The sequence below is a fragment of the Lissotriton helveticus genome, chromosome 5_1 (assembly GCF_964261635.1).
Source record: "Lissotriton helveticus chromosome 5_1, aLisHel1.1, whole genome shotgun sequence".
Classification (NCBI taxonomy): domain Eukaryota; kingdom Metazoa; phylum Chordata; class Amphibia; order Caudata; family Salamandridae; genus Lissotriton; species Lissotriton helveticus.
In genome coordinates this window covers 1,259,854,990-1,259,927,078 of record NC_136065.1, presented here as the reverse complement: position 1 = coordinate 1,259,927,078, position 72,089 = coordinate 1,259,854,990, and positions in this window count along the sequence as shown.

The window sequence follows — 72,089 nt, the reverse complement described above, 5'->3', positions numbered from 1 at the left end:
GAGTTCCCCTGGGTGTCTAGTTTTCAAAAATGTATAGGTTTGCTAGGTTTCCCTAGGTGCCGGCACAGCTAGGGTTCAATAACGAAAGGTAGGCTCTTTGCCAAAAAAGGGCACATTTTCACTGCGAAGTTGCGGTGCGACCATGTTGCGTTTTGCGCTGTTTCCTGTCGCAGGCACTAGGCAGACCCAGGCAAGTGAGGTACCATTTTTTGGGGGAGAACCAGGGGAACGCTGGGTGGGTAGAAATTTGTTGATCTACGCAGATTCCAGAACTTTCCACCACGAAATGTGAGGAAAATGCATTTTTTTGTCAATTTCTTAGCTTTGCAAGGGATTCTGGGTAACAGAACCTGGTGGTAGGCAGTCGAGTCACCCCATCCTGAATTCCCCTGGGTGTCTAGTTTTCAAAAATATATAGGTTTGCTAGGTTTCCCTAGGTGCCGGCAGAGCTAGGGTTCAAAAACAAAAGGTAGGCTCTTTGACAAAAAAAGGGCACGATTTCACTGCGAAATTGAGGTGCAAACATGTTATGTTTTGTGCAGTTTCCTGTCGCAGGCACTAGGCAGACCCAGGCAAGTGAGGTACCATTTTTTTCTGTAGACCTGGGGGAACGCTGGGTGGGTGGAAATTTGTTGATCCACGCAGATTCCAGAACTTTCCACCACAGAAATGTCAGGAAAATGCGTTTTTTTTGTCAATTTCTTAGCTTTGCAAAGGATTCTGGGTAACAGAACCTTGTGGTAGGTAGTCGAGTCACCCCATCCTGAATTCCCCTGGGTGTCTACTTTTTAAAAATGTATAGGTTTGCTAGGTTTCCCTAGGTGCCGGCAGAGTTAGGGTTCAAAAACCAAAGGTTGGCTCTTTGCCAAAAAAGGGCACATTTTCACTGCGAAATTGCGGTCGACCATGTTGCGTTTTGCGCTGTTTCATGTCGCAGGCACTAGGCAGACCCAGGCAAGTGAGGTACCATTTTTTTGGGGAAACCAAGGGGAACGCTGGGTGGGTGGAAATTTGTTGATCCACGCAGATTCCAGAACTTTCCACCACAGAAATGTGAGGAAAAGTCATTTTTTTGTCAATTTCTTAGCTTTGCAAGGGATTCTGGGTAACAGAACCTGGTGGTAGGCAGTCGAGTCACCCCATCCTGAATTCCCCAGGGTGTCTACTTTTCAAAAATGTATAGTTTTGCTAGGTTTCCCTAGGTGCCGGCAGAGCTAGAGATCAAAAACAAAAGGTAGGCTCTTTGACAAAAAAGGGCACAATTTCACTGCGAAATTGAGGTGCAAACATGTTACAGTTTGCACTGTTTCCTGTCGCAGGCACTAGGCAGACCCAGGCAAGTGAGGTACCATTTTTTTCGAGAGACCCAGGGGAACGCTGGGTGGGTGGAAATTTGTTGATCCGCGCAGATTCCAGAACTTTCTACCACAGAAATGTCAGGAAAATGCATTTTTTTTTCAATTTCTTAGCTTTGCAAGGGATTCTGGGTAACAGAACCTGGTGGTAGGCAGTTGAGTCACCCCATCCTGAATTTCCCTGGGTGTCTAGTTTTCACAAATGTATAGGTTTGCTAGGTTTCCCTAGGTGCCGGCAGACCTAGGGCTCAAAAACAAAAGGTAGGCTCTTTGCCAAAAAAAGGGCACGATTTCACTGCGAAATTGAGGTGCAAACATGATACGTTTTGCGCTGTTTCCTGTCGCAGGCACTAGGCAGACCCAGGCAAGTGAGGTACCATTTCTTTCTGGAGACCTGGGGGAACGCTGGGTGGGTGGAAATTTGTTGATCCAAGCAGATTCCAGAACTTTCCACCACAGAAATGTGAGGAAAGTGCGTTTTTTTGTCAAATTCTTAGCTTTGCAAGGGATTCTGGGTAACAGAACCTGGTGTTAGGCAGTTGAGTCACCCCATCCTGAATTTCCCTGGGTGTCTACTTTTCAATAATGTATAGTTTTGTTAGGTTTCCCTAGGTGCCGGCAGAGCTAGGGTTCAAAAACAAAAGGCAGGCTCTTTGCCAAAAAAAGGGCACGATTTCACTGCGAAATTGAGGTGCAAACATGATACATTTTGCGCTGTTTCCTGTCACAGGCACTAGGCAGACCCAGGCAAGTGAGGTACCATTTCTTTCTGGAGACCTGGGGGAACGCTGGGTGGTTGGAAATTTGTTGAACCACGCAGATTCCAGAACTTTGCACCACAGAAATGTGAGGAAAATGCGTTTTTTTGCCAATTTTTTAACTTTGCAAGGAATTCTGGGTAACAGAACCTGGTGGGAGGCAGTCGATTCACCCCATCCTGAATTCCCCTGGGTGTCTAGTTTTCCAAAATGTATAGGTTTGCTAGGTTTCCCTAGGTGCCGGCAGAGCTAGGGTTCAAAAATAAAAGGTAGGCTCCTTGCCAAAAAAGGGCACGATTTCACTGCGAAATTGAGGTGCGACCACGTTGCGTTTTGTGCTGTTTCCTGTCGCAGCCACTAGGCAGACCCAGGTAAGTGAGGTACCATTTTTTTTGGGAGACCCGGGGGAACGCTGGGTGGGTAGAAATTTGTTGATCCACGCAGATTCTAGAACTTTCCACCACAGAAATGTGAGGGAAATGTGTTTTTTTTGTCAATTTCCTAGGTTTGCAAGGGATTCTGGGTAACAGAAGCTGGTGGTAGGCAGTCGAGTCACCCCATCCTGAATTCCCCTGGGTGTCTAGTTTGTAAAAATGTATAGGTTTGCTAGGTGTCCCTAGGTGCCGGCAGAGCTAGGGTTCAAAAACAAAAGGGAGGCTCTTTGCCAAAAAAGGGCATGATTTCACTGCGAAATTGAGGTCGACCACGTTGCGTTTCGCGCTGTTTCCTGTCGCAGCCACTAGGAAGACCCAGGCAAGTGAGGTACCATTTTTTTTGGGAGACCCGGGGAAACGCTGGGTGGGTGGAAATTTGTTGATCCACGCAGATTCCAGAACTTTCCACCACAGAAATGTCAGGAAAATGCAGTTTTTTGTCAATTTCTTAGCTTTGCAAGGGATTCTGGGTAACAGAACCTGGTGGTAGGCAGTCAAGTCACCCCGTCCTGAGTTCCCCTGGGTGTCTAGTTTTCAAAAATGTATAGGTTTGCTAGGTTTCCCTAGGTGCCGGCACAGCTAGGGTTCAATAACGAAAGGTAGGCTCTTTGCCAAAAAAGGGCACATTTTCACTGCGAAGTTGCGGTGCGACCATGTTGCGTTTTGCGCTGTTTCCTGTCGCAGGCACTAGGCAGACCCAGGCAAGTGAGGTACCATTTTTTTGGGGAGAACCAGGGGAACGCTGGGTGGGTAGAAATTTGTTGATCTACGCAGATTCCAGAACTTTCCACCACGAAATGTGAGGAAAATGCATTTTTTTGTCAATTTCTTAGCTTTGCAAGGGATTCTGGGTAACAGAACCTGGTGGTAGGCAGTCGAGTCACCCCATCCTGAATTCCCCTGGGTGTCTAGTTTTCAAAAATATATAGGTTTGCTAGGTTTCCCTAGGTGCCGGCAGAGCTAGGGTTCAAAAACAAAAGGTAGGCTCTTTGACAAAAAAAGGGCACGATTTCACTGCGAAATTGAGGTGCAAACATGTTATGTTTTGTGCAGTTTCCTGTCGCAGGCACTAGGCAGACCCAGGCAAGTGAGGTACCATTTTTTTCTGTAGACCTGGGGGAACGCTGGGTGGGTGGAAATTTGTTGATCCACGCAGATTCCAGAACTTTCCACCACAGAAATGTCAGGAAAATGCGTTTTTTTTGTCAATTTCTTAGCTTTGCAAAGGATTCTGGGTAACAGAACCTTGTGGTAGGTAGTCGAGTCACCCCATCCTGAATTCCCCTGGGTGTCTACGTTTTAAAAATGTATAGGTTTGCTAGGTTTCCCTAGGTGCCGGCAGAGTTAGGGTTCAAAAACCAAAGGTTGGCTCTTTGCCAAAAAAGGGCACATTTTCACTGCGAAATTGCGGTCGACCATGTTGCGTTTTGCGCTGTTTCATGTCGCAGGCACTAGGCAGACCCAGGCAAGTGAGGTACCATTTTTTTGGGGAAACCAAGGGGAACGCTGGGTGGGTGGAAATTTGTTGATCCACGCAGATTCCAGAACTTTCCACCACAGAAATGTGAGGAAAAGTCATTTTTTTGTCAATTTCTTAGCTTTGCAAGGGATTCTGGGTAACAGAACCTGGTGGTAGGCAGTCGAGTCACCCCATCCTGAATTCCCCAGGGTGTCTACTTTTCAAAAATGTATAGTTTTGCTAGGTTTCCCTAGGTGCCGGCAGAGCTAGGGATCAAAAACAAAAGGTAGGCTCTTTGACAAAAAAGGGCACAATTTCACTGCGAAATTGAGGTGCAAACATGTTACAGTTTGCACTGTTTCCTGTCGCAGGCACTAGGCAGACCCAGGCAAGTGAGGTACCATTTTTTTCGAGAGACCCAGGGGAACGCTGGGTGGGTGGAAATTTGTTGATCCGCGCAGATTCCAGAACTTTCTACCACAGAAATGTCAGGAAAATGCATTTTTTTGTCAATTTCTTAGCTTTGCAAGGGATTCTGGGTAACAGAACCTGGTGGTAGGCAGTTGAGTCACCCCATCCTGAATTTCCCTGGGTGTCTAGTTTTCACAAATGTATAGGTTTGCTAGGTTTCCCTAGGTGCCGGCAGACCTAGGGCTCAAAAACAAAAGGTAGGCTCTTTGCCAAAAAAAGGGCACGATTTCACTGCGAAATTGAGGTGCAAACATGATACGTTTTGCGCTGTTTCCTGTCGCACGCACTAGGCAGACCCAGGCAAGTGAGGTACCATTTGTTTCGAGGGACCCAGGAGAACGCTGGGTGGGTGGAAATTTGTTGATCCAAGCAGATTCCAGAACTTTCCACCACAGAAATGTGAGGAAAGTGCGTTTTTTTGTCAAATTCTTAGCTTTGCAAGGGATTCTGGGTAACAGAACCTGGTGTTAGGCAGTTGAGTCACCCCATCCTGAATTTCCCTGGGTGTCTACTTTTCAATAATGTATAGTTTTGTTAGGTTTCCCTAGGTGCCGGCAGAGCTAGGGTTCAAAAACAAAAGGCAGGCTCTTTGCCAAAAAAAGGGCACGATTTCACTGCGAAATTGAGGTGCAAACATGATACATTTTGCGCTGTTTCCTGTCACAGGCACTAGGCAGACCCAGGCAAGTGAGGTACCATTTCTTTCTGGAGACCTGGGGGAACGCTGGGTGGTTGGAAATTTGTTGAACCACGCAGATTCCAGAACTTTGCACCACAGAAATGTGAGGAAAATGCGTTTTTTTGCCAATTTTTTAACTTTGCAAGGAATTCTGGGTAACAGAACCTGGTGGGAGGCAGTCGATTCACCCCATCCTGAATTCCCCTGGGTGTCTAGTTTTCCAAAATGTATAGGTTTGCTAGGTTTCCCTAGGTGACGGCAGAGCTAGGGTTCAAAAACAAAAGGTAGGCTCTTTGCCAAAAAAAGGGCACGTTTTCACTGCAAAATTGAGGTGCGACCACGATGCGTTTTGCGCTGTTTCCTGTCGCAGGCACTAGGCAGACCCAGGCAAGTGAGGTACCATTTTTTTTGGGAAACCTGGGGGAACGCTGGGTGGGTGGAAATTTGTTGATCCACGCAGATTCCAGAACTTTCCACCACAGAAATGTGAAGATATGTCATTTTTTTTGTCAATTTCTTAGCTTTGCAAGGGATTCTGGGTAACAGAACCTGGTGGTAGGCAGTTGAGTCACCCCATCCTGAATTTCCCTGTGTGTCTAGTTTTCAAAAATGTATAGGTTTGCTAGGTTTCCCTAGGTGCCGGCAGAGCTAGGGTTCAAAAACCAAAGGTAGGCTCTTTGCCAAAAAAAGGGCACGATTTCACTGCGAAATTGAGGTGCAAACATGATACATTTTGCGCTGTTTCCTGTTGCAGGCACTAGGCAGACCCAGGCAAGTGAGGTACCATTTCTTTCTGGAGACCTGGGGGAACGCTGGGTGGGTGGAAATTTGTTGATCCAAGCAGATTCCAGAACTTTCCACCACAGAAATGTGAGGAAAGTGCGTTTTTTGTCAATTTCTTAGCTTTGCAAGGGATTCTGGGTAACAGAACCTGGTGGTAGGCAGTTGAGTCACCCCATCCTGAATTTCCCTGGGTGTCTAGTTGTCAAAAATGTATAGGTTTGCTAGGTTTCCCTAGGTGCCGGCAGAGCTAGGGTTCAAAAACAAAAGGTAGGCTCTTTGCCAAAAAAAGGGCACGATTTCACTGCGAAATTGAGGTGCAAACATGATACGTTTTGCGCTGTTTCCTGTCGCAGGCACTAGGCAGACCCAGGCAAGTGAGGTACCATTTCTTTCTGGAGACCAGGGGGAACGCTGGGTGGGTGGAAATTTGTTGATCCACGCAGATTCCAGAACTTTCCACGACAGAAATGTGAGGAAAATGAGTTTTTTTGTCAATTTCTTAGCTTTGCAAAGGATTCTGGGTAACAGAACCTGGTGGTAGGCAGTCGAGTCACCCCATCCTGAAATCCCCTGGGTGTCTACTTTTCAAAAATGTGTAGGTTTGCTAAGTTTACCTAGGTGCCGGCAGAACTAGGGTTCAAAAACCAAAGGTTGGCTCTTTGCCAAAAAAGGGCACATTTTCACTGCGAAATTGCGGTGCGACCATGTTGCGTTTTGCGCTGTTTCCTGTCGCAGGCACTAGGCAGACCCAGGCAAGTGAGGTACCATTTCTTTCTGGAGACCTGGGGGAACGCTGGGTGGGTGGAAATTTGTTGATCCAAGCAGATTCCAGAACTTTCCACCACAGAAATGTGAGGAAAGTGCGTTTTTTTGTCAATTTCTTAGCCTTGCAAGGGATTCTGTGTAACAGAACCTGGTGGTAGGCAGTTGAGTCACCCCATCCTGAATTTCCCTGGGTGTCTAGTTTTCAAAAATGTATAGGTTTGCTAGGTTTCCCTAGGTGCCGGCAAAGCTAGGGTTCAAAAACAAAAGGTAGGCTCGTTGCCAAAAAAAGGGCACGATTTCACTGCGAAATTGAGGTGCAAACATGATACGTTTTGCTCTGTTTCCTGTCGCAGGCACTAGGCAGACCCAGGCAAGTGAGGTACCATTTCTTTCTGGAGACCTGGGGGAACACTGGGTGGGTGGAAATTTGTTGATCCACGCAGATTCCAGAACTTTCCACGACAGAAATGTGAGGAAAATGAGTTTTTTTGTCAATTTCTTAGCTTTGCAAAGGATTCTGGGTAACAGAACCTGGTGGTAGGCAGTCGAGTCACCCCATCCTGAATTCCCCTGGGTATCTACTTTTCAAAAATGTGTAGGTTTGCTAAGTTTACGTAGGTGCTGGCAGAGCTAGGGTTCAAAAACCAAAGGTTGGCTCTTTGCCAAAAAAGGGCACATTTTCACTGCGAAATTGCGGTGCGACCATGTTGCGTTTTGCGCTGTTTCCTGTCGCAGGCACTAGGAAGACCCAGGCAAGTGAGGTATCATTTTTTTCGGGAGACCTGGGGGAATGCTGGGTGGTTGAAAATTTGTTGAACCACGCAGATTCCAGAACTTTGCACCACAGAAATGTGAGGAAAATGCGTTTTTTTGTCACTTTTTTAACTTTGCAAGGAATTCTGGGTAACAGAACCTGGTGGGAGGCAGTCGAGTCACCCCATCCTGAATTCCCCTGGGTGTCTAGTTTTCCAAAATGTATAGGTTTGCTAGGTTTCCCTAGGTGCCGGCAGAGCTAGGGTTAAAAAACAAAAGGTAGACTCTTTGCCAAAAAAGAGCACGTTTTCACTGCAAAATTGCGGTGCAACCACGATGCGTTTTGCGCTGTTTCCTGTCGCAGGCACTAGGCAGACCCAGGCAAGTGAGGTACCATTTCTTTCTGGAGACCAGGGGGAACGCTGGGTGGGTGGAAATTTGTTGATCCACGCAGATTCCAGAACTTTCCACGACAGAAATGTGAGGAAAATGAGTTTTTTTGTCAATTTCTTAGCTTTGCAAAGGATTCTGGGTAACAGAACCTGGTGGTAGGCAGTCGAGTCACCCCATCCTGAAATCCCCTGGGTGTCTACTTTTCAAAAATGTGTAGGTTTGCTAAGTTTACCTAGGTGCCGGCAGAACTAGGGTTCAAAAACCAAAGGTTGGCTCTTTGCCAAAAAAGGGCACATTTTCACTGCGAAATTGCGGTGCGACCATGTTGCGTTTTGCGCTGTTTCCTGTCGCAGGCACTAGGCAGACCCAGGCAAGTGAGGTACCATTTCTTTCTGGAGACCTGGGGGAACGCTGGGTGGGTGGAAATTTGTTGATCCAAGCAGATTCCAGAACTTTCCACCACAGAAATGTGAGGAAAGTGCGTTTTTTTGTCAATTTCTTAGCCTTGCAAGGGATTCTGTGTAACAGAACCTGGTGGTAGGCAGTTGAGTCACCCCATCCTGAATTTCCCTGGGTGTCTAGTTTTCAAAAATGTATAGGTTTGCTAGGTTTCCCTAGGTGCCGGCAAAGCTAGGGTTCAAAAACAAAAGGTAGGCTCTTTGCCAAAAAAAGGGCACGATTTCACTGCGAAATTGAGGTGCAAACATGATACGTTTTGCGCTGTTTCCTGTCGCAGGCACTAGGCAGACCCAGGCAAGTGAGGTACCATTTCTTTCTGGAGACCTGGGGGAACACTGGGTGGGTGGAAATTTGTTGATCCACGCAGATTCCAGAACTTTCCACGACAGAAATGTGAGGAAAATGAGTTTTTTTGTCAATTTCTTAGCTTTGCAAAGGATTCTGGGTAACAGAACCTGGTGGTAGGCAGTCGAGTCACCCCATCCTGAATTCCCCTGGGTATCTACTTTTCAAAAATGTGTAGGTTTGCTAAGTTTACGTAGGTGCTGGCAGAGCTAGGGTTCAAAAACCAAAGGTTGGCTCTTTGCCAAAAAAGGGCACATTTTCACTGCGAAATTGCGGTGCGACCATGTTGCGTTTTGCGCTGTTTCCTGTCGCAGGCACTAGGAAGACCCAGGCAAGTGAGGTATCATTTTTTTCGGGAGACCTGGGGGAATGCTGGGTGGTTGAAAATTTGTTGAACCACGCAGATTCCAGAACTTTGCACCACAGAAATGTGAGGAAAATGCGTTTTTTTGTCACTTTTTTAACTTTGCAAGGAATTCTGGGTAACAGAACCTGGTGGGAGGCAGTCGAGTCACCCCATCCTGAATTCCCCTGGGTGTCTAGTTTTCCAAAATGTATAGGTTTGCTAGGTTTCCCTAGGTGCCGGCAGAGCTAGGGTTAAAAAACAAAAGGTAGACTCTTTGCCAAAAAAGAGCATGTTTTCACTGCAAAATTGCGGTGCAACCACGATGCGTTTTGCGCTGTTTCCTGTCGCAGGCACTAGGCAGACACAGGCAAGTGAGGTACCATTTTTTTGGGGAAACCCGAGGAAAAGTCATTTTTTTTGTCAATTTCTTAGCTTTGCAAGGGATTCTGGGTAACAGAACCTGGTGGTAGGCAGTCGAGTCACCCCATCCTGAATTTCCCAGGGTGTCTACTTTTCAAAAATGTATAGTTTTGCTAGGTTTCCCTAGGTGTCGGCAGAGCTAGGGTGCACAAACTACAGCTAGGCACTTTGCCATAAAAGCGTCAATTTTAAACTGCAAAATTGATGTGTGACCACGTTGCATTTTGCGCCGTTTCCTGTCGCAAGCACAAGTCCGACCCACAAAAGTGAGGTACCATTTTTATCAGGAGACATAGGGTAATTCATATTTGTAAATCAACTGTTATTACCAATTGAGTTTTCATGCATTTGACCCTTCCCAATGAAAGACATTGTGTAAAAAAAAATCTTTTTGAAAAATGACCAATAAATCTCATGCTAATATGAGTATTCCCAATTTTGAAAATGTGCAAATATATACTGTTTCTAAACTCTATAATTTATACCCAATTCAGAAATACATAGGTGTCTTTCATACAGATTTTTCCATGTATACATTTTCCAAGAATAAGTGCTCTATACCCAGTAAATAATAAAATACCATTGCAAGTTGCTGCTCAGTTTTTGGATCTGGGTTCGTCGAGTTCTTGGTGAAACTACAAGTCCTATATATCCCCACAACCAGGAAAGTCTAACGGATGTAACAGTATATTGTTTTCCAAGAGTTGTCAAGCTTACAAGAAGTTATAGGTGAAAACGTTGAGACAAAAGGCTGTTTTTTTCAACAAATTTTCAAATATTCCAATATTTCACTGTTAGTTTCTATAAAGAAACCTTCATGGATTTAGACAAATGCCCCCTTTCTGAATTTAAAATTTTGTCTACTTTCTGAAAATGTATAGCTTTCCAGAATCCAATATTGCTTTCAAACTAATTTCTACCATTAACTGGAAGGAGGTTGAAAGCTCTAAAAATAGCAAAAATAGGCTATGTCCCAGAAAAATGCCAAAACTGTGTGAAAAATGTTGGTTCTCTGACAAACGACTGTCATTACCTAAAATCTGAGAAAATGGAGATGTCAAACCACACAAACCCTTTTTTGATAACATTTGCAGTGATAAACTCAGAGGCTTTCATTTGCAGCCCGTTTTTCCCATTTTTCTGAAACAAACTTAAATTTCACTGTATTTTGCTTAATTTCTGGTACCCCTCCAAGGCAATCCACAAACCCAGGGCACCTTTAGAATCCACATGATGTTGGAAGAAAAGGACGCAAATTTGGCATGGATACCTTATGTGGTCAAAAAGTTACAGGGGCCTAAGCACGCACTACCCCAAATCACCAAAAAAAGGCTTAGAACAGGAGGGGAAAAGGCTTAGCAGTGAAGGGGTTAAATCTCTTTCTCGTCTCTCCCCTTCCCATTCTCCTTCTCCATTATAACAGGCCCTACGGAAAAACTCTGCACCAGGATTATCAGTCCAAACCATCTGGGCTTTTCCTGGCCTGTACGGCTACCACATAATCACAGGACTAAATTAACCATCATAACAATTATCAGAGAAGGAGATGTCCTTAACTGAAAAAAAATCAAACACAAGGTACAAACAAAAGAAGCAATAGCTACCATGGAAAATTAAAATAAAAAGTCTTACTTTTGGCAGTTTTTTCTCTTTTACATTTGCCTACTTCTTCATCATTCATCCCAAATATTCCAGAATTTTGTTTTTTTTATACACGTGTAGCCCTATCTAGTTTTGCAACCCTATGTATCGAGTTGAGCCATTCACACTCTACGGGGGGACAGGAAAAATCCACTTAATGCACAGCTCCCTGCACGACAGTAAAATTAACAGAAACATGAGCATTTTGGTATGTTTAGATACATTAGTTGTTACATCCTCATCTGGGGTACGCCAAAAATTACCCTTGGGAGACTCACCTTGACTTCAAACCCCATAATACTGGAGATCGTCTCACCTACTTTTTCCCCAAAAATTTGGATTGAAGGACACCGCCAGAACATATGTGCTTCATCTGCGTCAACTTCCCAGCACTTTTTGCACTTCACTCTTTTGGAAACAATTTTGGATAATCTTCTCGGGGTCCAATACGCGTTGTAAATAGTAAATAAATGATTTTGCTTAGTGGTGCTGACACTTTGCCATAAAACAGACAGAGATACTCGCCATAGAGTATCCCGATCGTAGCTCGGCAGCTCTTTCCTCCAAATTGATTTGGACCACAGCTGAGAATCCTCATGAGGTTGAACTAGTGTCCAATACCATTCAGAAATTTCTTTCCATCCCAAACTGCTTCACGTTCAAAATGTTCATTACTGTTCCCACCTCTTCTCAGTGATTTAGCCCAACTTGCTCATTGATAAAATGCGAATTTGGAGACAGCCCCCTTTGTGATGTCCTGTAATTTTTGCCATGATATTAGATCCTACCCCTCCAGCAGATCACTCCATCTCTCGATTCCATTTTCTTGAATTGAAACGGCAAGAGAATCTTGTAAACATATTGGAGTTTCCGGTGAATTCCATGGGCCTCATTTATGAGCCCTTGCGTCACTTTTACGCCGCCGGTGCGTCACTTTTTATGACTCACCAGTGGCGTAAAAAATGTGCCTTGTTGCGTCATATTTACAAAGTGACGCATCTAGGTAGATGCGTCACTTTGTAAACCCCTGCATCACATTATACCTGCGCCAGGTATAATGTATGCAAGGGGGGCGTATTGACGTAAGGAAGGTTCGTAGAAGTGACGCAGTGAAATCTATGAGATTTTACTGCGTCACTTTTAGGACACCGTTGCGTCAAAATCCTGCGCCTGCCTCACAGCAGGCATAAGACTGATGCAAGCCCCTTCACATGGGGCTTGCCCCATGTGAAAGGACGCATTGCTGGAGTTGCGTCACTTTTGTGACACACTCCAGCAATGCATCACTTTTGCGCTTACAGATATGTCAGAAATACTGACGTATCTGTAACTTCTTGCGACATGATGCGTCATACATTAAATATGACGCATCAGGAATGTCGCAAGGAGTGCGCACTGAGAAGTGACGCATCGCTGCTTTCACGCAGCGATGCGTCATTTCTCATAAATGAGGCCCCATATTGGGGCAAATGTGCTATAATAGGGGATTCGTAGTAGTACTCTTATTTGATACCAAACTCTACAAGCTGCCAATAGGACTTTTAATTTCACTTTTTTGTAGAATTTTGGGTCCCCAAATGTAAATTAAAAAACCTAGCTTGGGACTGAAAACCTAATGTGAATGCCTGAAATAGAGGTGTAAAAGAAGTACTGACACCAAATAGTTGCCTGAAAATTTTTAAGTGGAATGCTCTCTGGTATTGCAAAAGATCTGGAGTAGCAATCCCTCCATTTTCCTTTCTTACTCTAAGCTTGCGCCAAGCTATTCGGGGTCTTTTTTTTGCCCATATAAAACTCGTGAAAAAACCTTCAACCTTAATTATCCAGTCCTTCTTGAACTCCAAAGGAATTGAATTAAATAAAAACGTGTATTTCGGTAAAATTACCATTTTCAATAGATTTGATTTTCCTAAAAAGGATAGAGGCAGTGACTCACATTTCTGTAATTGTGACCTAACTTTAGATGTTACTATATCAAAATGTACCTTCGCTTGTGATTCAAGTTTATGAACTACCTCTATTCCCAAATACCTAATACTATGTTGAATCTGCTCACAGCTATGGTGTGTATTCCATTGCATGACCTCTGTTTTGGCTGGATTGACTGCATATCCCGATACCGCCACAAAACTTTTTAAGGTATCCCAAATGGCTACTATTGAGTCATGGAGGTGACCCGTAAAGATCATTAAGTCATCTGCGTAAAGACTTCTTTTCCTCACCCAACCATTAAAGGAAAAAGGGATAATATCCTGGCATTCCCTTAGTTTAATAGCAAGCGCCTCATTATACATGTCAAAAAGTAAAGGTTGAGAGGGTGCATCCCTGCCTATTATGATCTGAGGTGAAGGCGTGCCATTAACCAGAACTCGGGCGACAGGATTTTTGTATAATGATTTGATGGCTAGTAAAAAATGTTGGCCTAAATTAAAGCGTTGAATAATTTCATGGAGAGAGACCCAATTAACCCTGTCAAACGCTTTAGCTGCGTCGCAGGTCATTACTCTTAAGGGTTTGGAATTTACAGTGGCCATATCAATTGTACCAATTAATTCATGTGTTAAATCATGCAAGCGCCTACCCTTGATAAAGCTCTTCTGGTCATTATGAATCAGGAGACCGACCACCCTCTCTAATCTCTTTGTAATTGCTTGCGTATACATTTTGTAATCTGAGTTGTGTAGGAAAATCGGTCTGTATGATTCGCAGAGCTTTGGGTCTTTATTGGGTTTTGATAATATAATTATTGTGGCCAAATGCCAGGATGCGGGAAGATCTTGTTTTGAGATATGAATGGAGTTAAACAAGTCAAGCAAAATAGGGGCTAGCTCCTCTTTCAAAAGGGAGTATATTTCATTGGGAAGGGCATCAAGGCCTGCCGCTTTACCTTTCTTTAACCGCATGCGTGCGGTGCAGATTTCCGCGCTGCGCTTAGTATTTAAAAAACCCGCGGTTCATGACGAGCTCAGCTCGTCATGAGCGTACGAGATGCGTAACTCATGACGAGCTGAGCTCGTCATGAGCGTCGAAGGGGTTAAACTTTTAATGATCCTATAGATTTCATCAATTGTGAAAGGGGCCGATAGATCTTCCTTAAGTTCACCACTGAGATACAGAAGCTTTATATCTTGTAGAAACACTGCTATTTGTCCCATACCTGGGTTTAAATTTTCTGTTTAAAGGTCTTGAATTTTTTTGGTAAATGCTTGTTTTATCCCCCATCTTCGATAATTCTTATTCCAGTTTCTTGACATTTTACTTCTCTGATTATATTCCTAGCTTGGTCTGCCCTTATCTTCCACGATAACAATTTACCGCAGCCTTTCCCATACTCATGGTTTGCGAATTTACTTGCTTCCCATCTTTGTCTTACTTTGATCTCCAAAAATTCGGCTAATTTGTTCTTTGCTTTTGTTAGGTCTGATTCAGTGGTTGGGTTTTGAGAATGTTCTAAATTTCCCTGTGCCTGCTTAATAGCCTCTTCTAGTACCTGAAATTCTGCCTCATCCTTTTTCTTATAAAATGCACTAATACCTACTAATGTCCCTCCAAGACATGCTTTATAAGCATCCCATACTTTATCTAAGGGAGCAGAATTAACATTAAAAAGAAAAAAATCACTTGTATATTTCAGTGTTTCTATTATAGAACTATCTGAAAGTAAAGATCGATTTAAGGTCCATCTTCTTTCATCTAAATTATTCCTTGACTCAAAATATAGTGATACTGCTGAATGGTCAGACAAATGCTCTGGTATATGCAACACATTACTTTTTTGTTCACCGATCGAGGCTGACACTAGAAAGAAATCAATTCTCGACCTATGGCCATGTTTTTTGTTGTGGAATGTGTATCTCCCTGCTTCTGGTCCTGCCCTAACACCCCTTATAGCCCAAATATCCACAAGCCCTAAGTCCTGGATTAGTTGCTTTACTGCTGCCCTCATTTTTGGGACTACCACTGCCGCCCTCTTAGATGTAGTAGTGTGTGCTGGATTCAAAGGAATGTTAAAATCGCTACCCAAGATAATGGGAGCATTCACATCAACTAAGTGTAAAAATTGTATTTTTAAAGGAGCTGGCTCATCTAAATTAGGTTATTAGTATGGGTAAGGTGCACAGCCTAAAGATTCAAAAAAATATTCCTCTTGTTTATTGAGTTCACATAATTTAAGTATAGGTAGGGTGCTCCAACAGGTGAGCACCCTACCTATACTTAAATTATGTGAACTCAATAAACAAGAGGAATATTTGTTTGAATCTTTAGGCTGTGCACCTTACCCATACTAATAATCTTCATATACTATTACCGCCCCGGGTCAGGCAGCACGCCAATGGTAGAAATATGCAATACGACAAGATATCTAAAACCACTGAGGAAAGAGCAAGCACCCTAGCATTTGGGAATGATGAAACAGAACGGATTTATGCATTAATAGATGAAGACATATCCCAGGAAACTTCAGGCCGCAACAAAGACCAATGTGTCAGACAACTACTATATTTATCTAAAAGACGAATAAATCAAAAATTACTTGCTAATACTCTTATAAAATACCATAGAGCCCTCAGAATTCCCCGTGGATTAAGGATAGCGCTCAAACATCCCTATGTAAGAACTATAAAACCTTCCTAGAGAAATGGAACGCGATACTTAATAAGTGCAGCCTAGACCTTATATTACTCATTGTGGAGGAGCTATCTAATATACTCATTGAGCTTGAGAAAGATATCAAAGACATTGAAAGAGAACTAGAGGATACAACGTCTCCTGAGGATTGGTCGAAAATTCTTGAAGACATCAAGACCCAACTGGATAAACATACTCGTGAAGTCAATGAAAGGAAAATATGGAAGTTTAGACGTGATACTCTAGACTATAAACTTGGAGAAGTTTATACCTGGGCGGACGTCTACGCCCAGAGACGTAGAAACAAACCGTATAGCCAACAGACAGATACCTCATCCTCGGGTAGTGATCAATCAGCCCGCCGGACAATGAAAACAACTATTGGCACATCTATACCAAGGAAACCGACTGAAGATAGAGATACAGCAATTTTGAAAGAGAATATCCCAACTACATCGGAGCCTTTTTTAGAGGAGGGCCTGAGCGAAAAAGAAGACCCAGGAGGGGCCAAAGAAAAAGAAAGAGAGAAAAGCCCCCCCAACACCAGGAGTACACTTCAGAAAAAAGAGAGCAAAAAACGGAACACCTTGTCATTAACATTTCGGACACACCTTTGACGCAATATGAGATGCCTATATTACAAAAAGGCACTTCATTTATCCCAACGGCCAAAACTAATCTTCTAGAATTGGAAATCAGCACATATAAGCTTACACGCAAATTACGGCTACGCCACTTCTTCGACAATGTCTTGCCTCCAAAAACGGATACTAAACCAGAGCAACTCATGGGTTTACGACCATCAAGTTCATATATACCTCCATGCAGCCACAAATGTATTGATACTTTTGAAACGCTTGTAAAACTTGATCTAGCTAAACTAAACTACAATAAAAACATCAGATCTAACTTAGCTAGAAAAGACACATTAAGAAAAATCGCGAACAACAGAGAAATCAAGTGCATCAAAGCCGACAAAGACGGCGCTTTAGTCGTCTTGAACACTCAAATGTACCAAACCAAAATATATGAACATATAGGAGATCCAGAAACCTATATGCGTCTGGAAAGCAACCCAACAACATCAATTAAGAACACCTTGAAAGAGATCCTGACGAATGCACTAGAAATGGGTACCATTGATGAGAGAACTTTTAAATACCTTTTGGTTGAATACCCGAAAAGCCCCTCCATACAAATGACCCCAAAAATACACAAGAGCCTAGAGGATCCTCCTTTTAGACCTATAGTCTCAACGAGGGGTTTCCTACATGAATCTGTGGGGAAGTTCCTCGACAAATACCTGCAACCATTTGTCCAACTTATGAGAAGTTACGTGAAAGATACCACTGACTTTCTTTTGAAATTGTCAGAGATCACAATACAAGAAGATGAGCAATTAATTATGTGTACGGCAGACGTAAAATCATTATATACATCGATTCCCCATGGTGGGGGAATAGAGGCCATTGAAAAAACTATTGTCAACAGTGAAATTGAAACACAGATGCAACGATTTCTAATGGAGCTAATGATATTTACGTTATATCATAGCTACTTTGAATATGAAAAGGTGTGGTACAGGCAACTATCTGGGATGTCTATGGGCAATTGCGCAGCGTCCACATATGCAAACCTGTATATGAAATAGTTTGAGGACACACATATTTATAGCAATCCAACTTGGTCCAACAACCTGAAACTGTACATCAGATATATAGATGACCTATTTTTTTCTGAAAGGATACTAAAGAAAGTCTTATAACTGCTTTAACTGAACTCAACACCAAAGATGACAGGATTGAATTAACATGGTCAATAAATGACGACATCATTACATTCTTGGACGTGTCCATTTCGAGAACACCCACAGGGTTTGAAACAGATATCTTCCGTAAAAAGACTAATCGTAACAACACATTACATTTCACCAGTTTCCATCAGGGTGCTTTAGAAAATCACCTCCCATACTCCCAAATGTTAAGGGCTAAACGGATTACTTCAAATACAGAACTGAGCAAAAAACGCATTAAGGAGAAGGGCAGTAGATTTGCAGAAAGAGGATACCCCAATGAAGTCATACAAAAAGCAGAGGAAAGAGTGTCAGTGATCACTAGAGAGCAAGCGTTGAAAAGATCAATGAAACCAAAAGAAACTAGGATGGTCCTTGTATCGAAATTCTCTACAGTAAGTTCCACATACAGGAAAATTATTATGCGCCATTGGGCAATTCTTACATCCGAACCTGAATTCAACAATATCTTCAGCCAACCTCCTATCTTCGCATATACACGAAGCAACAATATTAAGGAAATCCTATCGAAAGAAACCCTCACCCATGAAGATACAAGAGGAACCATGCATGAATTGCAGTTGTTGCAATAACGTTATTAAAGGCAACTCTATCTCACATCCCATGAAAGGCCAGACAATTAAACTCCACGTTAATGCTACATGCGACTCTTCAAACTTAATATATCTGCTTAAATGCCCCTGTGGGAAAATTTATATCGGAAAATCCGAAAGGAAAATAAAAACACGTCTTAATGAACATAAATCAAACATACGCACTAAAAACATGAAATCCAATATTGCAGCACATTTTCATGAACTAAAACACAACATTGTACAACTCAAATTCCTGGTTTTAGAAATAATTGAAAAACGTGAGGGAAGAGACAATAACAGGACTCTACTTCAACGAGAGACAGCTTGGATATATCGTCTCCAAGCAATGTAGCCTTATGGGCTAAATGATCGGACTGAGTTTAGCTGTTTTATTTAGGCATGTTTATGGTATACTGACTCATTGCACCTTTGCTATTAACTGCTTGTATATTTATCCATGATGCTGTGTCGTATAATGTGCGCATATTTATGTTACAGCTCTCTGTTATACACCATACACACCCGGTCATGTACCCACACATAAGATGGCGCCCAGTAGTGATAGTCCGTTTTCACATTTTGATAACCGAATCGCGAGTAGGCCCCCACGTGATTAGAATCACATTATGGATACACCCACACTCCCGCAAATGCCGCAGAACATCTACCGTCTTCACAGACTACAACGTATACCGCTGGAGACTTAGAGACTAACCGTTAAGAAACGCGACGCGTTCCCCAAGTAAGGGTGGAAATGCCACGAGAACGCTTAATATTTACCCGATCCCTTAAGACTGTATTGAGCGGATCACCCCGCTCTGACCATCCCATTATGCTTTGCATTCTAGAACTCAAGAGCTTGCCGCGACTGAGTTCCTGTAAGTAGAACTGCCTACAGTATCTTCATGAGTCTCACTCACACGAACCACGTCGGCTTCACTTTTTTTGCGCTCACCTTTTTACACAGCATGTCGGTTGTACACGCCACGGGATGCACGCGGCACGTACATGTGAAATCACCTTGTGGATTACACCCTAACCCATGTATTTGTATACCTGTTTGTTGATCCTGAATGTATAAGTTATATGGGATATCTTATTTATTTTTGTTTATAGTGCTCCTGGACAAAGAGCTATGGAGCCCGAAATGCATTGGGGCGTTTGGAAATGAATTTGGATGAAATATAAAACGTTTTTGAGAAAATTAAGACGCATTTGATATGAATATGTAAATCTAATGAAGACATTTACTGTGATGAATAAATGAACACTTTATATCAAACTCTCAGAGGAGTCTTAGTTAAAGAACCTATGGTGTGCCCACATACAGGGATGCGCTCATAGTGGATGTGCGCACTAATTTGAAGTCATCTAAATTAGGGCCATAATAACCTACTAGTGCCAGCCAAATGCCCTGTACTTTAATCTTTGCGATCACCCACCTACCTGAGGGGTCAGATTAAGCCCTACATGTGTACAAATATTCATGTATAAATCTGTGAATTGCTATGCAATAACAAAAGAGGATATCTGGGTTGAAGAAAAAAGTACCCTAAATGGTAAAAATAAACCTTGTTGGTATTAGATTTCATAAAAACACCCCAACTATACACAATCAGAGCCAAGTACGCAGTTAGACAAATAAGCTAATATAACGTGTTCACTTCCGGGTCATATTATCGAGTAAGACCATTTAAATATGGTGGCGGCCCCGAGTTACAACACAGGACAACTGCCTAATACTTGATTACCTGGTGGATTTCGCTGCTGCCAGATATTCGATCTAAAGATAGTAAGTTCAGCGCGAAGTATGACGCAGTATTAACAATGATTGTAAACTTAACGCGCAGTAGGGTTTAGTATTTTAAAAATATGCAGTAGCCATCCTTCCTCACCTCGGCTCGTCTTGGTAAAAATGACAAATAACTGCGCATTACGTTACTGGGATGCATGCCCCACTATGGATGTTTAATTTTGGCCAAATACGTGGTCAAAATGGTGCTGGTTGGAAACCTCAGACCGCACTGAGATACAGGAAGCATTCTAATTTGTCAATAATGGTCTTTTTAATAATTAGAGCCACAACCCTGCTGCTTCTCTTACAGTTGATCAGAATCGATAAGGCACATCGCTTTCAGTAGACTTAACCAGAAAAAAACATCAGAGGCGATGCGCATTCATGTTAAAGTATAACACTTAAACTTGACATATAATTCAAACTGGTGCAAATATTTTAAATTGATTTGAACTTTCTTGCCTTGAGTATTTTAAACAGCAATGGCCAATGATTGTATAATATGTACTGCCAGCAATGTTAGAAAAACAGTATGATGTAGTGAAGTATGGCTTTGAATTGACTGTAACCATTAATTCTCTTTACAGATTTGTATGCATATTAATTGTACTGTGATTTTCACTGTTGAAAAAATCTGAGAATGAATTGACATAACTGTTTAGGTATTGATTACTTCTCCTTTTCAGATAATCTTTTATTTTCTCAGATTGTATCCCTATCCCTTTTTGGCCTCTTGTATTAAATGGTCTACTCCTCACTAACGATCTTGATCATACAATAATGATCCGATTATTCTCCCTTATGCATAGAAGCGTTTAAGATGGGAAATTGTATTCATTTACTAGTAACAAATTCTATGGGAAGTGGACCTACACTGGTTCTGCCATCACTTATTTCACTTTTAGACAAATGCAGCCTAGTACTGTGTCCCGTAGCTATAGCATTTTGGTAAACTTTTTTGCTACTCTTTTTGGGAATTTTAAAGTTGAAATTTCAGAAACTGACTTTCCCAAAGAATTTTCAAAAAAACAAAAACATTTTTTTCCATTAGTTCATGTTCTTAAGCACCCGCTTTTCTTTCTTTGGGGTCAACTGCTACAATGTCAATTTTTTCTTACAGTGTACCCTATTTCTGTTACAGCCTTGAGAAAGCCTTGGCTCTAATCGTCACATAGGGTGAAACACGTGTCGGCTGTCCTCTTATCTCTGTTTAATAAAGTTATGAAAACCTATAACAAGAATGGATTATTTAAGAATATGAACGAATGCAACATGCAGCAACTGAGTCTGCCATTAAAATACACAAGATAAAATGGATTTACCTGTGCTATACTAAGGAAATAGTAATCTAAAAACAGGAACGTATGCTCACATTTAACCTCAATTTCCTTTTTGAAGCTTCTATGGTCCAGAGCTTTGAGCAGGGTTCCCTCACTGATTGAACTTTCAAAGAAGTAAGATATAGACCTGGGACTCCTGGACCTTTCACCCCGGTTGTAACAGGGTCAAGACTGATTTGCAGATGGCTTTGTTCAAACTGGGGTGGCGTAGTGGGTAAAAGAACAATGGATTTAAACAAGTTCTCTTGACTGGGGTTGAGTGTTTGAATCATTCAGTATTCCGTCCATCATTTGTTGCAGTTTTAATATACTCAACAATTACAAACTACTAATTCTTGTGAGACATAAATGACCCCAACAGACACTGTATGCCTGATTCACAAAGGTAAACTCACACTTTTGTGAATGTTTATGATTGTTTGCTATTCACAGAGTAATTTCTTTACAAGTGCAAATTCTCTGCACATAAAAAGACCTATGTTTAGGGGGCCTGATAACGAGTTGAACAATGCAGTGTGAACGCAATCAGGCATGATAGTGGCCCCGCATAAGTCCACTCTGAAGGAGGGTCCTGAAGGCAGCCTGTTCAGCCTGCCACGCTCAGCTAGAGCTGTAGAGAGATGGCAAGCACATGAACTGCATTAAGTTTCTTTAAGTATGATGTGAGTGGTGAAAGAGATGGATTATCATAACTTGCTGTCACCTTTCACTTTATCTGAGCAATGGCTGAATTATATATAAGGTCTATGCAACAGTAGAGCTATTCGACTGCTGTTTTTGAGAGAATTCTGGGACATGTAGTTTTTGAAACGCAAATGGGTAGATTCGCATTACTATTGGTTTTTTGAGGAAAAATGCACGTGCCTAATCATGACTAGTGAACTAAGGGCCTTATAACTGCTCTTTGCTCTGGGGTATTAATGACTTGGACCATTTCAATTTTGGTATGTGAGCATTTTTGTGTTGTATGTTGTATCTTGCATGCTATGTGTTTGTGTTGTTTGTTTTGACGACCAATATTTATTGTAAAATTAAGTAAAGGCTGACATTGTGTCACATGTCTCACTTAAAATGATACATATATATCCAAGGTGCACTAAATACACGCATGTTCTCAACAGTGGCACATATGTAATTTCAATGTTATAGTTGTACTAAGTAAGCACATAGGATTTCCAGTATACAGTGCAAACAAAGCAGTCTTGTTGTATTTAAAATGTGGCACTTGCCATGTAGAGTGTCTGAGGTTGCCAAGCAATAATAAAAAAATTGGAATCACATCTGTTTAAATGTTATATCTATTGTCATGTTAAAACAACTTTTAGCATGTATGGTGTGTTTTTCTATGCCACACAACAGATGACTGTTGATAGTAAGTACAAAACTGCTGAGACGGCGCATTTGGGAGCAAAACATGATGAATCTGGATTTACTTATAGGTGTGGAGATATCCATCCAGACCGTGTACTAGCTAAACTTGTAAACTTACTTTAGAAGCGAACTATGTTCAAGTGTCAGTAACCTCACATTATACTAATGCTGAAGGTCAGATTGTGTCAGATTGAGAAATATGTCATTATTTGATTCATTTCCTGACATTAACATGACAGTACACCTATGTTTGGTTTCAAACTACATATTATTGGCTAGTGAGATCAACGAAGTACAATGACAGCACTTGCTTTATGTAGTGTCAACCTTTAATATAATTTGTACACCAACTACATAATTATCTTAATTTTTTCAATGGGCTGGCCAAGGAACATCTGGGCATGACCAGGTTCAGACCAGAGCATCCTCGGCTCATCGGCAGGCAAGGCTTCTCAATTCTACCAGTGAAGATGAGGAGGAGAGAGATCAAGCAACAGGAAGGGGTAGTGCACCCTCCTAGACTTAGCCTTTTGTCCATTGACATCAACAGCCCGGTTGGAGACCGAGGGGACTGAACGATGGGACATTGAGAGGGACACCATCAGCCAGGGTAATGATAAATGTGGGATCCCATGTGGCCCAAAAGTGCTAGAAATGGTATCCCCTGAACAAGGCCCAATACCATCTGGGCCTGCCACTGACCCCTCGCTAAATATTGAGACCCCAATTGCACCAGGGCCTCCAGCTTCCAGGCCTTCCCCTCCAAGTGCCTGCGAGAAAGAGCTGAGTGAGTCATCTGCCCCCAACAGCACAACCACTCATGTTCAACCCAAGCCCTTGCATGTGTGGTTGCTACTGTTCCAGGAAGTGATGGTGACAGTTGATGATATCCAGTGCGTTTTCTTTCTGGCCTTACAGGAAGTCAGGGATGAGATCTGCATGTTCCGAGAGTCACAGGTCATTCTTTTGGAAAACAACTATGCCTCTATCACTTTCTTGGGTGCAGCCATATTGTCTGCGTTTTCTCAAGGATTGCTCCAGACCACTGTTGTTGTGTCTCCATGTATGTCTTCCCTCTGAGTTTCCCCTGCTATCCCTCATACCCCTCGTTTTGTAGACTCCTAAGGAGTGTCTGCTCCTGCATTAGCTAACCATAGTGAGTCGGCAGGTGTGAAAGATCTGTACATTGTCATCAAGGATGTCAGTGAGGAAGGTCAGTGGAGGAAGCTTGGACTCTCACAGGGAAAGTAAATTTAGCTTGGGGGCTGAAATTATTGGTTATTTTGATCATCAACTCTTTTGTTTGGACAATGACTTCAATTTATTTAACCCTTATACGTAGACTGGTTCCCCTGACACTTCCTGAGGTGTTTCCATTATGTTGGCCAATGCCTTCCAAGTTGCCTTGCCCATTCTGCATCAAGATTTTATTTTGTTTCCTTTCTCCTTTTCCAAAGGACAGTATTTGTTTGCTATTTATTTTAATACCATTTTTCTTCCTGTCTAAAATGTTGTTTAAGCCCAACTCCTTGTCTAGTTTTTTTTCAATTAGATGTGCTGGATTCAAAGTAGGGCAGTCTGCATCTGCAGGTGTTTTGCAATGCTTTCAATACGATACCTTGTACCATAGATGGCCTTACAAATCAACATGTCTTACTCACACACATTTAGAGTAACATATGTGTCCTACAACTTATTTGACCATCATCAACTATGAATCAACTCAGAATAGTATTGATTTGTGAATTATTATTTTGATTCACAATTCTTTTAAATATTTACTTATTTAAAGTGGTCATGGGGGATCTCTTATGTGACTTCGCAAAAGTGGTGCTGACTGGTGAAGATCTCCGTTAGATAGAACGTATTCTGTGTTGGTGCCAATGTGTGGGTAGGTGTGGTGCATCTGCTTGTTCAGGTGGGTTAGTTTTCAAAGCTGAGGAGGATAATGCCTGTAGAGTTGGTGGTTGTGTCTGTGCATGTGCAGAAGGTGCTTGTGCAGGTCGGGGATGTGCCAGCATAGGTGGTGTAAATACCTGTGCTGGTGGTGATACAGGTGCTTGGTGGGGGGCATGTAGGTGTGTTGAGCCCCCTCCATGTTTTGCCGATGAAGGACGATTTTAAAACATTTTCCACACGCCGTCTATCCTTTTCATGGCCAAGGCATGGTGTCTTGCACTCTCTTCCATATAGAGCGATATCTGGCCATGGTGCAACCTTGACATTACTTGGCAAGATTTCCCAATTCTGTCCAAGACATGGGTCTGCCTGTCAAACCTCTGAGGGATTTCCTATTGTGAGTCTGAAATGTCAGACAAAGTAGCCCATATTGTACGAATGTCCTGCTTCACTTAGGATGGCGTTGGAAATAATCTGCCTCCCATTGGCCAACATACGCACCTGCCATCCCCCTCCAACAATGCACTCCTCATCATCCAGGTCCTCCTCTGTGACCATCACCTGCTCATCTTCTTTCTCCTCATCTTTCCCTTGTTGAGCAGTGCTGGATGCTGATATTGCTGCTTGGAGGAGGATCCGGTTCTCTCCTTGAATGCTCTCTACCCTCCACTGGTTGTTCAGCTTCATCAAGTGGATCATTGTTCCCAGGACCTGAAAGACGGAGGTTGCAACATATTACATATTTGCTATAATATATCATGTGCTGCAACACAAGCATTTGTACCATTTTTATTTGCATCTACCTGAAGTAACACATGCAATCTGGGTTGGGTAAACCTACAGATGACAGCTCAGACTGAAGCATTTGGGTGTTCAACGAAGATTTGCAATGCACAATCACACTCACCAGCTCCAGCCACAACCCTGTGAGGTATTGAGATCCCTGTGATGTCAGCTGCTGAATCTCGCTATATTCTGTCATGGCAAAAGACATGATTCTTGATCTAGCAGCTTCAGAAGGAAATGGCACCTCAATTAATGTTAAGCATGAATAATAAGGCAATATGCAAGACAAACACAGACATCACTGATTATGTTGGGAACAAATCACACCACACACCAATATTAGCTGCTTATAAAAAGTGGCAATATCTGCTAATTTGCCTTCACAAAGATCTAGTTATGGTGAACTATTCAGAACATAAAGGTTTACAACACTGTATAGCATGCTTACCTGATGGAGGGATGCAAATGTGTCTGGCTGCTGAAACCAGAAGGTCTCCCAAATGACTGGATGAGGTACTTTGGATGACTGAGGTCCTCCGACAGCTGCTGTAATGAAACAAACATATCTATACTTCAATACAAGGGAGGGTGTTTTGTATTTCACACATGCCAATAGAATACACTTTCAATATAGTTAGAGCTACTCCTCTTTGGATGAGACAATGTAATCCATTAGGTACATTATTGTTTCATTTGAAATGTAGAGTTATATTTTCATTAGCCAAAATGTTATGAAGAAGTATACTCTTATGAACCATATTTGAGGATATGGAGATAGGGTACAACAGAGGTATTTGGCACACACCACTTGCTGTTAATTTGTCATCCAATATAATAGACTGCGAACTTTCAATAAAGTTATATGTCAGTGACCTTACCAGGATCTACCATCCGCCCAGTGTATGGTGCCTGACCATGTCACATTTGTACTTGGAGCAGAGGTCACTGTAGTATATGTTGTCCTGACCAATGTCCCAGGGCCCAAAAGAATATGAGTATAATTTCTTTTTCATTCAAGCTGCACATATTAAATCCAACATATACTATTCATGATCACATGTGTGAGACAATTGAAGGAGTTTATGAAGAACATCTATAAATTGTCTGATAAGTAATTTAATTCATACCACTCAGAGTTCAGAGGTTCCACCCCATGTGCAGAGATTCTGCCTCCTGTGGGGAGATTCCATACTCGGGCAAAAATTCCTCCCTGAGTGCGTACCCTTGCCCTGAGTGCGCAATCTCCGCAAGCGTAAAGATACAACTCATAAGTCTCTTTAGAAATTCCAAAAAGAAGTAAAGTTGGACTTTTGGCCTACGTTGGAAATTTGGTCTAACTTTACCTTTGTGAATCAAGCCCTATATATTTTTCTTTTGTGTGTCCTCATTTGTTATTAGCCAATATATATTGGAGATTCAAAACAAAAAGAGGAGATAAACAATAAAAAAGGGAGACTTTAAGCTTCCCGCTTTGGTTTCGCCAAAATGAGGGGATCCGATCACTCCGTTTTGCTGAGAGGATGTACTAGACATCTCAGACCCTCAACCGATCAAAACCTTAAATCTCTTTCTCATCTCTCCCCTTCCCATTCTCCTTCTCCATTATAACAGGTCCTACGGAAAAACTCTGCACCAGGATTATCAGTCCAAACCATCTGGGCTTTTCCTGGCCTGTACGGCCACCACATAATCACAGGACTAAATTAACCATCATAACAATTATCAGAGAAGGAGATGTCCTTAACTGAAAAAAATCAAATAAAAGGTACAAACAAAAGAAGCAATACCTACCATGGAAAATAAAAATAAAAATTCATTACTTTTGGCAGTTGTTTCTCTTTTACATTTGCCTACTTTTACATCATTCATCCCAAATATCCCAGAATTTAGTTTATTTTGATACACGTATAGCCCTATCTAGTTTTGCAACCCTATGTATCGAGTTGAGCCATTCACACTCTACGGGGGGACAGGCAAAATCCACTTAATGCACAGCTCCCTGCACGCCAGTAAAATTAACAAAAACATGAGAATTTTGTGATGTTTAGATACATTAGTTGTTACATCCTCATCTGGGGTTACGCCAAAAATTACCTGTGGGAGCCTCACCTTGACTTCAAACCCCATAATACTGGAGATCGTCTCACTTACTTTTTCCCAAAAATTTGGGATTGAAGGACACCACCAGAACATATCTGCTTCATCTGCGTCAACTTCCCAGGATAATCTTCTCGGGGTCCAATACGCGTTGTAAATAGTAAATAAAAGATTTTGCTTAGTGGTGCAGACACTTTGCCATAAAACAGACAGAGATACACGCCATAGAGTATCCCGATCGTAGCTCGGCAGCTCTTTCCTCCAAATTGATTTGGACCACAGCTGAGATTCCTCATGAAGTTGAACTCTTTCCAATAGCATTCAGCAATTTCTTTCCATCCCAAACTGCTTCACGTTCAAAATGTTCATTACTGTTCCCACCTCTTCTCAGTGATTTAGCCCAACTTGCTCTTTGATAAAATTTGAATTTGGAGACAGCCCCCTTTGTGATGTCCTGTAATTTTTGCCATGAAATTAGATCCGACCCCTCCAGCAGATCACTCCATCTCTCAATTCCATTTTCTTGAATTGAAACGGCAAGAGAATCTTGTAAACATATTGGAGTTTCCGGTGAATTCCATATTGGGGCAAAATGTGCTATAATAGGGGATTCGTAGTAGTACTCTTATTTGATACCAAACTCTACAAGCTGCCAATAGGACTTTTAATTTCACTTTTTTGTAGAATTTTGGGTCCCCAAATTTAAATTAAAAAACATAGCTTGGGACTGAAAACCTAATGTGAATGCCTGAAATAGAGGTGTAAAAAAAGTACTGACACCCAATAGTTGCCTAAAATGTTTTAAGTGGAATGCTCTCTACTATTGCAAAAGATCTGGAGTAGCAGATCTAAGCTTGCGCCAAGCTATTTGGGGTCTTTTTTTTGCCCATATAAAACTCGTGAAAAAACCTTCAACCTTAGTTATCCAGTCCTTCTTGAACTCCAAAGGAATTGAATTAAATAAAAACGTATATTTCGGTAAAATTACCATTTTCAATAGATTTGATTTTCCTAAAAAGGATAGAGGCAGTGTCTCCCATTTCTGTAATTGTGACCTAACTTTAGATGTTACTATATCGAAATTTACCTTCGCTATTGATTCAAGTTTCTGAACTACCTCTATTCCCAAATACCTAATACTTTGTTGAATCTGGTCACAGCTATGGTGTGTATTCCATTGCATGACCTCTGTTTTGGCTGGATTGACTGCATATCCCGATACCTCCCCAAAACTTTTTAAGGTATCCCAAATGGCTACTATTGAGTCCTGGAGGTGACCCGTAAAGATCATTAAGTCGTCTGCGTAAAGACTTCTTTTCCCCTCCTAACCATTACAGGAAAAAGGGATAATATCCTGGCATTCCCTTAGTTTAATAGCAAGCGCCTCAATGTACATGTCAAAAAGTAAAGGTGGGAGGGGGCATCCCTGCCTATTATGATCTGAGGTGAAGGGGTGCCATTAACCAGAACTCGGGCGACAGGATTTTTGTATAATGATTTGATGGCTAGTAAAAAATGTTGCTTCAGGACGCTGTTTCCGGTAATACTCAGGGTTACCGAGTGGGAATTGGCGTGAACGGTTGGCGCCTTGGTTGATAAGTGATCCTTCGGTGGCGGACGTGACGTGGAGAGATCACGCTTCGTTGTATATAAGGTTATACCGCCTAATTGGAAAATGGCCGTTAAGTACCTTTGGTGTACCACATAGCTGTACATACGATCCTGATACTAGATTGGGACTTCCAGCATTGAGATATGCGGTAAAATATGTCGTGTTTTGTTTGCCCTTTGTCCTGATGAGGCCTGAAACTGCTTGACAGGCCGAAACGCGTCGACAGTTTGTCATTGATTTCGACACCTTTTGTTTGATTTAAAAACAATAACGGATATATTCCTCAGGATTTCAGAATGAGTTTGGGAGCCACACAAAAAAACGTTTAGTGGTGCTTCACTGAATCCTATACATAACTTTTTGGTGTTCGAAAAAGGAATTAAGGTTGCCAAAAGAAATTACCAAAATTTCCTTCTGCTATTAACTTTTGGGCCGCAGACATAATCCATGGAACAAGGGTTTAGGATTGTGGAACTTGATTGATTATTAGTTTGTATATATATGTCCTGTTGAAAATTAATAGATATAAGAATATATTGTGTGTTTATTTCTGATTTGTATGATTGAAATATTGAAGACCTGAAAACAGTTCTTTGTGGATTAATACATAAAGACGATATATCATTTATGTGTTTGTTTTCTTTTTCTTACTTTAATCTTTTCCTTATTCTAAGCTTTCCATAAGATGAACATAGAAATGTAAGATTGGATTGAATCTGTATAAACATATATGTTGGAGACAGACAATTGACTGTATCTGTGTCCCAAATGATCATGTTTCAATTTGAATTACCTTTGGCATCACCTGTATTTTGTTAGTTTTGAATCACCCAGATGCCCTTTGGTTGATTGGGTTCCCCCTGTTATTATTACACACTTACTTATAGTAAAAAATGTTGGCCTAAATTAAAGCGTTGAATAATTTCATGGAGAGAGACCCAATTAACCCTGTCAAATGCTTTAGCTGCGTCGCAGGTCATTACTGTTAAGGGTTTGGCATTTACAGTGGCCATATCAATTGTACCAATTAATTCATGTGTTAAATCATGCAAGTGCCTACCCTTGATAAAGCCCTTTTGGTCATTATGAATCAGGACACCAACCACCCTCTCTAATCTCTTTGTAATTGCTTGCGTATACATTTTGTAATCTGAGTTAAGTAGGGAAATCGGTCTGTATGATTCGCAGAGCTTTGGGTCTTTATTGGGTTTTGATAATATAATTATTGTGGCCAACTGCCAGGATGCGGGAAGATCTTGTTTTGAGATAAGAATGGAGTGAAACAAGTCAAGCAAAATAGGGGCTAGCTCCTCTTTCAAAAGGGAGTATATTTCATTGGGAAGGGCATCAGAGCCTGCAGCTTTACCTTTCTTTAAACGTTTAATGATCCTATAGATTTCATCAATTGTGAAAGGGGCCGATAGATATTCCTTAAGTTCATCACTGAGATACAGAAGCTTTATATCTTGTAGAAAAGCTGCTATTTGTCCCATACCTGGGTTTAAATTTTCTGTGTAAAGGTCTTGAATTTTTTTTGTAAATGCTTGTTTTATCCCCCATCTTCGATAATTCTTATTCCAGTTTCTTGACATTTTACTTCTCTAATTATATTCCTAGCTTGGTCTGCCCTTATCTTCCACGATAACAATTTACCACAGCCTTCCCCATACTCATGGTTTGCGAGTTTACTCGCTTCCCATCTTTGTCTTACTTTGATCTCTAAAAATTCGGTTAAGTTGTTCTTTGCTTTTGTTAGGTCTGATTCAGTGGTTGGGTTTTGAGAATGTTCTAAATTTCCCTGTGCCTGCTTAATAGCCTCTTCTAGTACCTGAAATTCTGCCTCATCCTTTTTCTTATAAAATGCACTAATACCTACTAATGTCCCTCCAAGACATGCTTTATAAGCATCCCATACTTTATCTAAGGGAGCAGAATTAAGATTAAAAAGAAAAAAAATCACTTGTTGTATATTTCAATTTTTCTATTGTAGAACTATCTGAAAGTAAAGATCGATTCAAGGTCCATCTTCTTTCATCTAAATTTTTCCTTAACTGGAAATATAGTGATACTGCTGAATGGTCAGACAAATGCTCTGGTATATGCAACACATTACTAATTTGTTTACTGATCGAGGCTGACACTAGAAAGAAATCAATTCTCGACCTATGGCCATGTTTTCTGCTGTGAAATGTGTATCTCCCTGCTTCTGGTCCTGCCCTAACACCCCTATTACCCCAAATATCCACAAGCCCTAAGTCCTGGATTAGTTGCTTTACTGCTGCCCTAATTTTTGGGACTACCACTGCCACTATCTTAGATGTAGGATCTTATGCTGGATTCAAAGGAATGTTAAAATCGCCACCCAAGATAATGGGAGCATTCACATCAACTTAGTGTAAAAATTGTGTTTTTAAAGGAGCTGGCTCATCTAAATTAGGGCCATAATAACCTACTAGTGCCAGCCAAATGACCTGTACCTTAATCTTTGCGATTACCCACCTACCTGATGGGTCTACCTGGGTTCCTCCTAGTAAACTGTGACAGTTTTTTTTAACCAATATTGCGACTCCTTTTACTGTAACTGTTTGAGAGGTACATATACAATAATCTATCCATGGCTGTAGCTTTGATATTTCTCACCATTCATCTTTAACAATATGTGACTCTTGAAGTCGCAAAGCTTCAGGTACTCTAGGATTTTTTGTCTTCTTGATAAGACCCTTAAACCATTGTCATTCCATGTCATAATTTTCAGGCGACTACGTTTAGTTAGAACTGCCATTCAGTAAAATAAAACTGCAGCGTTTTTCGATGTAGCTGAAAAAAACAAAACAAAAGCTACAATTGAGGACTTTTTAAAAAAAAAAATCCCACACGCTCCACCACCCTTTGTGAAAATTATAATTCTGTTTTCTTTTTTTACATTTGAACTTTTTACCTGTGACCCACCCCTCCCTTCCTGGGGAACCCTCCCTATTTTCTTGAGGTATAATATTACACCTCCATTTGAGCTCTCCTACCCTCGGATGGGCTTTTAAATACACATTTTTTTATTGTGGCTGTGCTTTAAGCTGATCTATAAAACTTCTAGCATTGTTTGGGTCTCGAAAATTATGCATCTTGTTATTCAACATAACTCTTAATGATGCAGGGAATCTAATATTTGCTGTGGCACCAAGATCTCTTAGTTCTGAAATAAATTTGCCAAGCTAACATTGGCGATCGAGCGTAGTCCGTGATATATCTGACCTAATACGATATGACCAATCGTTCTTCTTGTATGAGCCTGCTTTTAGTGCCCCTGAAAGTATCCTTTCCTTCAGAGTGTATGTTCTAAAATTTACCAAAATTCTTCTGGCTGTCATTCTGCCAGTGCGGGCGACAAAGGGGTCTCGGTGGACTTGCTGTATATCTTCCTCTAATGAGGCTTGGTCAAGATCCCTGTTCTGCTCTAGAATGAGCATGACTACAAAAGCCTTTATATCATCCCCTTCTGAGCCATCTGGGACATTTATTATTCTAATGTTATTGCATCTCGCATTATTTTCGAGGGCTTCAATCTTGTCTTTCAGGTCTTGCTAATTCTTTTGTAGTTTGGTAATTCCCATCTGATTTACCACCACCTTTGCTGCAAGCTGCCCATATGCATGTTCCATGGCGCCTACTCGTTCCACTAAACCATTAATATTCTCTTGCAGTGACTCACATTGCCCTATATTGTTTTTAGACAGAACAGTTTTCCAAAGGAATACCTGTCTGGCACAGGGAAATGCATATCACTGTAGTCACTTCATCTTGTCTGCAATTAACTATTCCAAATATTGACTGGCTATTTTGGAACGCCATCTGAAAGTGTCACCATCTTTGTATTCCATGTTCTGATACTCCATAAAAGGAATTAAGGTAGAGTGTTTGCCACTTTTAGACTGGACTAACACAGTGTTCAACTCCTCTTCATCCATGTTTCATATAGACAGTTAAAACACTTCTGTGCAGGACTGGCATACTTTTAGGAGGACTATAGTTCAGCATGGGCTTACAGGAATGATTCACAGTTGCTGTTTCAATACAATTAAAAGGTGGTAGGTGTTTTATGATTATTGTGCAAAATTCAGCATGGTTTGAGCTGTTAATTAAGATCAAACAACTCTGTATTTTCTGAGAGGTATAGAACTGAACTTAAGAGATAAAGAAAAGATGCCTTGTGATGGATGGAACAACTGATGCAGGATGTTCTAGAATCTTATATTCAAGTCACAGTAGATTCTGGTGTATGCAATGAGAAACCTGCCCTGATTCCAGGGTGAATCAATGACCACTAAAAATTAGATATGTTATTTTGGTATTAAAGTCAGGACCAATTGAAATATGCGGCACGGGGGCCACATTATGCAACATGTGGCATAATGTGGCATATTATGTGCAGAAAAGTCATCCTTTATTCCAAGATCACCCCTATGTTTTGACTGATATTGGTGGTTACTGACTCTAAAAGTACCCTGGGCTCTGCTTACCAGGACAGGGCCAGGTCTCTGTCCTTAAAAGGTATATGGCAATTGGTGTAAATACAGTTGGGTGAGACAAGACCCTAGGATATGGTAGGGCATGTAGGTTAGTGACCCCATTGGACTTAATGCAGATACGTATGCACTGCTGTGCTGTCTGGTGTCATTTTGAAGCCAGCTCTGCCTTCCATGCTGGTTTTGAAATGAAATTGTATCCAAATTCGACTTTGGAATCAAAAGTACTTTCAAAGTCCAAAAGTACCTTTTCTATTAAATCTAAGTCAACCCTAAGGTCTGCCCTAGGTGCCCCAATGGTAGGATGCCTTGTTACGAAAAGCAGGGACATTATAAAATATGTTCTATATGCCCAGCCGAAGTCATTGTCCCCATCTTAATGCTTCTTTTGCCATAGACTAACATTGGAAGGCTTTAATAAACTTTTTCAAAGTCTAACTTTTGATTGGCAGTAGCATGCTACATAATTCAAAATATCAAAATAATGGTTACAATAAATATAAACATTTTCCAAGGTCAGATTTATAATAACTATTGCAAGAAAGCAGTTGAAGAACGTACTACCCTGAAGTTATCTAAAGCAGCACTGTAGCAGCCTCTTCTGATTGGGCAGCCTCTGACAACCTGAGCCAAGCTGCTCCCTGAGTAGGTGTGAAGAGGCCTGGGGCAAAACAGTACAAAGCAAAACCAAGAGGGATGATGGACGGAGTGTTAAACAATGCAAGCACTCACCCTCAGCCAACTGATCTGGGTTTAATCCATCATAATTCTTCAGCTCACTCCGCCACCCCAGTTCAGACATGGCCATATGCAAATCAGTCTAACCCTGTGCCTCATGGGAACAGTCCAGCCTGAACTGCCAAGCCATGTCTTCCCTGGACCAGAAACAAGAATCCTGGGACCGGTTTCTGGCTAATCAGCCACCATCAGCGAGGCTAGCTTGAATCCAGTGGCAAAGTAAGTAAGGGACCCATGTCTGGGCATACCCTGCCAACTTAGGGCGAACAAAGCAAAACCAAAGGGGAGGATGGCTGATTAGCCAGAAACCGGTCCCAGGATGCTTGTTTCCAAAATTTTGGTGGAGCGGTGAGGCGGCCGTGCAAACAGCTGAGCCACTGCGTCGTCAAACTCAGGGTGTTCCCTACCAGATTACGACTTATTTGTAGTCTGGCAGCATAGCAGTTCCCCTTGTGGTGTCCTATAAAAGGCAACGCAAGTGAAACACCTCCCAATGTTCCTTCACTTGTGAGTCCATGCTGTGCAGCAACCAATGTGCATGCACACAGGGGGGCACACGTTAGGCATCCCTTTGTGCATCCACATATATCTGAGGCACAGGGGGGCCCTGTTGGGTTCGCCTTTGTTTTCTCTCCGCCAGGCTTTTCATGGCGGAGGAACCACCATGAAAAGCCCGACAGTGAGAAAACTCGTTATATGCTTGTCGGGACTGTTTCAGTCCTACACGCATTTGCGGCCTTTGACTGCCGCTCCTATGCCAGGGCACTGCTGTCCTATTGCAGTCCGACTGCCTGAGTTGTAATCGGGCAGTCGGACCACAGGTGCGGAGATGGCTGGATTCACCACCCTCTCGCCATCCCGCCAAAGTCATAATCTGGCCCTTAGTATCCATGTGATTAGGATGGATCTAGGCTGTGAAGTAGTCATCTTTTGCAGGTTAGTGTCTTAAATCAATTTTGCTGAGTGAATAAGAATGTCTTTTGCACAAAATGAGAGTGTGCTTCTCTGTTTTCTAAATATAACTTGATGATTGAATTTCTATTAAACTTAGGATCTGGCAGAATCTTTCCTGATTGCAAGGGTGAGACCCAGCATGGCAAGCCCTCCATTATTTAATGGGCTGCTTCAGATGCAGTAGAGCAAAAAAGTGACTTCTAGGAACAGCACGCATGTGCAAGGGAACGGTATCTTAATTTGAAGCATGTGCGGTCTAATACTGCCACACCGCATGCACAAGTTTGGTGCACTATAAATTGCGAGAGCTACTTTGTAGAAGTAGACCTCAGCAAGGCCTACCTGTGCTAGGGGTTCACCCTTCTCTGCACACAAGTTCTCAGACCAGCAAATAGACATTGGCACAGAAACTGAAATGTCAACAAGACAATTTATTAAACCTCATGAGGTGGAACTACATCCACATAACCCCCTCGGCAGTGTATGAAGTAGCACAAGGAGTTGAAAAACCATGGGTCTTTTATACCCACACAGGAGCTCAAAAGAAGGAGGTACAACCACACAGAGGAAGAGTTACATACATAGATGATCATACAGAGAATGCACAGTCAACAGTAAAGGAGGAGCCAACAGTTGCTGACTTTAGTAAAGACATCCTGACAGTGACAAACCTAAGCAGGTACAGGGGAAGCTACAGACTCTTCTGAGCATGTACAGAGTAGCAGAGGCTAAGTATAGCCAGTTCTTGAGCACAGCACAAGGGCAAGCAACAGCGAAGAAGGAAAAAGCACATGGCGAGCACATGGTTAGACAAGATGGCTGCCGAAAACAAGATGGCTTCAGCTAAATGCTAACAGCGATCTCTGCCAAATTTCTACAGACGACCCTTTTAGCATTAGCTGAAGACATTCATAGTCTAGAAGAGTCTAAGTATATATCGTGTACATCAATTTGCGTCATTTCACTAAATTCTTTGTCTAATATACGTTGGGCATTCATTTGCTTAATATTACATTTAGTAGGTGATACAGACAGAGAAAAGCATTGGACCACATTGTATACATAGGCAGCATGTCAGTAGAATTGCAAGTAATATACACAGCACTGTCAATAGTTTCCAGCCCGAGGTAGTGAATAAGGACCAAAACCAGCTGGCCAAAGTCCAAGTGACAGTCAGGGTGAATCTCAGCAGCAATTCTATGCAACTTAGAGATCGCATCAAAAACTGAAGGGACATGATCTGGAATGTACACACAGCAGCTACTTCCAATTATGCAACATTCACCTCCTCGGTCAGCCAAAACCATGTCCAGCACCATACGGTTTTGGAGCACCACAATCCTTGCAATCTGCAGTTCCTCTGTGATGTTTCCGAGTGCCATAGCTGTCTGGTTGGTCCCAGCTTCTACGAAACAAGTCAAACATCTAATTTACCTACTGTTCAAGGCAGCACCAACAAAGAAGAAAAGCCCCAAATAACAATCAACATATTGCTGCAGTGCGGTGTCAGTCTGATCCATCTCATCATTACTTATTGTTCTTTTGTATCTGTTCTTGGAAATGTCATTAAACAGTCGATAGTCCTTGTGATATGATGCGGGTGCCAGAAACACAGGAGGTAACAAAAAGGACACATAGCAAATTCCAGACCATCCAACAGGTAGATGGTAGTATCCCTTATTTCCGCAGATAAAATATGTGTTATGTGAAGATGTGAAGCTACTGTTGGTGGTGCCAGCAATGTTCAAAACCAGGGTACATTCGCTTCTTCCCACTGGAATTTTCCCAACACTACTCACACATAAATCTGCGCGGGCTCTAGTGACCGCTATAACAGGAGGTCCATTACCCTTGGAGGTTCAAGTATTTGGGTAAACATAATGTGTAGAAGCATTTCCTCATCGCTACTCCTCCATTACCCATATAGTCCCTTTAGCTTGCGGATCACCTTCTTCATCAAGATAACACACTTTATTAAGATAGTAGTTTAATCTCCCTACACAAATATCAGTAATATTAGCCACTTGAGAAGCCAATAAAAGTGCAAACCAGGCTTGACAAGAACCATTGTGAGAAAAGGGAAGAGGAATGAAAGGTGTTCCTCCCTTTTTCTGATGAGCTGGCATCATTTCGCACACCTAACAGTCCGTAATGTTCGTAGCATTGTGCGTGTGGTGCAACATCTGGATTAACGTGATGTTCAGATAAGACTGTCTATGCTTCTGCTCATGATAAGGTAGAGTAAAATAGGGGTGTTCAATGGGTGCTGGAGTAGTGGCAGTCAGTATTTGTCGAGCAGGAGCCACTTCCTCTACAACCCAAGTTATCACTGCCAAAGTGATCACAGTGACAATAAACCCAACAATACACATTATCCTCTTGTCGCAAATCCTCGCAGCAGTTGATGTTTTCTCCATAGGCATATTCATCTCGTTGTTGAAGTAACAAAACCGTTGGAGCTCTAAAGTCCTGGGTAGCCATTGGTTTCTTCACTGAGGGTTAAGACAGGTGTCACTACACAAAAGATCCCCGCTCTTCAGCTGAGTTTCTCACTAAACCAGGACGGTTGCTCAACCAGTCTATTTTAACAATGAAGTTTCTTTCCGGGGCTGCAGTTGATATTGAGATGCACTAGGACTCGTATGGTCCGGGAAGACTTCCTCAGGTTCTTCAGGTGATATGGCTTGGCCTCTGTCCGTGTCCAGAATGTCTCGATGGTCAATCATGGCAGCAGGTTCCACCAGGGTAGACGGTACCTTCTTGCAGTGGGTAGAATGCACCCAGTTCCTTCTATTCGTCACTCGTACTGCAGTTCTCATCGCCAGGAGGACCTGCTCTGGGCCGCGCCACCTAGGCTCCAAGCTGCTCGATCTCTGGAAGGACTGGATCATCACATGGTCACTGGGCCGTAGTCCGTGGCCTTCACCTTCCGACCTGTCAGGAACAGCTTCTCGAACCTGTTGATGAATAGAAATCAAACTGTCAGTCAACTGTGAGAGGTAGTCACTCATCAAGACAGAAGGTACATCATGTATGGGGCGTGGCTTAGGAATTGCCCAAATATTCATAGGCCTTCCAAATACCACCTCATATGGTGTAAGGCCAGATTGTGAATGCGGCACTGTCTAATGGACAACAATGCCAAGGGTAGTGTGTCAGGCCATTTCAAGGATGTGGAAGCCTGAATCTTAGCTAGCTTAAGCTTTAGGGTAACATTGTAACTCTCCACTAGCCCTGTTGATTGTGGATGGAAGGCAGCATGAAACTTCTGCTTAATCTCTAATCCTTTCAGGATGTACTCTACAACTTGCCCAATTAAATGGGGTCCGTTATCACTCCACAAAAGTTTGCAAACACCAAATCTGGGGAAGGATTCCTTTAGAAGCATCTTTGCTGTAGTAAGAGCTGTATTATCTTTCGTATGGTACGCCTCTATCCACTTACTGAAGGCATATACTACCATTAGAACATATTTCAGATTATTACAGCGTTCAAGTTGGATGTAATCCATTTGCAAAACTTCAAAAGGTGTAGTTGGTGTAGCAAACCCTCCTGTCGAAGTTTGTGTCCCTTTTTCAGGATTGTACTGAAGACATATCAAGCAGGACTGCACTATGTTTTTAGCTGTGCCGGCAATTTCTGGATGCTCCTAAACTTGCGTAAGTAATTTCGTTATCGAGGAGGCTCCAACATGTGCCGGCCCATGCGCCATATGAATCATAGACTGTAAATAGGCTGTGGGCAGTCTCCACTTGCTGATGTCTTTATTTTACCAGCAGCCCTCATCATCCAATGTTCCTTCCTTAGCCCATTGCTCAGGTTCTTTTGTGGAGGCATATCTCTGCATATCTAGCCCTTCCTGTCTGGCATCATGCCAATGTTCAGCCTATGACTTCACTACGTACATAGATGTGGTAATTTGCTGCAGTGCAGTCTCATGGGCTGTGTGATCTGCGAAGGCAGTACCTTGTCCTATTTTGTCAGTCACTTTCTTGTGTGCGCTACACTTAACAATTGCTATTTTCTTCGGGTATGTCAAGGCAGTCAGAAGATTGTGTACCAATTCTCCATGCATTATTTGAATCCCATGGGATGTAAGAAAGCCTCTTTCCTTCCACAGTAAACCAAAATCGTGAGCCACTCCAAAAGCATAGCGGCTATCACTATAGATGTTCACTGATAAGTCAGTACTAAGTTCACACGCTTGTGTCAAAGCTATTAGCTCACCTGCCTGAGCTGACTTCTGTGGAATACGAGCTGTCTCAAATATCGTCTGAAGTGTTGTAATTGCATATGCAACTGATGTTGTGCCATCTGGTAATTTCAAACAGGACCCATCAACCCACAGTTCCCCATCAACATTTGAGAGGGGCGTATCTTGAAGTTGACACAACCCTTTGTCTGTTCCTCAGTAAGTAATATACAATCATGAGGCTCTTGTGACTGCGACTGAGTCACTGGTTATGGCAACAGAGGAGCTGGATTCAGGGTTGAGCATCTTTTCAAGGTGATATGAGGGGCCAAGAGTATCAATTTGTATCCTGTCAACCTAGCACTGATTAAATGTTGCGTTTTAGTTTGGTTCAAAAGAGCATCAACTGCATGGGGTTCTAACACCAACAGTCTATGTGACAAGACTATCCCTCCACTCTGACGTATGGACACAGCTGCCGCTGCAACAGAACCACCCAGGCAATGCACTAGCAACTTGATCGAGAACAGCTGAAAAATATGCACAAGGATTCTGCTTGTCACCGTGTGTCTGTACTAAAACTGAAAGTGCACAACCATCTCTCTCGTGTACATAGAGTGTAAAAGTCTTAGTGTAATTTGGTGTGCCTAATACTGGTGCAGAACGAAGAGCTTGTCTCAACTGTTGGAAAGCATTCTGGCATTCAGTCGTCCATGGACGGGCATTGGAGTGTCTTTAGTCAGAAGAGCCAACAGAGGTTTAATAATGTGTGAGAAGCTTGGTGTCCATTGTCTAGAAAAGGAAGTAAGACCGATAAATGCACGAACATCTTTCTGAGTACGGGGCACTGGCATGTCTAAAACAGCTTGAATGCGGTATGGTGTAAGTGCACGTCCCTCCTTAGACAGGAGGTGACCTAAATAGGTAACCTTCTGTCTTTATTACTGCAATTTCTTTTGAGAAACTTTGTGATGGTGTGATGCAAGAAATGAGAGCAATGACAGTATTCCTACTTCACACTGTTCAGGCGTATCAGCTGCCAACAAGATGTCATTGACATATTGTATAAGAGCCACTCCAGTCGGCACAGGGAAACAATAAAGTTGTCTTTTCAATGCTTCACTGTAAATACTAGGACTCTCTGTATACCCTTGGGGAAATCTACAGAATCTAAAGGATCGATTATTCAATGTAAAGCCGAACAAATATCGGCTGCCAAAATGAATCGGGATTGAGAAGAAAGCATTCTTCAAATCAATCAAGTAAATGTAGTAGGAGTTGGAGGAACCAAGGTAAGGAGTGTTGTGATGTCAGAGACTCCTGGGTATTGGGGCACTACAATCTTGTTAACCTCTCTCAAATCAATAATAAACCTGTAGATTTTAGCATCAGTGTCTTTCTTCAGAATTGGAAGGATGGGGCTATTGCAAATATTGTAAGGAACTTCTTCCACAACCCCCACTTCAATCAGATCATGAACAATATGTATTAGTGTCTCTTCACCTTCTCAAGAAATTTTGTATTGAGGCAATCAAGGTAATGAAGCACCCTCCTTCACCCGAATATGCACTGATGGAATAACCATTTTCCCCACATCGGTATCAGATGAACCCCACAGAGTACTAGGGAGTGAAGCCAAAGCAATAACCTCTCTAAGAAGGTAGGATTTCTCAACCAAGGGTTAGTTATCAAAATAACATGCACACCTTCTGGGGAACAACGTATCTTAACCCTAAAATACTTGAGCATATCAAGACCCACAATATTGTCCGGTGTGTTAGTGGAAAGCAAAAATGGACATGGAGGGGTAAACTTATCAACATGAAATGCAAGTGGTTGTGACAGTGGGCTAAGGGAAGGTGTCCTATCGAAACCTATCAATGTAATTGTTAAGCCAGACAGGGGAACCTTTGGAACCAATTGTTTAGACAGTGCACTATGAGTAGCTGCTGTGTTGACCAGAAACCGATCAGTAGAACCCAAAACATGTGCTGTAACAAAGGGACCCTTCTGATCTACTGGGACTTCAACTGATTCCTTACCCCATCCTAGTCATTCCTTTGCATAAGCAGAATCCTTCAAATCATAAGATAAATAATCAGACATTTGATATTGGTGTCATCTATCAAAAGTATTAGAGGAATTCTGAGTATGCGAAATAGTTTCAAACCTGGCAAGATTATCCATGCCTCCCATATGTCCTAAATACCCCATGCGGCTTCTCATTTGCCCCCGTCCAAGCTGATACTGCTGAGCATGCAAACAAGGACATTCAAAAGCCCAATATCCAGTCTCCCTGCAGTAAGCGCACTGATCAGAAGACAAAGTAGCTCTGGAAAAAGAGGTTGTGCCAGGCGATACATTGCATGTCCGCCTCTACCACTACTTGCATAGGATGGGCCAAAAACCTGAGCAATCATTACCTTTGTGTTTAACTCCTTAGCCTTTTTATCCTCAATACCCTTAGGTTCCAATTCCTGATGTTCATAATACTGAGCCATAGTCAAAATACTGGGGAAGACGTGGTCCATGAACTTTCGCTGGCCTATAGGCAATTAGCTATTCCTGAATCCAATGCTTCCTACCAGAATTTCTGTTTCTGTTTCGTGAACCTGCACTGCCGGTTGTTAGGAAGAAACGGCAGTCCCCGCCTGATTCGAAGGCGGCCTCAGCTGTTTTTGATTCGCGGCTCCAGCCGCTTCACTCATCTCTGAGGCGCACGACAAGAGCCGGCGGCACCGCCTCCTACCCAAGCCCTTCACTAATTTGTTTTGTTTCTTCTGAGGCACACGGCAGGAGCCGGCAGCACTGCCTACAATCCCGCCCCACCTTTACCCAGAAGCTAGGAGTGGTAGAGTGAGTTGCCGCTAGAGGTCAGCAGAGAGCCGTCACCGCGAGCAGCCGTCACTGTGCAGGACAAGCCTACGAGGAGGAGGGGAAGCTCCTGTGCTCCTGTGCTCCGCCTGAGCCGTTTTTGAGGTGCTTGAGGCGGGGGGAGCCTCCGAACCCTGCAAACCCTCTGCTCCTGACCTGCTTCGTGCTCGCTGCTCTGAGCCACCCTCCCCCCCACTTCTAAGTGCCTCGGTGCGGATTCTCACTCGACCGCGGCTAAACCTGGAAGCGACTGGGGGACGACCCAGAGGAGGCGGGTCCCGTGGTGGGGGCCACGGAGCGACTGGGCACTTGGCAGTGGCAAGCGGGAGCACAGCGGCAGTAACAGCGAGCATACCGGTAAGGCTGCCGCAGCTACAAGGTCCAGCTACAAGGACCATTTGGCATTTTGGCGGCCGTTTAGAGCAGAAAGACCCCAGGCCCAATGTAGAAGGCAAAAGTCAACATATAACCAACAAAAGGCACCAGGGTTACCCCAGAGGCACAGGAGCCGCGAGAATTGCCGGGGACATTCAGGTGCTCAGAGCCTGGTGATCACTGCAAATCACTGGAGATCACCGTTTGACTGTGGAATTTCAGAGGGGCCGTCCGGAGAGACAGCAGACAGCAGACCCCTGACCCCGGCAGAGGTGAGCAACTAATCTCTGGTGTCATGGGGACCTACAAAGGGTGAAAGGGAGGAACGCGTGACACAGTAGACATACTAAACTAGACCTCGAGGCCATAAGGAAGGCATTCATTCAAGAAGGGGTCCAGGAGCATTTCAACTGCAACGCACTGCTGATTGAGCCATTATATGGTGGGGGCTACCATTACATCTACCTGTATGTCCACTACTGATCTCCACTGCTAGACCCCGACGGCTGGTGCTCCTAGTATCTGCAGAAATCGGGGGTTTGACACTTGAATTTTATTGGAATTTCACGCCGCCGCCATTAACCCGCGATGTGCTGTTTGTGATTGGTGCTGAGCGGTGGTGGTGACCCAGCGGTGTTGGTGGTCCAATATCAAGACTGCAGGAAAAAAGTGCACACAGGCTGGGGAGGTGGAGAAATGGTACGGTTGGTCACGGGTACTAACTAAAAACCGATAGAATAATTGGCTGACTAAGTACATATGTTTTAGACACTCAGACCTCTGATTCCCCAGCCCTTAACTCCTCAGTCTCCTAAGCCCCCTGCCTACAGGACATTTTGGGAAGCCATAGGAGCAACCGCAGAATAGGCAGCAGGAGTGAAGTGGAATTGGGAGCGGGCCAGAGTGAACCTCATCATCGTCAGAGGGTCAGAGTGAGCCACAAACATTTGTCTAATATTGTTTAACCAACAGGAGGCATCTGAAATAGTATAAACAGAGAGTCACTTGAGATAATAGGCATTTTAGGCCAGACCACCAGAACGCCACAGTGTCCTGTAATATCACTCACACCAGCAGGAGGCTTCTGAACATCGTTGGAACATCCATAACATTTTGAGAAATTGGTAACCCAAGGCAGCCCACTCGTAGGCAACCAGATCAAATAACCGAACTACGACCATGCGGTCAGGAAAATCCGACAAGTACCTCTACATAAAAACAAGAGAAGAGCGGCTACAAAAGATCAAAGCAAGCAAGCAAAAAAAAATAAAACAAAGGAGATTGCCGGGAAGGAGCAAAAGGGCTTGATTCCAGTCCCTACGCCAGAACCATTTAAGTTTGGGGAAAAAAACTTAAGGTACAAATTCCATTTTCTAAAAGATCAAATGGCGGCAATCTATGCAACAACTGAAGAAGCATAAAGCTTACAAAGCCCAATAAAACCAACAAATTTATTCACACCGAACAAACAGGAAGGAAATGGCCAGGCACAGCAGGACCCATTGAGAGACAAACCAGAACAACAATCACGACTACAGTCACAATACAAAAAAAGGAACAATTTAGAAGGCAGCACAGGCATACTGACCCAAGAAAAATCAACGATCAAAAATTGGTTGCTAAAAACTACAGCACAGATTCATGCTCCCATTTGCCAACTCATGTCCACACCGGACAAGGCAAACAACGAAGAAAATAGAAAAAATCTAACTTTAAAAAACGATCAAAGTCAAATTGGATGTCAAACAAAATCCCAAGGAAAGGTACAAAAGATAGACTGGACAAGATCTTTCTCAATCTTTGAGGAAGATGAACTCCTGAAGATGCTAGAAGTAAATACACAAAATGCAGAGGAATCGGGGGAAAACAGACAAGCGGAATATACAGATACAGAGCCACTGGAAATAAGAGAAAAGGGAGAAAAACGGGAAGCTACCTTAACCCCCAAAAAACTTACATCTAGTCCCATCCGATGGATGGAAAATAAAAATGACAAAAGTGGCCATCCACAAGGAAACACAAAAAAAACTCGCCGATAACAATTTCCTCCGCCAGCGGTTTTGATTCCACAACAGGGGCCCCGATGCAACCAATAAACATACAGCCTGTCCCCTGGAGTAAATCATTACTAAGAAGTTTTCAGCAAGCAATCGACGTTCTAAACTTCCAATCTGACAAGCTAGATGTTCAGGTGGATTTAATAAATCTAATCGCAACACATATAGTGGGAATAAACACAAAATTGGATACAATTTCAGCCCACATTTCAAAAGAAACAAAAAAAGAAAACCAATCAAAAACTAAATCAATGGAACAAAATTGCGTCTGTGGGAAGATAATAGATAAACTGGCCTCATTACCAGAAATATTGTCAGAAATCCTACGTGTGACACGTACAACAAGGAAATTCGAAGAATCTCCGCACCAAGAAAATAAGGGCGAGGCCTCAAAGATCGAAAGGCACAATAGAACAAGTCCAATCATTGAGAAGGAAAAAGTCATAAACTTAGCTGAAGTAAGTGAAATAAATGAAAGAGGACAAGGCAAAAATAAAGCACTCTTGACACCTGGTACAACAGAAACTCAAACCAAAAGACAACGTAAACGGGCAAGGAAAGCAAGGAAGAACACCACTAAAATCAAACAAGACAGTCAAAATTACGCCATATTTGCACAATAGAGGAATAATAGTAAAACTGATCAGAGAGAAGAATCTGACACAATAGAATTAAGCAACCAAGAGGCAAACATAGAAGGAATAACAGAGCCATCGAAAAATTCAAGGCATAAGACGAAAACGTCAAATACACAATGGAAATTAAAAAATGAAGAGAACGCAGAAATAAAATCAACAAATAAAATAACAAGTATAGTGGACGATCCAGTAAATAATCAAAGAGGATCAGCCCACAAACAGCAAAAACCTCAGGAAAATGTCAAAACACAAAAAACCCAATGCGACTCAATGGCGCAAGATCATATAAAATTAAACACGGGGAAACAATGAAAAACAAGCAAATCAAACTAAAAAAGAAATGAGTTGCAAGGACCAAGCAGATCAATCGATGAGTATGAACACCCATTTAACAATCACGGTAGGAAATAAAGGAAGGACATGTAATGCACCCCCGGGAATCACACAAGGGGATTTTGAGAGGCCAACTACGAGTCACAGATCAGTTGAGCCAGAAATATGGTATCACAGAGAAGTTGCGACATTATTAGGGTCCAATCCATCAGAAGTATCCATTGTCGAACGCCTAAGACAAAATAACCCTCGGGATCAAACAGAGGAAAAAAGTGAACCCAGTCAGAATCAGAAATTCCAAACGGGTTTTATAGAGACAGGCTGTAAATTACTATTTAGGCCAGAATACCCGACAAAAGGAAAAATGGATACGCTGAACCGGGGGAACATACTGAGGCTATTTAGAGAGATTCCGAAATTAAGGGGAATAACATCAAAAGACCTCATAGCAGTAGAATTTGTTCAAATGAATAAGGAGACAGACTGGGAAATAAGTAGTACTACATGGGCATCAAAAGAGTTAACGGAGCTCATTTTCTCCACAAGAGCAGACTTTGCTGCATGGGGCATAATACTGGTGTATCCTACGCCAATAAAGTATCCATACCCACTATTAAACAGCGTGGTACCTCAATCTACAAACACAAATGGAAATACATCCTCCATTTTAATAGGAGCAAGAAATAAGACAATCAACCAACAAATAAGGAGGGAACCCGCGTTTAACAGTACAAAAACTGGACAACTAAACCATCGGCTGGAGGGAGATCAGGATTGGTCCTGGATCCCACAAGTATTGAATTCACATCGATCCTCATGAAAATGATTTATACCGCAAAGAGCAAGTGCGAAACATCGAGGAACACAAGAAACTGGAGAGAAAAATAAGAATTTGCTCTTGGAACGTCCATGGTTTCAAAGAAATGGAACAAGACCAAGAGACTATTTCCTTCCTGAGTAAATTTGATATAATTCTCTTGCAGGAAACATGGAATGTTACCCCCAGACAAATCGCGGGATACGAAGAACACCACGTAATGGCGGAAAAAATCGCAAAGTACGGATACCCAAGGGGGGGATTATCTACATACATTACAAATGAACTCAATTGGAAGACAGAGATAATGGAGCCAGGGGTAAATTGGATACAAGTCATAAAACTAGAAAATAAACAACCCACAAATGGAGTAGGGTTGAAGTTACTGGTTTTAAACGTATACATCCACCCTGAGAAGTCTACAAAAATAAAAAAACTGTTAGAGCTAGCAAACCTAATAAAACATTACAAACAACACACCAATTTCACGGGATGCTAATTACAGGTGATTTCAATAGTAACCTGACAAGAGTCAAGGGTAACAAAAGCAAAATCCAAATAATATGGAACGATCTGGAATCTTTGGGACTAATAACTCTAAATGGAAACACGAAGGGCGATCAACCTGCAAGAATCACCTTTACATGTGGAAACAAAAATTCCATAATAGATTTCACAATAATTAGCAAAGACCTCATACAGCTGGTCAATCACTTCGGCATTGTAACACGACCGGAAAGCGACCATTTCCCGCAAGAAACTATACTAAGCTTAAACATCCAACAAAAAGCGAGTATCGCGTCACTAGCTATAATCCCGAAAATATATAATCTAAGGAAACTCAAATGGAGAGGCCCCATAACCAATGAGATAATGGGAACAGTGTATACACACGTAGACAACACCGCGGCCCTGGAATCCCATTCATTCGCAAATAATTGGGAGAATTTACACACCCTTGTGCTAGAAAAATTTCCGGCTAAGCCGGTAGTGAAACTTGCATATAATTCCAACAAAGAGCCATGGTATACCCCAAAGCTAATAGATAAAAAAAGGGAAATTGCTAAAAAATTAATATTAAAGGCTGCAACAAACAGAATGGGAAAGGATATTGAAAATAGTGAGATAAAGAAAATGAGAAAAGAATACAAAGAAGAATGTAGAAAGGCAAAAAGGCTCCACATTGGGAAAATATGGGAAGATCTGCTATGGACAAGTAAACTACCAAATAGCAGTGAATTTTGGGGCATAATCAATAAATTATCTAAAGGAACAGGAGTGCAGCAAAATATAGGAATATGTGAAACAACATGGCTACAATATATCGACAGCCTGTACAATACCCACACGTACCAATCCCCGTGCAAAGAATTAAGCAAAGATACAGCAAAAGGAACAGAATTGGGAAATGTAGTAATCACACATAAAAAAGAAGAACGGGAAGTAGAAACAACCAGTGGGAAACCTGAAGACCTATTCCCATTAACAATAGTGAAACAAACAACCTTTTTGATCAAAAAAATTGAAAGCCGAAGGCACCGCAGGTCCAAACGGGCTACCAAACGCCCTATTTAAACAAGACCCTGACTTCTGGGCAAACCATCTCACTCCAATTTTTAACCAACTGTTTATGGACAATAAGATCCCACGGTCCTGGTATTCCATCCTATTTATAAAAATGGGAGCAGAATGGAACCCGGGAACTACAGGCTGATAGCCCTCATCGATGTAGAGGTAAAGCTTTTCGCATCCTGCATATTACGTCATCTACAGGAATGGATAAACAAAAACAAAATAGTTCCGAAGTTCCAAACAGGTTTTAGGGAAGGCATGGGTTGCACCACAAATCTTTCAGTACTGGCGCTATTAATAGAAAAAGCAGAAAAAAAGAAGGCAGGATTACTGGCATGCTACATAGATTTAAAATCCGCCTTCGATAGAGTTCCAAGAGACTGTCTGTGGAAAAAACTAGAATCATGGGGCCTCCCGCAGAAACTACTAGATATTATAATAGCTTTATATAGTGAAACATGGGCCAAAGTAAAGCTTGGAGATGGGAGAAGGATATCATCACAAACAAACATAAGAAATGGCCTAAAACAGGGCTGCGTGCTCTCTCCAAGCCTATTTAATGAATACATAGCAGATTTAAATAGTCACCTGCAACATGTAAATGGACATCAACCAAAACTGGCAAATGAATCAATTCAGTTTCTACAATATGCCGATGACATTGTGGTATTAAGTCAAACCCCGATAGGCCTACAAAGGGTCATAAACAAATTAACAGATTATTTCGACCTAGTAGGCCTGGAACTGAATAATAAAAAAACAAAGGTATTGAGACTGGCGGGCCCAAGCCGAGGAACATTCAAATGGTATGCAAAGAATACACAAATTGAGGAGATAACAACATACAAATATTTGGGTATTAAACTGAGCAGAAACATGTCCCTGGTGGATCAAAAACAGGAAATCACAGCTAAAGCCCAATCGCTCACCTTTGCCTATAAACTGCTTTAAAAGAAACTACAATGCCCCATATATGGCCACCTTTTAAAAGTAATGGCAGCCCAACTGCTACGAACCTTGTCTTATGGGTTGGAAATATGGCACGGGAAAGAAATACCCTAAAAAAATTACAGACAAAAGTATATAAATCCGTGTTCAATATTTTTAAAGGATCATCCCCAGCGCAAATACGCCTGGAATTCGATATACAAAACCAAGTCTACCAAAGGAAAGCTGTCTTCGCAAAATGGTGCTAGAAACTTAGAGTATCAGAAACAGGGTCATTGAATAACCTGTGTTGGCTGGAAATTAAGAAACAATATGACCAAAAAGAACCAAATTCTTGGGGCGACTACTTGCGAATTGCATTGGAAACACTAAACATCGAGGACATTTGGAACAGCCATTTGGAACAAACAGCATTTAACAAAATTTGTAAACTAAATGCAAAGTCACTATCCTTGGTAGAAGACAAAAGGATTTTGGCCAAACGCCGTCATGCATGGACTGTAATCAATTCATATAAAAGATTAAAACCACAATTTTATCTTGAAGCTCACTTCCGGCTATCGCTAAAAATGAAATTCATGGCATACAGACTGGGCGATCATTGCTCAAAAGACCTGATTCCGACGTGGAAAAGTAAACAGCAAGAAAAGACATGCCGCCTATGTGGGTACCACACACAAAGTCTGTACCATCTATTGTGCACGTGCGAGACAGTAAAAGAGGAAAGAAGAATATTGTTGAAATCAGTGCTAAACTCTTTAAAAATTCGCACCTGCAGGCAGGCGGTCACAAGTTGGATGGGTGCCATTTCGATCATTCTTATATGCCGTGGAGTCATATTCATGACTCTAGTAGAGACTTTACTCTCGAAAGTTGAATAGATTAAGCCTGGGTCTGGAAAGCGAACTTCTTTTAGAAATAGTAATCATTTTAAGAATATGAATTTTTATTTTTTATTTTATATTCGATTGTCATTGTTATATGTATACTTTAGGGTTGTGATAAACCAAATAAAGTTAACTTTGACTGACTGACTATTCCTGACAACATGTTTGGGACAAATTTATCGACAAACAGATGCCTGCCCGTGTCATCTGTCAATGACTGGCCACTAAAGTCGTGCAATGCCTCCTCAAAACGTTTAAAGAAGTCAGAGACCGATTCATCTGCCTTTTGCTTGCAGGATGCTAACACAGTCCAATCTATCTTTTTAGGAGGAATAAGAGTTTTCAATGTAACTATTATAGTCTTTGGAAGGTCTAAAATTTCTTGACGCGGCTTCTGTGCTGGTTCTCGTTTCGCATCTATCCTCTCTAGACCCTACCAAACATCCCCAAAAGTTGCATGATCATTGACTTTATGGATAGCCCTCCACATATCAGGGGTAGAATAAGCCCAAAAAACATATTATTATCAGATAAAGTCATAGTACAACAACTAATGGCCCCTTCAACTTCTTCATAAAAACAGCCAAATTCTTCCGTGGAACAGGCGAAGCAGCTTTAAGAGCCATGACATCCACTCTACTCCAAGGAGTATAGACCCAATTATAAATAAAATAACCCTTCGCATCACTGGAATCTTTATCATTGTCCGTTCCGGCACCCTTAGGAGGGACATACAAAGGCGCGGCTTCCCGCATGGGTTTCACATGAACCACAATATTCTTACCTGTCCCTAGAGTGTCATCACTTGGCACTGTGGTCTGAATTGCTTGTTCAGCTGCAGCAGCTGCCTTTTTCGCCTCGCGCGAACGGAGTGCATCATCTCGTAGTTTAGCTACGCTTCTAATTAAGTCAGCAACCTGAGAAGGGAGCAAACGACCGTCATGCAATTGTTTATAATCTTTTGCTATATCAACAGGTTCTAACTCTGTAGAATGCTTCCTAAACCCTGCAATTGGATGTATGACGATTTTTGGGCTGTTGTAGGGGCCTTTTGCCCAGGGGTACTCAGTGGTGCATGGGCCTAGTCTTTCTGTGGGGTGTCTTGAATGTAAACATCATGGAGGGCATGGATGGCATTGGATTGTGGTGATTTGTGTGTGTTTTTCGATTTTTTGGGGTGTTGATGGGGCATGGCCATGTGGGTGGGGGCCATTTTGAGGACTGGTACAGGCAGGGGTCAAGGGGCCATCTTGAATCATCCAGGCAGTGTGCTTTGTGCCATAGGCCTGCATCCAATGTGCCTTGCTTTCATCCATTATGCCCAGGGGTACTCAGTGGTGCATGGGCCTAGTCTTTCTGTGGGGTCTCTTTAATGTAAACATCATTGAGGGCATGGATGGTGTTGGATTGTGGTGATTTTTATGTGTTTTTCGATTTTTGGGCTGTTGTTGGGGCCTTTTGCCCAGGGGTACTCATTGGTGCATGGGCCTAGTCTTTCTGTGGGGTGTCTTGAATGTAAACATCATGGAGGGCATGGATGGCATTGGATTGTGGTGATTTTTTAGTGTTTTTCGATTTTTTGGGGTGTTGATTGGGCATGGCCATGTGGGTGGGGGCCATTTTGAGGACTGGTACAGGCAGGGGTCAAGGGGCCATTTTGAATCCAGGCAATGTACTTTGTGCCATAGGCCTGCATCCAATGTGCCTTGCTTTCATCCATTATGCCCAGGGGTACTCAGTGGTGCATGGGCCTAGTCTTTCTGTGGGGTATCTTTAACGTCTTCGGGGCTGATGACGAGCTGGGCTCGTCATGGCGCACACCGGTCGTGCGCCGATGACAAGGCCAGCTCGTCATGAGCCCCACAATCGGGGGAAGCGCTGGCGCTCCCCCTGAGGGTCTCCGATCTTGCTCGTTTTGCTGGGGTTGGCAGCGGAAGAGTTTCCGCTGCCGCCCCCGCTCCCCCCCCCATGGGAATCCCTGATGACGTCAGCGTGCACAGCGCGCGCTGACATCATCAGGGATTCCCAGCGCTCGGGAAGCCAGCGAAGAAGGTGGGTTTCTCGTGTCTGGCGGGGGTTTGGGGCCGCAAGAGGCATCAGGCGAGAGGAAAGAGATTTTCCTCTCCACTGATGTCTCTTTGCAGGGCATTTCTGCCTCACGATTGCACACAGCGTCACGATCGTGCGGCGGAAATGCCCCCACTAGCACCAGGGATTTAAATTTAGTTTATAGGAAGCGACCCCTTGGGCAAGGGTCGCTTCCAGGCGGGGTCTGATTATGTTTTCGTTTTTCTGCCCCCCCCTGGGGGCAAATTGGCCCGTTTTTCGGCCGTTTTGCCCCCAGGGGGGGCAGAAATTTCCCACTAGCACCAGGGATTTTTGTTGGGGCAATGTGTTTGTTTTGGGAAGTGACCCCTTGGGTAAGGGTTGCTTCCAGGTGGCCATGATTGTGTTTTTATTTTTCTGTCCACCCTCGGGGAAAATCGGCCCGTTTTTAGTTTTTAGGAAGCGACCCCTTGGGCAAGGGTCGCTTCCTGGTGGCAAGTAATTATGTTTTTGAATTTCTGCCCGCCCTTGGGGCAAATCGGCCCGTTTTTTTTTTACGTTTTGCCTCCTGCTTTTTGGCCCACTAGGCCCTAGGATTTGAGTTTTGTTCCAATGTTGGTTTTAATTTTGGTTGTTTTTTACTGACCGCCTCCCTTGGTGCCGGTTGGTCTTTTTTTGTCCTTACTGCCTTGGCTGGCGGTGTGTGTGGAGTGGTGCTTGGCTGGCGGTGTGTGTGGAGTGGCGCTTGGCTGGTGGTGTGCGTGGAGTGGTACTTGGCTGTCTGTGCACGGAGTGGTGCTTGGCTGGCGATGTGTGTGGAGTGGCGCTTGGCTTGCAGTGTGCGTGGAGTGGTGTTTGGCTGGCGGTGTGTGTGGAGTGGCGCTTGGCTGGATGGTGTGCGTGCAGTGGTACTTGGCTGTCTGTGCACAGAGTGCTGCTTTGCAGGCGGTGTGTGTGGAGTGGTGCTTGGCTGGATGGTGTGCGTGGAGTGGTACTTGGTTGTCTGTGCACAGAATAGTGTTTGGCTGGTGGTGTGTGTGGAGTGGTGTTTGGCTGGCGGTGTGTGTGGAGTGGTACTTGGCTGGATGGTGTGCGTGGAGCGGTGCTTGGCTGGCGGTGAGTGGCGCTTGGCTTGCGGTGTGCGTGGAGTGGTGCGTGGCTGGCGGTGTGTGTGGAGTGGTACTTGGCTGTCGGTGTGCGCTGAGTGGTGTTTGGCTGGCGGTGTGCGTGGAGGGGTACTTGGCTATCTATGCACGGAGTGGTGCTTGGCTGGCGGTGTGTGTGGAGTGGTGCTTGGCTGGTGGTGTGTGTGGAGTGGTACTTGGCTGTCTGTGCACGGAGTGGTGCTTGGCTGGTGGTGTTTGTGGAGTGGCGCTTGGCTGGTGGTGTGCGTGGAGTGCTACTTTGCTGTCTGTGCACGGAGTGGTGCTTGGCTGGCGGTGTGTGTGGAGTGGCGCTTGGCTGGTGGTTCGCTTGGAGTGGTACTTTGCTGTATGTGCACGGAGTGCTGCTTGGCTGGTGGTGTGTGTGGAGTGGCGCTTGGCTGGTGGTGTGCGTGGAGTGGTACTTGGTTGTCTGTGCACGGAGTGGTGTTTGGCTGGTGGTGTGTGTGGAGTGGCGTTTGGCTGGCGGTGTTTGTGGAGTGGTACTTGGCTGGATGGTGTGCGTGGAGCGGTGCTTGGCTGGCGGTGAGTGGCGCTTGTCTTGCGGTGTGCGTGGAGTGGTGCTTGGCTGGGGGTGTGTGTGGAGTGGTACTTGGCTGTCGGTGTGCGCTGAGTGGTGTTTGGCTGGCGGTGTGTGTGGAGGGGTACGTGTCTATCTATGCACGGAGTGGTGCTTGGCTGGTGGTGTGTGTGGAGTGGCGCTTGGCTGGTGGTGTGTGTGGAGTGGTACTTGGCTGTCTGTGCACGGAGTGGTGCTTGGCTGGTGGTGTTTGTGGAGTGGCGCTTGGCTGGTGGTATGCGTGGAGTGCTACTTTGCTGTCTGTGCAGGGAGTGGTGCTTGGCTGGCGGTGTGTGTAGAGTGGCGCTTGGCTGGTGGTGTGCGTGAAGTGGTACTTTGCTGTCTGTGCACGGAGTGCTGCTTGGCTGGCGGTGTGTGTGGAGTGGCGCTTGGCTGGTGGTGTGCGTGGAGTGGTACTTTGCTGTCTGTGCACGGAGTGGTGCTTGGCTGGCGGTGAGCGTGGAGTGGTGCTTGGCTAGTGGTGTGCGTGGAGTGGTACTTGGCTGTCTGTGCACGGAGTGGTGCTTGGCTGGCGGAGTGTGTGGAGTGGCGCTTGGCTGGATGGTGTGCGTGGAGTGGTACTTGGCTGTCGGTGTGCGCAGAGTGGTGTTTGGCTGGCGGTGTGCATGGCCTGGTGCTTGGATGGTGGTGTGGGTGGACTGGCGCTCGGCTGGCGGTGTGTGAGTAGTTACTTTCTGTTGGTCACTACACACACTGCTAGTTCCCCACGCAGTCCATCATTTTGTGTAGTTGCAGTGTCAGAAATGTGGGCGTGTGAAAGTGATGGGCCCTTGAATGGCGCTGTTTGTGTTGAAATGTGATGGGTCCGCGGCTGGCGGTGTGAATGTTTTGAATGTGTCACACGTACGAAAGGTGTATGAATGGCCTGTAGGTTGGTGCCTTGACGTGGCTTTACAGCTCACGAGCTGTGAGTCAGTGGTTCAGTTAATCATACTTTCAATTATATGCAGTGTATTTCATTTTTTGTGAAATTACTTGCGAATACAATTGTATGTACTGAATCATTACTCACCCTCGTGCCAAATCCAACCAGTATGTGTGTGTGCTTGCGGATTAGATGGCTGTGCAGTAATATTAGTTTTTTTCTCTTTCTGCAGTAGGGTGTACCTTGTCCCTTATTGTGATTGTTGTAATGTGTTGCTTTTCCTTCCAGATGGTGTCAGTGGTCTGGTTTGTATCAGGTATGAAAGGTGCGTGAATGGCCTGTAAAACGGTTGGCGCCTTGTCGTGGCTTTACAGCTCACGAGTTGCGAGTCACTGGTTCGGTTGTTATGCATTTATTTATTAACAGAGCATTTCATTTTTTTGAAATATCATGTTAATAAAATTTTATGTACTGAACCATCACTCGCCCTCGTGCCAAATCCAAACTGTATGTGTGTGTCTTTGAGGAATAGATAGCCGTGCTTGATTCTTTGTCTTTTGAGTAACTCAGTTATAGTGTTTATTATAGCTATAAATAACTTTCTAAATTTAGATATTATTGTTAATTCATGGTAGTATATGGTCATGTCTTTCTGGTGAATTCTATTGTTGTTTTTTGTCCACAATCTCTTGCAAACTTGAAATTGTCTGTCACAATTTTCATGCGATATTGTCCCCTGAATCGCACGTTCTCCAACTGAAAACTTAATTCATTCAAAACAGGGGATTTGACATTGTCACCATTGTCAAATCCACCAGCTTTTGCAAGAGGGGTTACCTGGGTTTTTTGCCCCGTGCTAGACGGCCATCTAGGGAAACCTACCAAACCCACACATTTCTGAAAAGTAGAAACCCGGGGGCTTCCAAGGAGGTACGGCTTGCGTGGATCCTCCAACGTTCCTTTACCCAGAATCCCTTGCAAACCTCAATTTTAGCTGAAAAAAATGATTTTTTTCACACTTTTTTGTGTGGGAAAGCGTGGCATCACTGGGATCACACAAATTACCTCCCACCCAGCGTTCCCCCAGGTCTCCCGATAAAAATGGTACCTCACTTGCGTGGGTAGGCATAGTGGCTGCTACAGGAAAAGGCCCAATTCGTACAGTGGAGACCAAAAAATTACCTTTAGCAAAACAATCTTATTTTTTGAGGGGGTCACCTGAGCTTTTGGCCCGGGGCTTGGCGGGCATCTTTGGAAACTACCAAACCCAAACAGTTCTGAAAACTAGACACCCGGGGGAGTCCAGGGAGGTATGGCATGCGTGGGTCCCCCAATGTTTTCCTACCCAGAAATCCCTGCAAACCTTAAATTTAGGTTAAAAAAACCACTTTTCCATACATTTTTGGGTGGGATCTCGCTGCCGGCACAAATGTCCTACCACCCAGCGGTCCCCTTGTTCTCCCGAGTAAAATGATACCTCACTTGTGTGGGTGGCCAAAGGCCTGCGACTAAGGTAGGGGGGCTTAATTTGTCAAACTTAAATACTACTTTTTAAAAAATTCATTTTTAGCCTGTTATGCTCGGGGCACCCACACAAGTGAGGTATCATTTTACTCGGGAGAACAAGGGGAACGCTGGGTGGTAGGACATTTTTGCCGGCACGGAGATCCCACGCAAAAAAGTTTGGAAAAGTGATATTTTTATCTAATTTTAAGGTTTGCAAGGAATTCTGGGTAGGAAAACATTGGGGGACCCATGCATGCCATACCTCCCTGGACTCCCCCGGGTGTCTAGTTTTCAGAACTGTTCGGGTTTGGTAGTTTCGAAAGATGGCCACTGAGCCCCGGGCCAAAAACTCAGGTGCCCCCCCCAAAAATCAAGGTAGTTTTGCAATAGGGTATTGTAAATTCACCACCGTACGATTTGAACCGTTTCCTGTTGCAGCCACTAGGCTTACCCACGCAAGTGAGGTACCATTTTTTTGGGGAGACCTGGGGAAACGCTGGGTGGGTGGAAATTTGTTGATCCACGCAGATTCCAGAACTTTCCACCACAGAAATGTGAGGAAAATGTGTTTTTTTGTCAAATTTTTAGCTTTGCAAGGGATTCTGGGTAACAAAACCTGGGGGTAGGCAGACGAGTGACCCCATCCTGAATTCCCCTGGGTGTCTATCTTTCAAAAATGTATAGGTTTGCTAGGTTTCCCTAGGTGCTGGCAGAGCTAGGGCTAAAAAACAAAAGGTAGTCTTTTTGTCCAAAAAGGGCAAGATTTCACTGGGAAATTGAGGTGCGACCATGTTGCGTTTTGCGCTGTTTCATGTCGCAGCCACTATGCCTACCCACGCAAGTGAGGTACCATTTTTTTCAGGAGACCAGGGGGAACGCTGGGTGGGTAGAAATTTGTTGATCCACGCAGATTCCAGAACTTTCCTCCACAGAAATGTGAGGAAAATGTGTTTTTTTTGTCAAATTCTTTGCTTTGCAAGGGATTCTGGGTAACAAAACCTGGTGGTAGGCAGTCGAGTCACCCCATCTTGAATTTCCCTGGGTGTCTAGTTTTTAAAAATGCATAGGTTTGCTAGGTTTCCCTAGGTGCTGGCAGAGCTAGGGCTCAAAAACAAAAGGTAGTCTTATTATCCAAAATGGGCAAGATTTCACTGGGAAATTGAGGTGCAACCATGTTGCGTTTTGCACTGTTTCATGTCGCAGCCACTATGCCTAACAACGCAAGTGAGGTACCATTTTTTTTGGGAGACCTGGGGAAACGCTGGGTGAGTAGAAATTTGTTGATCCACGCAGATTCCAGAACTTTCCACCACAGAAATGTGAGGAAAATGTGTTTTATTTTGTCAAATTCTTAGCTTTGCAAGGGATTCTGGGTAACAAAACCTGGGGGTAGGCAGACAAGTCACCCCATCCTGAATTCCCCTGGGTATCTAGTTTTCAAAAATGTATAGGTTTGCTAGGTTTCCCTAGGTGCTGGCAGAGCTAGGGCTCAAAAACAAAAGGTAGTCTTTTTGTCCAAAAAGGGCAAGATTTCACTGGGAAATGGAGGTGCGACCATGTTGCGTTTTGCGCTGTTTCATGTCGCAGCCACTATGCCTACCCACGCAAGTGAGGTACCATTTTTTTTTTCGGGAGACCTGGGGGAACGCTGGGTGGGTAGAAATTTGTTGATCCACGCATATTCCAGAACTCTCCACCACAGAAATGTGAGGAAAATGTGTTTTTTGTCAAATTCTTTGCTTTGTAAGGGATTCTGGGTAACAAAACCTGGTGGTAGGCAGTCGAGTCACCCCATCCTGAATTTTCCTGGGTGTCTAGTTTTCAAAAATGTATAGGTTTGCTAGGTTTCCCTAGGTGCTGGCAGAGCTAGGGCTCAAAAACAAAAGGTAGTCTTTTTGTCCAAAAAGGGCAAGATTTCACTGGGAAATTGAGGTGCGACCATGTTGCGTTTTGTGCTGCTTCATGTCGCAGCCACTATGCCTACCCACGCAAGTGAGGTACCATTATTTTTGGGAGACGTGGGGGAACGCTGGGTGGGTGGAAATTTGTTGATCCACGCAGATTCCAGAACTTACCACCACAGAGATGTGAGGAAAATGTGTTATTTTTGTCAAATGTTTAGGTTTGCAAGGGATTCTGGGTAACAAAACCTGGGGGTAGGCAGACGAGTCACCCCATCCTGAATTCCCCTGGGTGTCTATCTTTCAAAAATGTATAGGTTTGCTAGGTTTCCGTAGGTGCTGGCAGAGCTAGGGCTAAAAAACAAAAGGTAGTCTTTTTGTCCAAAAAGGGCAAGATTTCACTGGGAAATTGAGGTGCGACCATGTTGCGTTTTGCGCTGTTTCATGTCGCAGCCACTATGCCTACCCACGCAAGTGAGGTACCATTTTTTTCAGGAGACCTGGGGGAACGCTGGGTGGGTGGAAATTTGTTGATCCACGCAGATTCCAGAACTTTCCTCCACAGAAATGTGAGGAAAATGTGTTTTTTTTGTCAAATTCTTTGCTTTGCAAGGGATTCTGGGTAACAAAACCTGGTGGTAGGCAATCGAGTCACCCCATCTTGAATTTCCCTGGGTGTCTAGTTTTTAAAAATGCATAGGTTTGCTAGGTTTCCCTAGGTGCTGGCAGAGCTAGGGCTCAAAAACAAAAGGTAGTCTTATTATCCAAAATGGGCAAGATTTCACTGGGAAATTGAGGTGCAACCATGTTGCGTTTTGCACTGTTTCATGTCGCAGCCACTATGCCTAACAACGCAAGTGAGGTACCATTTTTTTTGGGAGACCTGGGGAAACGCTGGGTGAGTAGAAATTTGTTGATCCACGCAGATTCCAGAACTTTCCACCACAGAAATGTGAGGAAAATGTGTTTTATTTTGTCAAATTCTTAGCTTTGCAAGGGATTCTGGGTAACAAAACCTGGGGGTAGGCAGACAAGTCACCCCATCCTGAATTCCCCTGGGTATCTAGTTTTCAAAAATGTATAGGTTTGCTAGGTTTCCCTAGGTGCTGGCAGAGCTAGGGCTCAAAAACAAAAGGTAGTCTTTTTGTCCAAAAAGGGCAAGATTTCACTGGGAAATGGAGGTGCGACCATGTTGCGTTTTGCGCTGTTTCATGTCGCAGCCACTATGCCTACCCACGCAAGTGAGGTACCATTTTTTTTTTCGGGAGACCTGGGGGAACGCTGGGTGGGTAGAAATTTGTTGATCCACGCATATTCCAGAACTCTCCACCACAGAAATGTGAGGAAAATGTGTTTTTTGTCAAATTCTTTGCTTTGTAAGGGATTCTGGGTAACAAAACCTGGTGGTAGGCAGTCGAGTCACCCCATCCTGAATTTTCCTGGGTGTCTAGTTTTCAAAAATGTATAGGTTTGCTAGGTTTCCCTAGGTGCTGGCAGAGCTAGGGCTCAAAAACAAAAGGTAGTCTTTTTGTCCAAAAAGGGCAAGATTTCACTGGGAAATTGAGGTGCGACCATGTTGCGTTTTGTGCTGCTTCATGTCGCAGCCACTATGCCTACCCACGCAAGTGAGGTACCATTATTTTTGGGAGACGTGGGGGAACGCTGGGTGGGTGGAAATTTGTTGATCCACGCAGATTCCAGAACTTACCACCACAGAGATGTGAGGAAAATGTGTTATTTTTGTCAAATGTTTAGGTTTGCAAGGGATTCTGGGTAACAAAACCTGGGGGTAGGCAGACGAGTCACCCCATCCTGAATTCCCCTGGATGTCTATTTTTCAGAAATGTATAGGTTTGCTAGGTTTCCCTAGGTGCTGGCAGAGCTAGGGCTCAAAAACAAAAGGTAGTCTTTTTGTCCAAAAAGGACAAGATTTCACTGGGAAATTGAGGTGCGACAATGTTGCGTTTTGCGCTGTTTCATGTCGCAGCCACTATGCCTACCCACCCAAGTGAGGTACCATTTTTTTCGGGAGACCTGGGGGAACGCTGGGTGGGTGGAAATTTGTTGATCCACGCAGATTCCAGAACTTTCCACCACAGAAATGAAATGAAATTAAATTAAATGAAAAATGTATAGCGCGTAACTACCCGGAGGCCTCGCAGCGCTTACAGAAATGTGAGGAAAATGTGTTTTTTTTCTCAAATGTTTAGCTTTGCAAGGGATTCTGGGTAACAAAATTGGTAGCTAGGCAGACGAGTCACCCCATCCTAAATTCCCCTGGGTGTCTAGTTTTTAAAAATGTATAGGTTTGCTAGGTTTCCCTAGCTGCTGGCAGAGCTAGGGCTCAAAAACAAAAGGTAGTCTCTTTGTCCAAAAAGCGCAAGATTTCACTGGGAAATTGAGGTGCGACCACGTTGCGTTTTGCGCAGTTTCATGTCGCAGCCACTATGCCTAACAACGCAAGTGAGGTACCATTTTTTTGGGGAGACCTGGGAAAACGCTGGGTGGGTGGAAATTTGTTGATCCACGCAGATTCCAGAACTTTCCACCACAGAAATGTGAGGAAAATGTGTTTTTTGTCAAATTCCTAACTTTGCAAGGGATTCTGGGTAACAAACCCTGGTGGTAGGCAGTCGAGTCACCCCATCCTGAATTCCCCTGGGTGTCTAGTTTTCAAAAATGTATAGGTTTGCTAGGTTTCCTTAGGTGCTGGCAGAGATAGGGCTCAAAAACAAAAGATAGTCTCTTTGTCCAAAAAGCGCAAGATTTCACTGGGAAATTGAGGTGCGACCACGTTGCGTTTTGCGCTGTTTCATGTCGCAGCCACTATGCCTACCCACGCAAGTGAGGTACCATTTTTTTCGGGAGGTCTGGGGGAACGCTGGGTGGGTGGATTTATTATTTTTTTTTTTAAAGATTTTTATTGAGTTCTTGGCAAAAGTTCAACAACATAATGATTACAAAATATCCAATAAATTCACAATCGCACAACTGCGTCTGGACATAATCAACAACGATGCATTTAAATCCCCCAAATAGATACATAAAACATAAAGGATTATATTGCAACATAAACATGATATTCCAAAAATCTAGCTCCGACCAATATCTTAATCAAAATAATCTTTCCAGATTTTAGTAAATTTACGCAAATCGCCCATCCTTTTTGCATACAAATATTCACTCCTCCTAACTCTCCTAATTATTTGAAAGCACTCATCTATCGTTGGTATTATTTCTGTTTTCCAGTATTTAAGAATCAGAGATCTGGCAATTGCAACAATAATATACAAGAGCTTCACTAAGGAATCGTCCAGATTAAGCTCTGGATCAACCCCAAGTATAATTAAAGTATTATAACTAACAATCGTAAAATGTAAATATTGAAACAATATGGAAAACATATTTTCCCAAAAGACCTTAATTTTGGGGCAAAAGGCAATGATATGCGATCAATTAGCCAAGTCCGGTTGAGTGCATCTAAAACAGATAGGCGACGTATTACTATACATGTTTTTAAATGACTGCAGGCGTGTAATACAAAAGCCATTTGCTAAAGAAAAGCATACATCTCCAATTGCAGGGTTCTCCGTCAATAGCCATGCCTCTATTGCCCGCATTTTTTTCCTGTTATTAAGGCCATTGACATTAAAAGAAATAATTTTGAGGCCAAACTTAGACATATTTCAAATATTGTTGTTGTTGTATAGCTTTATTTCGAAATATTTCATTTCATAAAAGCATTGCAATAAAAACAAGTACAGAATAAAAACAGTTGTACAATTTAAAAATCAAGAGAAGAAATCATTAAAAAAAATAAAATATACAACAATGCTAAAAAACGTCCATCTTGGGACAATCATACGGACACATACTTTATCAACCTTGGGGGATGGAATGGGACACAACAATAGGTAAGTGGGCCGATGGATTATAAATTGGAGCCATTACTGGAGGATCATCATCCTCGCGGATCTTATCCTCCAAGCCCACCCCAGGTATTTCGCCAAGCCACAAGCGAACAAGGGTTGAGGGTCTGATCTTAACAGATATAGTGCCTCCGCATATGACCGTGTGCCCAGCCTCAGACAAAGCGGTTTCAACCATCTACGGCGAGGAATAGTATATGCGGGACATACAAACATTAGATGGAAAATAGATTCAACACTGTTCGTACAGAAAGGGCAAGTTGATACAGTTTGCCAGGGGGGTTTCCAGTTTGCTGTCCATGATCCCAGGGGCAGAACACCAACCCTGAATTTAAAATACAGCGCCCTATCTGTTGGGTTGGAAATCACATCCAAATAATGTTCTCTATAGGGGCGGCCTTTAATCGACAAAAACTCCACCGCAGATCTACATAAGTTGGTTTGTTTAGCTCTCTCATTATCCACCCACGCCCAGAATAATTTCTTTAATAATTGTTTGGGTGGCGAAGATCTGTTGGCCCAGGCGTCATCCAAACCGAGTTCACAAAGCAGACGCTTTACTTCCAAGAGCCAACCGATCTTATACCAACCCGAGGTGGAGAGGAGCTCACGGAGAGCATCTGCATAACTCGAAAGTTCAGGAACATTCCATATACGGGCCCACAAGAGAAGGGGGCGTAACTTCGCCTGTTCAGCTATGGAACGTGTACCTGTGTCGAATAGGAGAGGGAGAGTTGGGGAGCTATGAGGAAGCCTCATTAAATCTTTGTGGAATTTGTTCTCAAGATGGGATAGAGTGTCAAATTTCTGAGTACCCCACAACTCCGCCCCATACAGTGCCGCACTCACAGCTTTTGCCCTATAAATATCTAATATCACCCCGATAGGCTTAAGGGAAGAGGCACGGTGTTCTTTTAATAGGGCGCCCGTGACCCTCCTATGAGCCAGAATGATCTTTTGATGGTGCGCCTTCCAGCTCATAGAGTCACAGAGGCGAATTCCTAAATAATCGAATTCCCTTACCCTTTCTAAGGGAACTGAGTCCAAAGATGGAGGGTGGACTGTCTTCCTGGGGGGATTCAACACCAGGAACTTGGTTTTGCTAATGTTGATAACCAAGCCCCTGGTGGCACAGAAGCCCTGGAACCTAGTTAGCAGGGTTTGGAGGCCCACCGGGGATTTCGAGATCAGCAGGGTATCATCTGCAAACAGGAGTGTTGGTATCTTCCTGCCCGCCAGGGAAGGGGCGTCTGCTGGTAACTGGAGCAGATGCTCCACCACTCCGTTTAGATATAGTGAAAACAGAGTGGGGGCTAGCACACACCCCTGGCGGACCCCCCTGTCTACAGAGATGCGAGGTGTTTTTTCGCCCTGCGCACCCCATCTGATTCGGGCAAAATTTTTCTCGTGAAATTTAATAATTAGTGCCAGCAAATAAACGGGCATACCCAGACCCTCAAGAACAGCCCACAATTGGTTGCGTGGGACTAGGTCAAAGGCAGTCCGCAGATCTATAAAAGCAAGATACAGACTGCCCTTGCCCAGTTTGACCACTTTCCAATACAGCATGAGGAAACGGAATGTCTGCTCGATTGTGCCGGTACCGGATCTGAAGCCGGCCTGAAAGTCAGATAAAACCTGCGCCTCCTCAGCCCATTGGAGAATCCTCCCTAAAACCACCTTCCCTGCTACCTTCTGAGTGGAATCAAGCAGACTTATGGGTCGGTAGTTGGCAGGATCGTCCCTACACCCTTTTTTGAAAATAGGGACAACTTCCGCGCCCCTCCAGGAATCCGGAAATCCACCGCCCTCCAAGGCCTCATTTAGGAGTTTAGCAATGAGTAGGCTCCACTCCTCTATATTAATCCGTAGCAGGTCGCCAGGGACTCCATCTGGGCCCGCTGCCTTATTGGGCACGATACACCTAATTGCTACTTCTACCTCCTTGGGTGAAAAGGTAGAGTCAAAGTGTAAGCTGTTATCCGGTATTATGTAGCTATCGCCCCTACACTGACCCCTAGCCCCCAGAGAATTGGAATAGAGTTTTGAAAAATGGGCCAGCCAAGCGTCCCCTGTGATGTTGCAAGTCAACAGTGAGTCGACTGGCCTATCCCTGCCTCTAAACAAGGCCCAGAAGGCCCTTGAGTCCTTCCTGGACCCAGCATCCATTAATTCACTCCAGAAATTGGTTTCGTGGGTAGCCCTTGCCACCTCTTGGGCTTTTCTGTATTCCTTCCTAGCAGAGGAAATCAAACCAGGGTCTTTCAGGCCTACTGCTCGGATAAGGTTGCTTTTGGCCAGACGACATGCAGGTGAGTACCATTGATCTCTGCCCCTTAGTGCAGTTCTCCACTTAGCCCCACCCCTTCCCTGGGGAACTAAGAACAGGTTGCCAAGTGATGCGATGGTCTCCGTGAAAGTCGTTAGAACGGCTTCATCGGAGTCCAACGTACCCAAAGTGCCCTTGGCTTCCAACATTATGGTTCTTGCTTGGGCCATTCTTAATTCATCTGAAGCCACTTTGGCCCATTTCAAACGTCTCCCACAGTTGGATGGGACAACTTCGTTAGATGATTTCCAGGTGGACCGGGGCGATGCTAAATCCCCTGCCTCCCATGGGAGAGCAAGTGATAAAACCAAGGGATTGTGATCACTATCCGATGTTTGTTGGACCTCCATATCGAGAAAATGCTCCCACAAATTGTGGTTCAGCAATATATAATCTTTATATTTCAAATATATAATTAGAGCCAATGACACAATTGTTCTTCACTTATTTCCCCAAACTTCTTAGAACCATCTGCTCCCTGAATGGAAAACATATTAAACATCAGCCGGAAACAAAATAACAAAAAGGTATTCGCCAAGAACACATTTTTAATTTTACTCCCCACCCCCCCCTGCCTGTGACACCCTACTATCTCTATCCTCCTCCCCCACGCTTGTCACAGCAACCCTTCCCTTAACCTTGGGGTGTAGTGGTTGAACACCCCCAGCCCCCAGACCAGTGCTCCTCCCTCCCCTCCCAAAACCACAAACAATATCAGAGATGGCGCTAAGAAAAGCGCGTATGTGAATACCACAAATTATTGCATCAAAAGATAATCAAAAGATAATCCAGTCTATCACTGTTTATACATTTTGTATTTCTTGAAGCAGTTCCTGTGCTTCCTCAATGTCGGATAGCAGATAGAATTCGCCTTTCATTAAGACTCTAAGTTTAGATTGTTGTGCTATCATCGCCTGAGCACCTTGGGCCTTAAATAGCTGAAGCATCTTTACAAACTCTTTCTACGTCTGGCCGCAGTAGCAGACATATCTGAGAATATTCGGCATTTCACCGTTGCATTTACAGGGAATTGTCTTTGTTGGATTGCCCTAGACAATATTTGTTCTTTTACCCTTACGTCTGCAAAATTTAGCACAATAGTTTGTGGAAGAGTAGAGTTCGCAAATGGTCGGGCAGGGACCTGATGGGCTCTAGTGATAGTGAGATCTCCTTTATATTCTGGTATCACCCCCTGTTTGAAAAAGAGGTCACCCATGCCAACGTATCTGATCCCTCGATTACCTCAGGGACTCCTACGATACGTAAATTGGACCTCCTATTATAATTCTCAAACTCATCTAATTTTAACTCAAGAGCCTTTGTAGTTTTTGTAGTAACTTTAGAGTCTTTTTTAACTTCGACCATTTGGTCCTCCAAGGTTGATATCTGCTCTTCTGCTTCCACTAAGCGAGCTGGAAAGGTAGACACTAATTCCTCAATTTTGTCCATTTGGTCCAATCTCTGGTGGATTGCCATAAGTTCCGCATTTTGCGACCTCTTTACTTCTCTGACCTCATCTAGAATCAAGTTGAGCATGTCTTTCACGGACATCTGCATCTCTGCCTCTGTTTCCGTGCTCATCTCTAACAAAGGCCCAGGGGGGTCTGCCACTCCCCCACCTGACCCGCTGTCAGTGACTTGAGGTGGTACCACGACTGCATTTACTAAGTCTTTCTTTTGGGCATCCAAAGTATCTAATGTCTGCTTTAAGCCACATGCAGAACTAGTAAGTGGTGCCAAACTCGAAGGAGTAATAACAACTGTGGTCGAATCATTTGTACCAATTGTGCCATTCAATTGATTCTGTGCCGATCCTAGATTCAGAGAGCTCTTTGAGGGAACAAAATTAGGTGTAAGCGGCAATGCTTTTTTTGCAATCAGGGGAAATGCTTGGCCGATGAAGAAAGAGGCGGGGGCTGCAAAGTTGGATGAGTTGACTCGAGAGTATGAGATAAATCATCGAGGCGTGGCACATTCAAATTATCTCCCATTTGCGACTGAACCGGATTATCTGTCAGCAAGTCCTCAGCCTCAGAACTCTCAGATGAGTGTACAGAGTCATCGTCATTCAGCGAACCTTCAACTGTTAATTTAACTGCAGCCTCCTTTGCCTGCTGTCGCCGTTGTTTGGCTTTAAGACGGGCATTAAGTAGCTTCCCTATTATGCCCAGACTAGTGGCTTTCTATGATAATCTGCAACCGTGTCTTTAATTAGTTAGTTAAATTGTCTATAAACAGTTGAGAATGAAAAAATGCAAAAAAAAACAGCAAAACAAAAAGAAGAAGAAACACCACTCTGCTTCCCCAATCTGCTCAAAACAGCACTGCAAGTTCATATCTTTCAAAGCCAGTGACAACACTGTAGCGAAAAAAGAAAGTAGAGAGAGAGAGCCCGAGCTGATTGTTTTATGTGTCCGAACTCGCCTGAATCGTGAAGTAAGGGGGGCTCAATTCTTACCACCTCCAAGCACCTCCAGGCATACGGGTTCGTTTTCCTTCTCTGACCGGCGAATGCGCTGGTCTCCTCCTACTTGCTTTACTGGGAAAAGAAACACGGACCAATTTGGAGGGTAAGTCAAAGCCCAGCTATCAATTAATGGCAGAGAGCAGCAGCCGGCCACGTTTTCTTCCGAACACCGGGCTCCCAGAATGGTTCCAGCAATCACGGCAATCACGGCAAGAGTGAACTTTCAGCCGAACGGAAAAGATGTTTTCAAACACTTAAGGCAGAAAGTGACACCATTCTTGCCGATCCTTTCCAGCCGAGTCTCAGACCACAAAAATAAAGGAAAAGCTTCAATGAAGGGAAATGCAAACGCCGGTCAGAAAGAAACTTCAGAGCAGCAAACTCCTTGCGACCGCCGCCATCGACAGCCTCGTGGGGGGGAGGGGCAACAGCACGGCTCTCAGGCGCTACGTGGAGGCGTGGAACTCCACCGTAGCGCAGTCAGCATTAGCAATGCAAAATAAACCCCCGGGTGGAAATTTGTTGATCCACGCAGATTCCAGAACTTTCCACCACAGAAATGTGAGGAAAATGTGTTTTTTTGACAAATTGTTAGCTTTGCAAGGGATTCTGGGTAACAAAACCTGGTAGTAGGCAGTCGAGTCACCCCATCCTGAATTCCCCTGGGTGTCTACTTTTCAAAAATGTATAGGTTTGCCAGGTTTCCCTAGGTGCTGACAGAGCTTGGGCTCAAAAGCAAAAGGTAGTCTCTTTGTCCAAAAAAAGCAAGATTTGACTGGGAAATTGAGGTGCGACCACGTTGCGTTTTGCGCTGTTTCGTGTCGCAGCCACTATACCTACCCACGCAAGTGAGGTACCATTTTTTTCGGGAGACCTGGGGGAACGCTGGGTTGGTGGAAATGTGTTGATCCGCGCAGATTCCAGAACTTTCCACCACAGAAATGTGAGGAAAATGTGTTTTTTTTGTCAAATTCTTAGCTTTGCAAGGGATTCTGGGTAACAAAACCTGGTGGTAGGTAGTCGAGTCACCCCATCCTGAATTTCCCTGGGTGTCTATGTTTAAAAAATGTATAGTTTTGCTAGGTTTCCCTAGGTGCCGGCAGAGCTAGGGTGCAAAAACTACTGGTAGGCACTTTGCCATAAAAGGGTCAATTTGTAACTGCAAAATTGAGGTGTGCCCACGTTGCATTTTGCGCCGTTTCCTGTCGCAGGCACAAGGCCGACCCACACAAGTGAGGTACAGTTTTTATCGGGAGACTTCGGGTAATTCAGATTTGTAAATCAACTGTTATTACCAATTGAGCTTTCATGCATTTCTCCCTTTCAATGAAAGACATTGTGTAAAAAAAAAATGTTTTTGAAAAATGACCAATAATTCTCATGCTAGTATGAGTATTCCCAATTTTGAAAATGTGCAATTATATACTGTTTCTGAACTCTATATTTTGTACCCAATTCAGAAATACATAGTTGTCTTTCATACAGATTTTTCCATGTATACATTTTCCAAGACAAAGTGCTCTATACCCAGTAAATGAAAAAATACCATTGCAAGTTGCTGCTCAGTTTTTGGATCTGGGTTCGTCGGGTTCTTGGTGAAACTACAAGTCCTATATATCACCACAACCAGGAAGGTCTAACGAATGTAACAGTATATTGATTTGCAAGAGCTGTCAAGATTAGAAAAAGTTATAGGTGAAAACGTTGAGACAAAAGGCTGTTTTTTTCAACAAGTTTTCAATTATTCCAATATTTAACTGTTAGTTTCTATAAAGAAACCTTCATGGATTTAGACAAATGACCCCTTTCTGAATTCAGAATATTGTCTACTTTTCGAAAATGTACAGCTTTCTAGGATCCATTATTGCTTTTAAACTCATTTCTACCATTAACTGGAAGGAGGTGGAAAGCTCTAAAAATAGCAAAAATAGGCTATGTCCCAGAAAAATGCCAAAACTGTGTAAAAAATGTCGGTTCTCTGACAAAAGACTGTCATTTCCTGAAAGCTGAGAAAATGGAGATTTCAGCCCCACAAACCCTTTTTTGATAACATTTTCAGGGAAAAACCCAGAGGCTTTCATTTGCAGCCCGTTTTTCCAATTTTTCTGAAAAAAACAAAAATTTCACTATATTTTGGTTAATTTCTGGGACCCCTCCAAGGGAATCCACAAACCCTGGGCGCTTTTGGAATCCACATGATGTTGGAAGAAAAGGACGCAAATTTGGCGTGGATACCTTATGTGGTCAAAAAGTTACAGGGGCCAAAGCGCACACTACTCCAAATCGCCAAAAAAAGGCTTAGCACAGGAGGGGAAAATGCCTAGCAGCGAAGGGGTTAATGTAAACATCATTGAGGGCATGGATGGCATTGTATTGTGGTGATTTTTATGTGTTTTTCGATTTTTGGGTCTGTTGTTGGGGCCTTTTGCCCAGGGGTACTCAGTGGTGCATGGGCCTAGTCTTTCTGTGGGGTGTCTTGAATTTAAACATCCTTGAGGGCATGGGATTGTGGTGATTTTTATGTGTTTTTCGAATTTTGGGGGTGTTGGTGGGGACTGGGCATGTGGGTGGGGGCCATTTTGAGTGCTGGTACAGGCAGGGCCTGGCCATGTGGTGGGGTTCAGGGGGCCATTTTGAAGCCAGGCAGTGTGCTTTGTGCCATAGGCCTGCATCCAATGTGCCTTGCTTTCATCCATTATGCCCAGGGCTACTCAGTGGTGCATGGGCCTAGTCTTTCTGTGGGGTGTCTTGAATGTAAACATCATTGAGGGCATGGATGGAATGGGATTGTGGTGATTTTTATGTGTTTTTCGATTTTTGAGGGTGTTGGTGGGGACTCGGCATGTGGGTGGGGGCCATTTTGAGTGCTGGTACAGGCAGGGCCTGGCCATGTGCTGGGGGGCAAGGGGCCATTTTGAAGGCAGACAGTGTTCTCAGGCCTGCACCCATTTTGCCTAGCTTTCACCCATTATGCCCAGGGGTACTCAGTGGTGCATGGGCCTAGTCTTTCTGTGGGGTGTCTTGAATTTAAACATCATTGAGGGCATGGATGGCATGGGATTGTGGTGATTTTTATGTGTTGTTCGACTCTCTGGGGTGCATAACTGATGTTTCTCTATCTTCCATTGCTTTTAGGTGCACAAGAGAACCACCAGTGCCAGGAAAAAGTCCTGCAGCGGTGTGTGCAGCACAACGTCACGCGACGTCACGTGTGGCCACAGACAAGACAACTCTGCAACTCATGCAACTGGGGCCTGCTGTACTGACAACTGAAGAAGATGGGCCCAAAGAAAGGTGGCCGTAGCGCCTCAGCGAAGAAAGTTGCCAGTGCCATTGCCAGTAATATGGAGCAGAAGAAGCAAGTGGCACCACCTACCAAGGAGACGGGTGTGCCCACCGACACCTTTTTTGGGAAAAAAAACTACGCCTGCAGCAGCAGCGGTGTCCGCCGGGGACCAAGCTGGAAGCAGCACCTATGCCTCATTGGGGTCAGTGCCACCACGCCAAGTTAGGTCCAAGACCATAAGTGCTGCTGCGGCAGCCACTTTGGTTGTTCAATCACCATCGACCAGTGATGTTGGCTCATCACAAGAAAGTACCATCCAATCAACGCCGGGTGTAACTCAGCTGGTGAGTGTCCAACAATCACAGCCGCAACGACAACCACAAGTGCAACTAGTACAAGCGCAAGTACATGGGCAAGGAGAGGCGCAAGTACATGGGCAAGGAGAGGCGCAAGTACATGGGCAAGGAGAGGCGCAAGTACATGGGCAAGGAGAGGCGCAAGTACATGGGTAAGGAGAGGCGCAAGTACATGCACAAGGAGAGGGGCAAGTAGAGGTGCATGGAGAGGTGCCACTAGAGGTTCATGGAGCGGCACAACTGCCTACAACGCTTGTTCCTCCAGAAGTAGGGGCACATCAGGAAATTGATATTCAAGTGGAAGAATCATCCGAGGAAGCCACTCCTCCTGAGGATGATCCATTGTCTTCCAGATCACCAGCAAGAAAAAGGTTAAGGAGGGCTGCTACTACTACAAGTTCTTCTTCAAGCCCCCTTCATTCTGATGACCTTGATCTTGATTGGAACCCACCAATGCAGTCTGACAGTAAGGCACGCCATGAGCCGACAAAAGTAGCTAAGCCGAAAAGGAAGGATCCCGCAAGGCTTCGACTTATGGTTGCTGACGATGAACAAGAAGTGGTGCCTTCTGCTGCTGATGAAGAGTCTGACGATGACCTAGTCATTACAGATGTCACTCCAGCCACAGCGGGCATGCAGCAAACAAACATTTTAACCCTAGCCCGAATGGCTGCTGAGCAGGATGTGGGCGGCGCGGCAATGGTGGTACCACCACCAACGCAGTTAACTACAACACCAACACGACCTACAGCTTCCATATTTTCTCGTCAGACGGGCCGGCAGGGACCTCCATCCAGCGCGACCCCCATTACCTCAAGTAGTGGTGCTGTAAGTCAACTACAGAAAAAAGTCAGCCACGCACAACCTACACCTCATCTGGCATTGGAAGTCAAAGTAGCTCCTGCACCACCAGCAGACATCTCCAGTCCCCAGTTTGGGACTTCTTTACTGTTAGCAAAAAGGCGGAAAACATGGTTGTTTGTTCAATTTGTAAAGTATCAGTTAGTCGGGGTAAGCTTGGTACCAGCTATGGTACCGGAGGCCAGAGAGGTCATCTAAAAAAACACCACCCTATCCAGTGGTATAAGCACCTAAGTGACATCGATGAAGCCAAAACAAATCAAAATGTATCCCTTGATATTACATCTGATGATGATGAGAGGCTGATCGTGCAGGGGGGAAGTGAAGAAGGTACACACAGTACACCTGGCAGCAGCACTGCAGTGGTAGCACCCACACCCTCTACCCCTGCAACATGTATGAGGCACACTAAGAGTCTGGGACACACACCAATGCAAAAAAGTAAATCAATGAACCTAACTGGTTTGAAGTCTCCATCATCATCATCATCATCACGTAAAACGGTCCAGCTCACCATTAGCAGCATGTTTTGGTCGGATCCGCCATTTGAACGCAAAGATGGCTAAAATGCTAGCGCTGGACCTTCTCCCTTTCTCTTTCGTGGAAGGGGTGGGTTTTGGTGAATTGGTGGCAACAGTCTGCCCTAAATGGAAGGTTCCTAGTCGGTAGTATTTTGCAAGGGTTGCTGTTCCAGCACTACATCAAGATGTGCTGGAGGTGATTGGCGCAGCTATTCTGAAGAGTGATGTTCACACTATCCACATGACAACAGACATGTGGACCAGTTGCCAAGCCCTTGATTGCATGTGCATCACTGCACACTGGGTCTCTTTTGCAGGGGTTGAAAGACAGTTAAAACACAAAGATGTTGACACGGAGGAAATTTTTCAAGCTACTCGCAAACATGCAACAGTAGG